Here is a 71,639-nt window from a genome sequence, read left to right as displayed (position 1 = left end):
GTTATTATGTCGGCCTATTCTGTAGGTTAGAATCTGTCGTGTCAGAATCAAACAATTAGGCCTAATTTATGTCTGTCTGTGAAATTATTTCAAAATGTTCAGTTTGACCAATTAGGCTCTCTCTTTTTCAAGATGGATATTACAATCCAAGAGGGGAGATCCTTGCCGGACCTTCAACGGTGCATTACCTGTTGTGAAGACTTTCACTGCCCATTCTGTGCCTCAGATTTGTTCTGTCCAGCCAGACTGGGCAAGGTCCAAACCCATTTAGAGAGCCACCTCAACCATTCAGCAGTTCTCCATGAAGGTAAAGTTAGCAAACATTCTCTTGTGAAATGCAAATGGAGTTGCAATGTGTCTGCATTAAAAGCAGCCTGAATGTTATGATCAGTTCCATTTGAGCAATAAATCAAAATAAGTCCTTCTATGATTTGTTTGTGGTGACCAGTTACTTGATTCAGATGTTTGGTATTCATAATTTACACTTTAAAAGAATATGATCACAAAATAATAATACTACAATTCTATGTTCTTATGTTTAAGGGTATACCATTTACAGATGTGGATTAAATTGCAGACCAGGATATCATTTTCACTGCTTGTACTGCCAATCAATGCTGGCGCGCAAAGCTAACATTGGAAAACACCTGGCTTTGTGCAAGGCGAAGCACTCTGCCATAACCCCGATCATCTCAGATCCAGCAATCCCCATCATCACAGATCCAGCAATCCCCATCATCACAGATCCAGCAATCCCCATCATCACAGATCCAGCAATCCCCACCATCACAGATCCAGCAATCCCCATCATCCCAGGGGGAAAGATGCAAAGGGTCCGTGCAGAGCCAGTACTGAAGAAGAAATGTCCCTTATGCCATGTTCTTATAAATAAAAAAAATGTGAAAAGGCACATGGAAAGCCGAACGAAAGGACATAACCGCAAGTTCACACCTTAAAAGTGAATGCAGATCTTGAAAATGGAGTCTATACTGTCCACAAAGCCTTCCATGGAACAAGTATTCCTCTGCATGTTCAGAATAAAGTGTGGGGAGAAAATCAGCATGTCTCTTGTGAAAACAACGAGTGCCAGGTGAACATGGAGTTGGCATGGAGGATTGGAATTAAAGTCTATCAATGTACACATTTAAAATCCATAACCTACTGTTTATCCTATGCCTCCCCTATTGAGCTTGATGAAGAAATTCTAACGGAGATGGTTAGGGTTCTCTTTGTCACTTTCACATTTCATTCAGATGGACATGCCTTTGATCCGGAAGTGGTGGTGTCTTGTTCTCATGGAGCGTTATGCAATACAAGGGTATGAAAGCCCTTAACAATATGTGTGTTTTAATTTCAGTAACCCTTTATTTTGAGGGTCACTTGTAGATTATCTCCAATCTCTCAACAAACTCAGTAGCATGTCAATAGAACATCTGTTAGTTATATTAGGTTAACCATCTACAGATCAGTAGACCATCAGTAACAAGAGCTGTAAGACTCTGGATGGCAATATCTGTTGAGATTATTAATGCATATCAATTGTGCACCAATGCCTTAGCCTTTCCCTATGCAATACTTTAGATGATGTCTTGTTGTTATTGTTTCAAAGGCATGGCCAAAGGCTTGGCTTCTGGACTCAGGAGGCCAGAAGCTTGCTGGAGAGAACCCTTCAGCCAGTGTTCAGAGTGCCAGAAAGGTTATCTCCCAGGAGAAGGTGGCCATTGGCATATTGCAGGCATGTATTTACAATGACTCTAGTTTTGACAGTAGAAACAATAACAATAGAGACCTACAATAATATTTAGCTTGAAAGGATTTCGTATTAAGTCGTGTTTATATCTACAGCTGCCTGAAGGCATAATTTGCAGGATCCTTATGCGTGTCGTTCTCGAGGATGGTGATCCTGCAATATGCACGCTAGCCCTTACCTGCGAGAGGTTTAACTACATCGTGAGCCAGGGGTCATTCCAAAAGGAAGCCCACTTCAACTGGCTTGACAGTAAGTTTATAAAGTGTCTTTACTTCTGCCTGCTTCTATCCTAGTATTATGAAGTTGATTGTCTAAGAGTAAGGACAGCTAAATTAAGGAAGGTTTTGTTCTTTTCTGTCTGAATTGTAATTGTCTTATGACATTCTACTTCAGGTGTCGTCAACTGGAATGTGTTCTCAGAGGGACACAAACAGGAGTACAGGAAGGCGTACCAAATTTCCAGGTGCTTCCAGTGTGACAGCCTGTATAAGGACGTAGGGACAGGCTACCGGGGAAGTGGACGGCGAGGAAGGCTTCAGGGTTTCTTCTCAGAAGAGGGCTTCCCGGTGTACTGCAGCTGGAGCTGTTTTCTGGTGGCTGAGGGAACAACAGACCCCGCCTCACCCCAGTGAATAATCCTCAGTGTGCAAATAAATAAAAATGTATTCTGCACTGAATTGCCTTTCGGTCAAACTGCTTGTTTATCTTTTGCAGCTTGGTGCATAAACACACTAACAGTTGTTTTTCAGTAATCTAGCACCTCTTCAAAGACACATTTGATTTAATACAATAAAACAAATTAATAATAATAATGAAATGAAACAAAAATAATTATGGTACTGTAGAATGATCCTGTAGAAACGTAAGCAGTATCAAATTGATAAAGTAAATATTATTGAATTACAAATTATATATGAACAAATGATCTACCTAATTACACATCGGAAAAGGCCTGGGAAGAAGTTTACACGTATTTAACCCCACCCCTTCTACCAAAAAATAAATTAACAGTTATGTTTTCTTTGAACAAAATATACATCTAAATGTAAAGGTGATATCATTATTACTACAATATATATATATATATATATATATATATATATATATATATTTGTTGTATGTCAAATTTGATAAGACAAATATAAAAGACTATCTTTTTACATACAAAATACATGAGACTCAATACTCGCTTGTTGTACTTTTGCGGGCATCCAATTCGCTAGGGGGCGATGTTGCAAAACAACTAGAAGTCTGTATCTACTTGTCTGTATCTATACGGCGCTGGTCTGTATCTACTAGTCTGTATCTACCGCTTCCGACATAGAGGCTATAACATTAGTTAGTTAGTTGTAGTTACTGTACTTGACCCTTTAGCTTTAGCCGTGTTCGTGGTGATTGTGCCTTTTAGGGAATAAAGCTCACCACACCTATCCATAACTTCACCCTCAACATAGACGGCTTCCCAGTTCAAACCTCCCCTCACATCCGGAACCGAGGCATCATATTTGACCAAACCCTCTCCTACAACAGATACATCAAACAGATCACAAAGACAGCCTTCTTCCACCTCAAAAACATCGCCCGTCTACGTCCATCCCTTTCTCCCACTGCTGCCGAAACCCTCATCCACGCCTTCATCACCTCCCGTCTGGACTATTGCAACAGCCTCCTCTATGGTTCACCTGCAAAAATCCTCAACAAACTTCAATATATCCAGAACTCTGCCGCCCGTCTACTCACCCACACCCGAATCCGTGAACACATTACACCCGTCCTCATTAAGCTCCATTGGCTCTCCATCCCCCAGATAATTCAGTACAAGATCCTCCTGATGACATACAAATACCTCCATAACCTGGCCCCATCCTACCTGACTGACCTCCTCCACAGACACACTCCCACTCGCTCCCTCCGCTCTGCCACTGCCAACCTCAAGTCCTGGGGCGGCAGAGCCTTCTCCGTTGCTGCACCCACCCTCTGGAACTCACTACCCCAATCCATCAGAGATTCTTCCTCCCTCACAGCATTCAAAACATCACTCAAAACCCACCTGTTCAACACTGCATTCAACCAGCGCCATATAGATAGATCAGTATAGATAGATAGACCATATAGATAGATCAGTCTATATGGCGCTGCATTCAACACTGACCACCCCCCTCTGTTAAGTTACGCTTAGTTCTGCAGCTTAACGTTGCATTCGGAGAAAAACACGGAGATGTAATCCATTTAGCCAAGCCTGGCATATTTTATTATAAGGGCTGCACGCATCACTCTCACGGGGACAGCCTCCACTGGAATGAACTGGTTCCACACACACGTGGCAATCAAGAGCTGTGATTAGCCTATAGGAGGCAGGCATGCATCCTATACCCCTTGTCCTTGCGCCTCACTGTGGCACAAGCACAACATTGCACATCACATGGAACAGTACAGTACCACATACAAGTGAGGACATATATCCCATCAAATCTCAACACCCCCACTTGTTCTCAGGTTGTTATAATCTTAAACAAGAAAAACAAAACAAAAACATCAGAAAAAAGAATACAGAATGAATGTGAACCCCTGTGTCTTGTTACACATTTCAAACTACAAAAATAATTGCACCAAACCTCTTCAGTTTCAATTTAGTTGCAGGTTTCGTCATTATATCAGCAACCATATCATCTGTAGGACAATACATCAGAATGACTCTCCCCTCACTCACAGTGGATCTGATAAAGTGGTACTTTATGTCCACGTGCTTACTCCTCTGTCTGTTTACAGGGTTTTTGGCGAGAGCAATCGTTCCCTGATTATCCTCATGTACTACAGTTTGTGTGTACTTGTAGTTATCTATACCTTCTAGTAACTGTTCTGGGTATAGACACTCCTGTATGGTTGAAGCCAGTGCCATGTACTCCGCCTCGCATGTGGAGAGCGCTACTGTGGGCTGTTTTCTAGTTTTCCATGAAACTAGACAGCTGTTCTTACTAAGACTCACACAGTATCCTGTGGTACTGCGCCTGTCGCTGACATCAGACGCCCAGTCAGCATCACTGTAGGCCTGTATACCTAGCTTCTCACTGTTGTTTCTTTTGAAACTTAACCCTTTCTCAGAAGTACCGTTGAGGTATCTTAGAACATGTTTCACAGTAACCCACTGCTCTTCTGTAGGCTCAGCAAAATACTGTGATAACCTGCTTACCACAAAGCTTAAGTCTGGTCTGGTACAAGTGGTTAGGTATATAAGGCTTCCTACAGCCTCCCTGTACATCCTGACATCATTCATTTTTACTGTATCCTCAGTATATTCTAGTTTTGGTTCACAGGGCGTTTCTCTGGTTCTACAGTTTTCCATATTAAAACGCTGTAGTATCTTGTTAGTGTACTTTTCCTGTGACATGGTTACACATCCATCAGATTGGCTGAAATCGATACCCAGAAAATGTTTGAGTCTGCCTAGATCTTTCATTTGAAACTTTCCTGCGAGCATCTCTTTCACCTCTCTCAAAATCTTCTCATTGCTGGCTGCAATGATCAAGTCATCGACCCATATGATTATGATCGCCTTTTTGTCTTTTGACTCTTTGGCATAAACACAGTGGTCGGCTGGATTTTGTGTGTATTCGTTTTCAGTTAAACAATCGTGCAAGACTATTCAAATTTCGCCCTGATTGTTTGAGACCATAAAGTGATTTTTCTAGCTTATACACTAGACCATCATCCTTCTCTTCATAACCCTCTGGTGGATTGATATATATATCATAGTCTATGGGAGCGTGCAAATACGCTGTTTTCACGTCCATCTGGTGTAGGAGCAGGTCCTCCTGCGCTGCTTTCTGTAACACCACCCTTACACTCGTCAGGTTTGCTGTGGGTGAAAACGTCTCCCCATAGTCTATTCCCATTACCTGGCTGTAACCCTTGGCCACAAACCGTGCTTTGTATTTGTCTCTTCCCTCTACATCTCTCTTGATGGAGTAAACCCATTTACCCCCCACTGTTTTCTTGCCTATTGGCAGGGTTGTTGGGGTAAATGTTTTGTTCTCATTTAATGAGTGGACCTCCTCATCCATGGCTTTTACCCACTCTTTTGAGTTAGCCGACCTCATAGCCTCCCCAAAAGTCTGTGGAACACCATATACCGCTCTGTAGCAGTAGTCTACAGTGGTATGAACCCCATCACTATCACTGTCTTCATCTACAAAGTCATCTAAGTGACTAGGTTTCCTCCTTTCTCTAGTTGGATACCTCCTAGTCTCAGGTTCATCACCTGTCACACTCTGTTGTGTTTGGTTATGGCCATTTGGCCTCATAACTGCACCTGGACCACCACTATGTGTACTTCTACTCCGCACACTTGGCTCTTGAGCATTCTCCGCTCTCCTATTGACCTCTTGCGTGGTCTCGCTAGTCCTAGGCTGTCTCATATGGCCATAGCCATCATTTGGGTCTGTCTCTCCTGTCTGTGTCTGTTTCTCTACAGCTGCCCTGCTCACAAACTTCACTAGCCTGTGTTTGTGTACTTTATTAGTATCTGGATTATATACCAAATACGCCGGGCTGTTTTTGTCATATCCCACAAAACACCCCTGGTCACACCTGGAATCCAGTTTACCCTTATCCTGTTTGTACATGTAGCATACAGACCCACATTTCTGCATGTTAGATACATTAGCCTTCTTGCCTGTCAGCAGCTGGTAAGGGGTCTGCCCTGTACGCCTATTGAAGCATCTGTTACGTACCACCGCTGCTGTTTGTATTGCATAGTGCCATAGCTGTTTTGGTAGCTTGCTTTCAACTAGCATGCACCTGCCCATCTCAAATAGAGTACGCCAACCCCTCTCAGCAGTCCCGTTCTGGTGCGGGGAATACGGAGCTGACGTTTCATGTCTGATTTTATTTTTCCTCATCAGTGTTTGGAAATCATTGCATGTATAGGGGAGAGCGGGGCTGGTTGGCACAGGGGTTGGTTGGCACACAGTTATTTCCCAGGCCTGTAGAGGGCACTGTCCAAAAAATGTTACATTAAAATGATTGACCTCTTGACCTGAACATTCTAATTCTATCAAAACATCTGAAGGTCACTATCTTTTGAGGGGAGGACAACTTTTACATTTTGCAGTGTCAAAACAAAAAAAATGCCCCCCCCCCACTGAATACATTATAGAGCTGTGTTACATAGAGATATAGAAAATATATTCATTTCAGTTGATAGACATAGGAATCAGCTATATTTGTATATGAAATTTGAAAGTTTGTGGTGAGTGGTGCAAGCTGGCTAACATCATTTTAGTTAAGAGGTGTCTCCTAATATGGGTGGGGTTGGTTGGCACACTGATTTTGGGGTTGGTTGGCACATGTGCCAACCAACCCCGGTATAGCCATTTGTTTACAATTGTATTAACTTATGCATTTTACAAATGTTAAACATAATGAATATTATATAATACTATTATATTATGTTTTATGTTATATTATAATACATTATCTGTGTCTTTTTTATCAGGATTGTATGTTCATTGCTCAAGATCTATTAAATGTATTGCATATTAAATTAAATGTATTGCAAATATTAATTTTGTATTTGGAATCATTTTTAAACATTTAAAATTTTCTTGTAGGGGTTAAAATGGTCAGGAATTTTTTAAGAAAAACAGAGCGAGGAAAGACACCAGCACAGGTTATGCTAGAGGCAGCCAGACAGGTGAAGACACAAAACCAAAGCATCAGGAGTACAGCTAAGGACTTCCAAATACCATACCGCACACTTAGCAGATACTGCCAAAAAATAAGCCAGGATGAAATTGAAGGCAAGAAAGAGCTAAGTGTAGCTGTTGGTTACATTAAGAACCGACAAATGTTTTCCACAGATGTGGAAAGGGAGCTGGTTGCATATCTGTGCAAGTCAGCCGACATATATTTTGGCCTTTCACCCAGGGAGGTGAAAAAGCTAGCCTTTCAGCTTGCTGTGGCACGCAACATCAAGGTGCCTGAGTCTTGGATAGAGCTACAGCAGGCCGGCTGTGATTGGTTTACTGGCTTTTTGAAGAGGCACCCTTCTCTTTCCATCAGGAAGCCAGAGGCCACAAGCCTTGCTCGTGCCGAGCTTCAATAAGGTGAATGTCACAGCCTTCTTTGACAACCTTGAAATGGTGATGCGCAGGCACAAGTTTCCTCCAGGTGACATCTGGAATATGGACGAGACAGGTATAACAACTGTCCATAGACCGAACAAGGTCATTGCCAGGCGGGGGTACAAGCAAGTGGGGTCAATTACCTCTGCTGAGCGAGGGACACTCGTGACCCTCGCCTGTGCCGTTTCAGCCACAGGGAACAGCATTCCTCCATATTTTGTCTTCCCGAGGGTGCATTTCAGGGACCATTTTATTCAGAATGGTCCTACGGGTTGCAAAGGAGGTGCAAACCCATCAGGATGGATGAAAGAGGACAATTTCATTGAATTCCTGAAGCATTTTGTGGCAAACACAAAATGCACAAAAGAGAAGCCATGTCTTCTAATGCTTGACAACCATGAGTCCCATCTCTCCATCGGTGGCTTGAACTATGCCAAAGAGAATGGTGTCGTCATGCTGTCATTCCCCCCCCACTGTTCCCACCGGCTACAGCCTCTTGACCGCACAGTGTATGGGCCTCTAAAGAGGTATGTCAACACAGCTTGCGAGGCATGGATGCTTAACAACCCTGGCAAACCCATGTCAATCTATGATGTGCCTGGCGTTGTCGCCACAGCATACCCATTGGCTGCAAGCCCAATGAACAGCCAAGCAGGATTCAGGGTGACAGGAATTTTCCCCTTCAACAGAGATGTGTTTCCAGAGCAGGACTTTGCCCCATCTTTTGTTACAGACCGGGCAAACCCAGTCCCAACTGCGAATCTTGTTGCTGCCCCTGATGAGCTGCACCCTGACACTGACAATGCTGTGCAACAGCTTCACCCAGATACTGACAATGCTGTGCAACAGCTTCACCCAGATACTGACAATGCTGTGCAACAGCTTCACCCAGATACTGACAATGCTGTGCAACAGCTTCACCCAGATACTGACAATGCTGTGCAACAGCTTCACCCAGATACTGACAATGCTGTGCAACAGCTTCACCTAGATACTGACAATGCTGTGCAACAGCTTCACCCAGATACTGACAATGCTGTGCAACAGCTTCACCCAGATACTGACAATGCTGTGCAACAGCTTCACCCAGATACTGACAATGCTGTGCAACAGCTTCACCCAGATACTGACAATGCTGTGCAACAGCTTCACCCAGATACTGATGATGCTGTGCAACAGCTTCACCCAGATACTGATGATGCTGTGCCTGGACCAAGTGGTTTTTCTGCAGGCACTGGGAGAGGTCTCTGCACCCCAGAAGACCTGCGGCCTTTCCCTAAAGCTGGACCTAGGAAAGTTGGTGGTGCCGTCAGGAGGAAGAGGAAGACCGCCATCCTGACTGACACACCAGTCAAAAGACAACTCGAAGAGCAAAAGGCCGGAACAAAAAGAGGCTTTTCAAAAAGAGCAAGAAACCACAACCAAAAGCTCCATCCAAAGCTCCTGCTCCTAAAAAGAGTAAGAAAATTAGATCATCTGAGTCGGAGTCTGAGGATGATGACTACTGTTTGGTGTGTTTAGAGTCCTATGGGAATAGCCGGCCTAGGGAAGTGTGGCTTCAGTGCCTATTTTGTAAGAAGTGGGCAAACGAGTTATGCACTGCAGGTCAACCAAACTTTATCTGCCAGAATTGTGATTCATGTGACTCTGATTGAGATACAGGCATTGAAACACTAATTTGTATAATCTTAAATCATACTGCATTAATTCTGTCACTTCTAACACCACACACACAGACACAGACACAGACACACACACACTCATACACATACTCACATTATACAAACTGTTATTTGGTTCTAATTAATATGGTCTCGTTTGTTTAGAGGTCTATGGGAATAACCGGCCTGGGGAAGTTTGGCTTCAGTGCCGCTCATACACATACACACGCCCCCACACACACACGCCCCCACACACACACACACACACACATACAAACACACACACATACAAACACGCACATCCACATTCATCCACATACTCACATTATAAAAACTGTTATTTGGTTCAAATTAATATGGTCTCGTTTGTTTAGAGGTCTATGGGAATAACCGGCCTGGGGAAGTTTGGCTTCAGTGCCGCTCATACACATACACACACCCACACACACTCACGCATAGACTTCACATCACACACACTATACAAACTGTTATTTGGTTAAAAATGGGCAAACATTGTGTTGAATGTTTATGTTTTCTGGTTCTTGTATGAATTAAATACTCAAATTAGTTTTTTTTGTCACTTAATTCTTTGTAACTATAGCATTTTAAGTGTGTGCCAACCAACCCCATTGCATGTGCCAACCAACCCCGTGCTGGGGCTGGTTGGCACAAGTGCACAACATGACTTTATTCATGAATACAATAATTTTAGGAATCATTTATGAACATAAAATGTATCTCTTTTTATAGCTGAGATCTTAATCTTTCAGTTGGTACTGGCATATATGGTATTTTAACATAAAGCATGACTGAGAAATATGACAGAGAGTGAAAAGTGTGCCAACCAGCCCCGCTCTCCCCTACTCCGTTCCGTTATCTGATCGCATGCACATCACTTTCCCATAAGGGGATATATCTGCTAGGAACTTTTCCGTAGCTTGTACTGTGCTCGAGTAATCGTCAGTGAACGACAGCGCATATTTGTAACCATCTGCTGACTGTGTGGCTACAGGACCTGCTAGGTCTGTGTGCACCATCTGTAAGGGAGCCTCTGCTCTGGTATCAGGGTTTCTATTTCTCGTTTGGGCAAACTTTCCTTGAATACACACCTCACACTCATGTTCGGGCCTAACTGCTTTGCCCTTGATCTGCATACCCTAAACCACATTCTGCAACTTAAGAACATCGTCATAATTACAGTGGCCTAATATCTCATGCCATGTCTGAATGTCATGACTTGCATTACATTTGTCATTAGACTCACCCTCAGTATGCAGATAGTACAATTTTCCATAAACATGAATGTCAAATCTGGTACCGTCTCTGGTTATCAGTGCGTCTTCCTCTTCTTTAAAGACAACCGTGGCCCCACTGGTAGTCGCCGCCTTTACCGAGAAGATGTTCTGGGGGTACGACGGTATGAATAAAGCGTCTCTCAGCGTCGCCTTGTGTCGCCGTCCTCCGCTGTCGATTAGGGAAACCTCAGCATTTCCCCTTCTCTGAGCGACCCCGCTGCATCGGGTGCCGTCTGCCAACTCGACGCTGTGCTTTTCTGGTCTGAACGCGCTGTCGAAATCTTTGAACTGGGTCACGTCGGTGATGATATGTGATGTGGCTCCCGTGTCCACCATCAGGCCCTTCTCCTGGATGCCGCTCGCCGGCTGCTGCTCCCCGTCCCTCATCTTGAACGCGAAGTCGGCGCCGTCATCATCTTCTGTGATTTTACACGCTCCATCCCTTTTGTCCTTACCGTCCTTATCCTTACGCCTACATGTGGCGTCTTTGTGTGTGTCGCTTCTGCATCGACTACACCATGTCTTCTGTCGACAGTCTTTCGCTCGGTGACCTTTGGTGCCACACTTGAAGCACACCATCTCTGTGTCTTCTTTGTACCGGTCACGTGCGTTTGTCTTGGCGGGTCGCCGCCCGGTTCTCCCCTGGGTCTTCATCACACTGTCGCCCAACTCAGCTGCATTTGTCTTCTCTGTTTCTTCAAAACTTCGTAGCTTAGTCTTGAATTCAGCAAATGTGATATCATTTGTATGTGCCACATTTATTGCGAATGGCTTAAAACTCCCAGGCAGTCCTTTTAAGACCATAGCTACTAGTAGACCATCTCCCAACGTCTCACCTGCATTTCGCAGTGCTGTGATGGCTGTTTCTGCTCTGATGATGTAGTCCATAATACTTTCGTCGCCCGCTTTCTGGAGCGATGTAAGCATGGTGTACAGGTTAATTATCCGGGGTTTTCCCTTCCCGGCATAATACTCTCTTAATATGTTTAGAGCCTTTCTTCCATCGTCGGCAGCATCCCTCATAACTAATGAGAGGCTCTTGTCGTCCAACAGTTGAATCATCTCGGCATACGCGTCGGCATTTTTCTTGTCGTCTGCCGCTCTTTCCGCTTCAGTCCTCGGTTCTCCCAGGACCGTGTGTTTTAGTCCAATTAAATGGAAATGTCCCAACATTTTGGTCTCCCAAATCTCATATTTGGTCTCATCTCCGTCGAACGCCAGTCGAGGAAACCTGCTTGTTCCTCGTTGATCCATGATGCTAGCTTGCTCTCCTTGCTAGCTTAGCAACCCGTTAGCACGCTGTTTGTTGCGACTACTACACGGTGGAAACCGACAAACTTTTCTTCCGAACGACTCCTGGGCCCATAACCTGTTAAGTTACGCTTAGTTCTGCAGCTTAACGTTGCATTCGGAGAAAAACACGGAGATGTAATCCATTTAGCCAAGCCTGGCATATTTTATTATAAGGGCTGCACGCATCACTCTCACGGGGACAGCCTCCACTGGAATGAACTGGTTCCACACACACGTGGCAATCAAGAGCTGTGATTAGCCTATAGGAGGCAGGCATGCATCCTATACCCCTTGTCCTTGCGCCTCACTGTGGCACAAGCACAACATTGCACATCACATGGAACAGTACAGTACCACATACAAGTGAGGACATATATCCCATCAAATCTTAACACCCTCCCCCCCTATTTTCTGTTTTGTTTATCTCTTTTTGTATTTCGTCTTTTTTTTGTTGTCTTTTCTGAATTCTCTGTCAAAGCGTCTTTGAGTTTCATGAAAAGCGCTATAAAAGTCCCATGTATTATTATTATTATTATTATTGTTACAAATACCAGACAATTAAAATGTTGTGCTGTGCGCTTGAATGTACTAACAGAATTTCCAAGAAGTCTAAAATGATAATATTATACATGTCCCGTTCACAGGTGTTTTTGTGCTTGGTAGCTTAGCTTGTTACTTATTAGCCAGCTAAGGACGTAACCCTTTATACATACATATACATTTTAGTTTATGATTCAGCCTTGGGTAAGACTTTTATAGTCTATGGCTATGACGTCCATAATGCTAAACGGGAGCAAATGTTAATAGGGGACCCAATTATCCCAGTGGTGGCCCCCGGAGCTAACGGAGCCGCAGGGGGCTAGCTCCAGCCGGCGTCCCGGAGCTAGCCCACTGCGGCTCCGTTAGGTCCGGGCGGTGGAGTCCGTCTTTTCTTAACGTGTGAATGACAAGCATTAAGAATAACAAAATATAGCTAATTCTCTTGCAGATTGTCTCATTTGATTATTAATGATTACGGCGTCAGTTTAGACGTAATTCTGTCCTTCTGCTTACCGCATAATTTATGAGAAAACATTTCATAACATTAACACAACATATTCGAGGTGGTTTTAAATAACATATCCGTATTTATTTATTTCTCCCAGTTATGTTTTTGTGTGCACTGAGGAGTCTCAAACAGGCGTTTGTTAAATCATTTTAAGATTGGCTTTAATCAATGTTTGAAAATGAATTCTTCATATATGATAAATGAGGTAACATTTAATTATGGTATTATGTTCACATATTTCTCTCCATTCTTCCTTCTGCCGACGGTGCCGCAGTTCCTCGTCTCTCCCGTGTTTGTGCTTAGTGCGTACGCATGAGTTAGAGTTTGCGTGGAGGACCGCACGTTTTCCCGTCAATTAGTATTTTATAAATCGCAAACATTGCGTAGAAACTGCCGTACGCCATTTTTTGAGCGTATATCCCTTTATAAATGAGGCCCCTGATCTTGGTGAATTTTGCTTAAAAGATTTACTTTCACATCTTCACATATCTCTAAAAAGCTACAAGCTAATTGGAATTTGCGATTCAATATCATGGTATGGCAGCCTTTCACAAACAGAATGATGATTACATGTGAACAGCAATAGTTTTTTTCTCAGTGTAAAAGTATTCACACAACCTTCAGATTCAGTCTGAGTAATACAAGGTGAATTCCAGAGCACTAAACAAGTTTCTATCAAACCACAGTGTGATAACGTTTCGCAGCAATTGTATTTTTTTCTGTGTCCAAAGATTTGAAGTTGCTTTTTGTTTTTTTTATTACCTCACCACAAATGTGTCATGCGTCTTGTGAATGCTTTCCTTTATTTCCAAGTTATCTTTGCCAATCCCAAAACTTTATAAGATTAAGTTAATTTTCCATTCATTTGAAGTCTTGTGAAAGAACAGTAACAACGAACAATGATTTACTTCGCAACATTTGATTTATTTTGAACAATAGCAAAGCCATCTCACAGAGACTACCTTGAATTACACAGAATGCAAATAAATATAGAGGACCATAGAAGAATTAAGGACATTAACATTTGATACAAAATTATTTACAACACTTTGAATAGTGCAAAACCACACAAATACTGCCCTCATCATTGGGATTCTTGCATCGAGTCCATTCAAGGACAGTGGATGTGTGTGCTGCCCCCATGTGGGGGATATAAGAAATTACAGAACTGTTTATCACATGTTGCTGAACATGGAGTGTGACTCTTTAAAAAGGATGTAGTAAACAAATCATCATTACACCTGGGCAACAACAGCTTCCACAACAACAGTGGTGTTAAACCATTGAGATGGTGGGTGGATATGCATTGCAGGGTTAGTTTTAAAAGTTCATTTGGGGGGGGCGGCAATCTGAGAATAAGTTGCATCACTCAATAAGTAAAGTCAAGTATTCTTTCTCAATGGGACATTTGATGAGAAAACACCCAAGCCAAGATGTACAAAAATGTGAACCCCATCACATCCACTAGACATTGAAATGACAGAAAGACAAGACAACAACCTAAAACCATGAGGCAGGTAGTGCCCACCACCCCTGAGTGAAAACAATTGGAGCACCGTCAGGTACCACAGAACGCCAGCTTTGCCATTTCTTCTCAACCCAAGAAACGAAGTCTCTGATTGTGACAGGCACAAAACATTTTTTTTTAAAGTGCGCTCACACGATTGAGCAGTTTCTTTCACTCAAATCTTTTTTTGATTTCTTTGTCCTAAACAATTTCTTCCCCACAAACATCAAGCTCCATTTAAAAACGCCACACAAAAGATAAATTACATTTTTGCCATGCATAATAATTTGTTGCATATTGAAATTTCTTCCTGGGACCACTGCTGAAAACTCGGACCTTGGAGTGTGGTTGCAACTCTCCTCTTCCGTTGACAAGAAGGAGAACGCATATACAGTATCAGTCAAGTGTCGATATTGCAGACACATGCATAAGCATTAAAAATACATTATTGGTGCTACTTTAATCAACCTGAAAATTCTATAAAACGCCACTTGGGTGTTCAAGAGGCCTGCCATGGATAAACAAGACACATTTGAAATGTACTCTTAAAGACGAAGGTCGTAAAAAAGTCGTACACAAAAACACATCGTTGCCTCTGAGACAACCTCTGCGTGTCCTTTCGTTTTAAATATGTGTGCATTGATGATGCATTCATCCACAGCTGGGACTGCAGGGGAAAATGAACTCTGAGCATTGATTATTAAACTGCTTTAAATCATGCCAAAGAACAGGAAAGTAATACTGCAATCATTGCCGATTGGAGGAGGAGAGAAAGGACACTCCCATCAGGAGAGTTTCACGCCTCCATGGGCTGATCTGATTCAGAGGCTTCAGCCATCACCATTTTAACCCACAGCTGATAAGATAAGAACCATTCGGAGAGGTATAACCCAGCAGAGACAGATCTGATTATTCCACATGAAAGTGTAAATAAGCGAAATATCAAAATCATCTCCGTGCACACATGCAAAAAGACGTGTGCATCTTTGGTTATGCATAGCACTACGTCTCAGGTGTGGAGGTGCATTATAAGCACCAAAGCAGGCTATTGCTGATTGGAGTAGCCCTGTTCAGACTGCATGCTCAGGTAGAAGGTCGGAAGGACGATGGAGAACATAACTTGGCGCGGCACATTGCTGAGAGCCGCTTGGCTTTGGTTTCAACGACAGACACGCTGCAACCAGGCAGTGTGTGTTTTCATTTTGGCTCGGCTCCGTGTGACTTAGTCGCGGCATGTCCATGTGTCAACTGCAATATGAGGAAGTGTAGCCCTTCAAGTTAACGAGTTGTTCTGATATTGCACAGATCGGCCATTTTTCCTCTCGCCAACAGCACAGGCCATGTTCGGAGCACAGTCTTAAAGTACATTGAATCTTTGAGGTCGAAAAAAATTCTCCAGTCCTCAGTGGACAGATCTCTCCTTCAGTCACTGAGGGTTATGTGTCTTGGTACCTGTGAAAACACAAGAGGGAACCAGTTTTGAGTGACATATCTAAAGCAAACGCAATACACGCCTAACAATACTGAATGACTGTTGTGAGGCAACACCTTTTACAGGAATCAATTTGCCCATTGTCCTTAACGGAGAACAGAGCCAATCATGCAACAGTTTAAACACTAGATTAAAAAAGATAACAATGTCGATTTACTCTGAAAACAACATTACAAAAGCCATTCTGAGGCCAAGACCATATGTTTATTTTTGTAACTACAGATTAATTTTTTCAGGGCGAGTAAAGAATAATTGGGGAAAAGAGTAAGTCTTCAGTTTTTTCTTGTGTCGTAGTCAGTACCCAACATTGACCACCCAGTGGCAGCAATGTGTAGTGATGAGGATCGTGAGTGCACAAATAAGGCTGAATTTGATCAATGTATTCTTCTAAGGTGCCGTGTAGCGATGCAGAACTTTTGTACTGCATGGATAAAACAGCTGCTAACTTCCAGTGTTTCATCTCTATGCCAACCATCCTAATCAGGGTTGTTTATGCTTGTTCATTTTCAAATAAGTACTTACCCGCTTTGTAAGGTGAACTCAGGCAGGGCCCCTAGGGACGTCAGCTGTTCCTCCAGGGCCACGATACGTAAACCAATGTATCCAGAAGACAAGAGCAGCAGCACAACCCTGTAAGAGGAACATATATGAGTCAAACTCTCTGTGATAAAGGCCAGCGATTTGAGCAAACAGCAGGTACAAAGAGAACAAACAAAAGCTTAACACCGAATGAACGCCCATATTCGTAAAGTCCTTAGATGAGATCAGATAATTGAATGATTACATGTCACACTTCATATCAATTATCTCAATCCACTGCCAACATTACAGTTACAGCTCTCAAACTGAATGCCTTCTTATTGTAAACAGCAGGGGGGGAAAGAAGAGTTTAAGTCTTAATTAAGAGGCTAACATATGGTTTAAGAGACAGCTGTGCACTTCTAATTTTAGCTTCCAAAAACTGGTTTGCAAGCTTGGAATTTATCTTTATGCAATGAGATCCAACAAGATCACCTAGTTCATTAGAACCTCAGCAGGCTGCTGAAATTCCTCAGCCTTCCCTTTCATAAGTGTGACTTCAAGAGTGAGGAGCAGATTAAGATTTGCCCATAGGGAGATTAGAAGAGCAGACAAAACATTGAAGTGAGGAAGAGCTACTCACAAGATCAAGTATATAAAGAGTAGAGTGTTGAGGGTGCTGGCCTCTCTCTGAACCAGCAGGGACTTGGCCTTTTCCGTCACGCTCCAAACCCACGATCCACCTGAACAGCAAAGGAAAATAAACAAAAGCTTTATTATCTATGTTCTGGTAGTCATGCACTAAAAGTACACGCATATTTTGTAAATGAATAGAGTGAGACGCACACTAACACTATGAGCAAACATAGACATCTTCCAAGTAAGACTTTCTAAATGTCTGGATATAGGGGATAGAGACTCAAGCTGCTTTTTTTATAGGCCCGTAAAACACCTAAATGATGGTCAGGCGTCTCCTCTACCAGCAATTTTAGTAAAGAAACTTGTTTTTCAGGACTTGGCTGCGGAGTAAAACTAAGCGGTCTTAAAGTGTTACCTGAAACGGACAGTTCTTCTGAGGATGAGCTGTCACTCTGCTGCATGTGAAGGCTCCTGTAAGGCGGGACATGGCCATTAGGCACTGCTTCTGAAGAGGGGGAGAGAGAAGAAATAAGTTAGCCAGCTATTATACTTTGAACTTTCCATGATGACTGGTTAGAGTTGTTAAATTAACTACTGTTGATGTTAATGAGGGGTAAAAGACTCACCTCTGTGTGGTACGTGCAGAATTTGCTCCCGTAAAGATTGAGACTCAGAACCATCGAATTGGTCGAAGCTGTCGTCCAGACTCGACTGGCTGGAGTTCTGCTGAGATAAGAGAGCACGGAACACCATCAGATTTATGTTTTCCTTTAAAAATGTAATATTTGAGTCAATGCGTGACATTCTACATATTTGCTTTATTGGAGAAACGTTCTCTTACCACCAGTTTGCTCTTATCGAAGCTGTTCTCCGCTGAGGAAAAGATGGGGCTACTATTGGTGCTACCATCCTGTATCAAAAGAGAAATGTTTAGATTAACAGATGTATTAAACACTTTTATTTTTGAAATGTTACTTTCATTTTGATAGTCAGTTTTGTAAACTCTTTTACATTTGACTTGGGCACCTCACCTCTATCTGCGGAGACACTGAGCGCAGCAGCTGATAACATGACTCTCTGTTCCGCAGGGACACAAACAGGTACTACACAATGAGAGGGAGAGGAGAAGCAAAGAGGGAATATTAGCCACCTGCCATCCTGAACCATTAAACAAAGAGCAGTCGATTGGCTTACATCAAAAGCAGAGTTCAATGTGCTCCAACAAGGCTTATTAAATACACTGTATAGTCTGTATTACAAACAATGGCTGTTTGGAAGTTAAATAGAGAAACTAACCTTTTCTCCGTCTGTCGTGCGAATGGACAACGCGTTGGGTACCAGTAAAGCTGTGTTCTGCTTTTTCACTATGTGGATACAGGAAACTGGAATAACGACCTGCAGAAACATGAAACAAGAAACTGTTAGGAAAAGTGGAACGATGTAATGAAACAACCAGAAATATTACAATTGAGATGTTACACAAACACACAAAAAAAAATCCACTAGGACAGCCTACCTTGGTGTCCCGGAGCAGAACTGAGGAGTAGAAACAGGCGTTGGTTTCAGTGACGTACAGTCTACCGTGGTAGGGCACTTCCTTCTGCAGGGCACAGATGTATGCTGGGAGAAGAGGAGCAGAATCATGTTTAGTTTTATGTGAGTCCTTCATTAAGTCATTATGCGTTTCTTTTCTTTTACCTACCGTGTATCAAGTCTTCGCCGTTAGGAATGTCTGGAAACAATTTGTGGAATGTCTTGTTGTGCTTCATAAAACTCTAAAAGAGTAAAAAGGAAATTAGGATCAGGTTAGATTTCAATAATGACATTGGTACAATAAAAGGTCTGTAGCCCTCCACCTGACAAGTATCATTAAACGTGTAATACTTACACTTTGCGAGCCAGTGCCCTCCGTCCTCTCAAACGCTCTGCTGTCAACATCGAAAGTCTGCGACCTGCAGAGACAAAGATCACAGCTGTCATTTCACAGGAAGTCTGTCGCTACAGCTACGCTAGAACATACCGAGAGGCCACATGAGTACGAGAAAAGCAAGAGCGTGGGAAAGCAGTACCAGTCATTTGTATACTAAACTAAAAATTGAGCATGACGTCCTTTGTACTTAAGTGGCACCAGAAGTATATAGAGCATCAAAGTACTTGAATGTGTTACTTTGTAGGGCAAACTGAATCCAAGGTTTATTTTAACTGAACATGTAGCTTATTCTGAATAAAATGATAGCAACAAACACCAAAGTGAAGCACCAAATCGCAGAGATCCAATTGTTCCTTTTATAAGTCGATATGAAGAGTTCCAAGTTTAAAATTGGGGTTTAGAATACAACTGAACTTGGAGTTCCTCAATTCATAATAACATACCGTAATTTTCGGACTATAAGCCGCACCTGACTATAAGCCGCAGCAGCGGCATACCACTCTCGGTTCCACTTTTACTTTTGCGCGCTACCTGTCTCACTCTTTTCCGGCCTCCAGCTTTTCCTGCTGGAACCCGCCGCTTAAAGGTGGGGGTCCGCGGACCGGCCATAGAGCCCATAGAGTTAAAGGTGTTGGCCATTAGCTGTAAAAATCCATAGATTAGCCGCACCGTTATATAAACCGCAGCGTGGAAAAATAGGGAAAAAGGCGCGGCTTATAGTCCGAAAATTACGGTATATGGAAAGTAGCAGGTTAATCTCTCTGTCATGAAGGCAGTATTCAGGATGAATATTATAAATTCACCGATATACCTCACATGTTAGAATCATGTGAGAAGACAGTCGGTGTGGAGCAGCTGTGCAGTCATGAGTGTGTCACGACTACCAGCTGAGAGGGAGCTCTGGTCTTGTGATACTCTCCAGAATAGCTTTGTTCACCTTATGCAATTGTCTGCATTTCCATTAACACAAAAAGTATTTCCACATATCGGATAAGACTTTAGGAGTCACGAGAGTCATCACTTATTTTAAGGCTTGTTACTGGAAGGCGTTTTGTATACATCCCAGTCTCTTCCCCTCAGTCCTTCCTACCTGATGGCTTCCTGTCTGGTGAGGGTTTTGCGTTGCTGCTGCTGCTGGACCTCGAGCTCTGCAGCCTCTAGGCTCAAAGCTTTCCTGCTCTCCGCCTTCTTGATGCTGCCATTGCTGGAGCTGCTCTTGCTTTTCTTCAATTTGGCTGGCAGCCCGCCACCACTGCTTTCTACTGGGTAGTTGCTGGAAAGGGAGGAGGAGAAAAGGAGATTTAGCAACATGCATAATAATAGTTTACAAGAGTTCTAATGCACACATGAAATAGGCCTCTTTAAAAAGGGTTAGAGAAAAGATGTTACACCGCTGAAGCTCAAATGTCACAGCCAACTTCCCCACTGTAATAACTTGTAAATTCCTCGCAGTGAGCTAGAAAAAAACATGAATAGAGAATATGAATGATGAGAACATGAAGAAACAAAAAGAGGAAGACCAGCCACCACCTACATTTCTCTGCTTACACACATATTACAATCTCCTGAAGTCTACAGAGTATCCTCATTCAGCACCAACAATAGTTAAACACTTTACTGTTGAAGCTAAATCTGTTCAACATCTGAACAGTTGAAACACCATCCCTAATATTCATCTGGCTGCCACTTAAACATTATTTATCTATATATCCTATTTCAATAACTTGCATATAGACTCTTATTGCGCTATTTCAAAACTTTTTTTCTTTTTGTATTTACTAGCGCTATATTTTTCTGTTTCTGTGTTTTGCGTTGCTCTGTTGGAGAAGCCTGTGACACAAGATTTTCAACGGCATAACGTCACTGTAGCTGTGTTCGTATGATTAAATAAAGAACCTTGTTATGGTTTTGGAGGTCAATTCCATTTACATGACATGTGATAATGGGACTTAGATTTGGGAGACAATGTGTTTCTTTATGATCTGTCGGAAAATTCCAATGAGAAAGTTTCATGGATATATGTTGCGTCAGTGCTCTAGTCGTGGCTGTACGATTCCACCTTCAAGCAACTTTACAAGCTCATCAACGTCGGCTCATGCTCTTAGATTTACAAGCCTCTGGCATTTTCTTTTTAGTTAATTGAATTTACATATTGGCAAAGTGCTCTTTTAAGGCCATAACCTTTCCATGGCCAGGAACAAACAAGCTGCACATTCATGGAAGAATAAATAATCTTGTGAAACCTACAGACGTGAATCTTAAAATTAATTAGGTTACCAACAACGATGAGTCAGAAAACCTCTATTTCTGTTTGTTTTTTTAAAAGCAAGCAAACTTAGAAAATGACTATAAACAAACAGAGACAATCTTACCTTGTAACTTTAAATCGCTTTGATGAACGAAAACTCATATACCTACTAACAGTAGGCATTTCCTTCTATTATACAAAAAGAACCCCACTCTTTATCTCTAAGCTATACTTACTGACTCCATAACATCAAAGCCAAAAAGTTCTAACAAAAGTCAGTAAGATATTAAAATTCCCAAAAAAGATTGTAATAGTTCCCTTCAGCTTTTGAATATATGGTCCAAAAAGAGTTTAGTACTAGTTAAGTCAGTGTCCTCGCCATATCCTGCCAGAAGAAAACTGTTGCTGTACAGCTCTGTGAATGTGCTGGTAGGAGGAAGCAACTTTGTGTTGAGAATGGTGTGACACTCCGTAGTTGGTGACGTCAAACTCAGCCACTCCCCCAGTGCCAGCGAAGCATGAGAAATCTCAATCTCTCTCCGTCTCACACACACACACACGCTCACAAACACACCCAAGAGTCCACGGTGTGAAACACAGGCACTGACATGCTAAGAAAACAAGGCCTAACCCATAAAACCTTCCAGTGCCATTATCCAACATCAGAATCATGTCTTGTTAGGATTTGTTCTGGTATAAAAAGTGGGATCATAGATTTTATAAACACATATATGAGCGGCTAAGAAAGTGAAATACTTGTGGACGCTCAGACGGGCCCATCCGGCAGTGCATTATTTGTTCCCCCTTAGGCAAAGAATTTTACCACGGTGATGGCAGGAACGTATGGTAGGAACTTCTTTATAAGAATTCAGACATTTCCAAAAAAGATGGCCTGGCAGAATGATATTGCAGAATGTTATTCTGAGGAAGTGCGCTGAACGTTTACAGACTGCTTTAATCCGGCACAAATCAACAAAAGGAGTTAGTGCTGCTTTCTTTTAACTTGTTAGTAACCCTCAAACAATGTCTCTGCAGTGTAATTGAAGTAAAGGTCAGAAAGAAAATCCTGAAATGCAGCTTCACCTGGACGCCTCCCCCTGTAATTAGACTAATCATCAAATTGTGTTCAGCAACAACACTTCCTGTAATGATAATGTCCTGCTAGTGTCGTGAACAATTAAGCCTGTTATTCGTTGACAGACATCCTTTATTTTAAAATATAAAACGTATCAATATCCAAAGCAGCGAGTAAACATTGGGGAAAGTAGGCTCCTGGCATGTAGACTAAGCAAACCCACTGAGAACAATTCTAAAAACAGGTTGAACCGTTGACCACATGTTTTTTTTCCGGTGTTCAAATATGCTCACCTGACCCATTTCTCATAGGCAGGGGGTTAAAGTCTCAAACCAATAAGCAATATTTGTTTGAATTTCTCAACAACTTCCTCTCTTTACTCAGGACTAACGGTAACCATTAACAAGGTCGCGTTGAAGCCGCTTCCTGAAACACTCAGGCAGCCTTCAGCTCTCTGTGTACTTAAAAACACTTCAATGTTGCAATTTTCCCACAGATTAGGGTGGTTTTGTGAATTGAGTTAAGTAGTATGTTGTCGCAGAAAAGTCTACGTATAACGTGGATGACAGACACAACCATCTTTAGCCTTATTAGCATGCAGTCAATACACACAGACAGTCTGGCAGTCTGCCTCTCAATTCTCCTGTGTATAATGTTTATTGCAAAAGTTCCAGTAAATAAGGGCATTGTCTTTATACTGGCAGGTTGTCCTGTATAGAACATTCAGACAGACAAAAAAAAATAAACAACAATATGATTATCTAATATCTTCCAGTGAAATGAAATAAGGAAGTACATTTCATGCCAAGCCTATTTCAAAAGGAAGAAACTGAGTCAGCCTGATAACCTATAAAAGTGTTCAAGGCCAAAGCTATCAAGGTTGAACAGGTGCGTGATCGCAGCCAATGTAACATCTAAAAGGTTGCAATGTGGAAACACAATCTAGATCTAAAAATAAATGATGGAGGGCATAAAAGTGGCGTTTCTTAATGAGTACTTCATATTTACAAAGTAGGAGGCGGCCAGCCTGAATGGTTGTGTAATGGCCAGTCCGGGGCCTTGACTTCTGACCTGATTACTTCGTTGCTGGAGCACATATCAAATGTGTCACAGCACTTTGACTTATTTAAGGGCTGTACAAACATTTCTGATATCTCAAAGCAGACATAGGCACATCAAATTCTACACAGAAGTGGATTCAAATGGACATACATGAAATGATGGGGGCATTTCGAGACTTGCTTCTAAAAATGAGCAATAACGAATTTGGAATTATTTTTGACCAATAGTGCAATGTGAAGGGATTTACCATATTGGAATGATGATTTCTGCATACTTTTAACTGAAAAGATGATCATGGTGTATTTGTGCCGAGGATCTTAACCAAACAACATTCTTATACACATGCATACAACAAGTCTAAAGAATATAATGTGTATGCTTAACATCTCTTTAGCACCACAATACTTTTAAAAGTACTCGATACTTTGGATTGGGAACTAATCCCAATACACACAATATTTCTAGCACCTTTTCAGAAACGATCATGCAGGCAGCCGTGAAATTATAATTCTTTATATAATGTAACTGCACAACAGCTACTAGCATAAACAACAAGGTCAGCGACGCCTGTAATTTGTTCCCATGATGACATGTTCCGTGAAATAGAGATTACTTACATTCATATAAGTCTAATCAATTTCTTAATCGCTTTTGTTCTGGTATATCTTAAGAAACTAGACAAGACACAGGCTAGACGGCTCACAACTGTAACCACTGCTATGCTAGCACATTTACCCGATTTACATAAGATCCATTGAGAAAACGACAAATACATTTATCAGGAAAATGGGCTGATGATTACATTATTTTTTGTATATGAGACTACATTAAAGAAAGATTTTACAAAGTGTTCACACATTAGCCAGCCTTTGTTTTACAGTAGGGAGAAAACATAGACAACCTATAATCCTACGTTTACTTAACATTTCTCAAGTGAGCCCTTTCCTATCTGAGACGGTTTAAGAAATGTGATATATTTGCTCGCCTTACCTTCCCTCACACTTGGAGCAATGAGAACCGGCCACAGCACCCTGTTGGTTTAACAAGCCTTTCCCTCTCTCCATGACCACCAATCCCTAAAAGCGTGTTGCCAGCGCTCGTCGAGGCAGCCAAACGAGTATGGCGGTTTGTAGCTGTTGCACTTAGACCTGGAGCGTCGCCAGCCAATTCAAAAGGGTGTAAAGGTCTGTTTTACTGCAATGTTCAAAGCCCCAAAGAGACCGACATGAAGATAGTGCAAGAAACACGGCGAAAGTCAAATTAAACCCAAAAGAGGGTGTTCAAAAGACCAAAAAAGAGACTGTGTGGTTTAAGCCTAAAACGCTCTCCTAAGCTTTGTTCTTTTGGAGCCTTTTCTCTGTCTGTGTTGTCGGGAAAACAGCTACAACAGTAGGGGTTAAAGGTGGGGGGTGAGAGAAACTATGCCAGGTTATTCTCAGTTTAGAAGAACAAAAAACATCCAATAGCCTGTTCTCAATAACAACAGTTAGATTGCTTTAGAAGCCGGCCAGGTCATTGTGCATAACAAGGGCAGTGCATACTCTTTGTTGATGGTGTTAATGGAGCCATCACACACATGAATACTAGTGTCTAACTAGAGGGAAAATGGGAGAAAAGCTCAGAAGAATATATTATGCAAAACAGTCAACAGATAATTACAGTGTACTCCATACTCTTGATGTATCAGAACCTTGTTTAAACCTCAGCTGAGGGCTGACGTTCTCCACGCTATTCCTATACCTGGTGAGATCACCATCCAGGACACTCAAGCAGGCAGATAAAGTCCAACTGCACTCGTGACATCATTCCTAATATAGCCACCATACGACTCCGTTACTCTCCTTTAAACCTGCCAACTGTTTACTCTATACCTCTTGCTGTCAAGTTGCAGGATCAATTCAGAGGGATGGCCGTGTTATAAATACATTTTGTAAAAAGGGCACAGGATTGTTCCTTGCTAGAGTCCCGTGGCCTTTCTGAACTAAACCTTCTGCTTGCAAGTCTGATAAACTGTCTAATTCTGAGTTAATATTAGTGGCATTTAAACAGGAAACGGGTTTAGATTATCTGTGAAAACAATGTGTAATATTTGAATCATAAAAGCCAAGTTTACAAAAGGAGATACTTATACATTCACCTTAGTAAGTGAGCTACCCAAGCACGCAGCCATGATCAATTCTACTTTGTGTTTGTCACTCTCCATTTCATCTACAGATAAGGCTTGCAGAGTGCTTGTGAGAAGGCTCGGGGGCCCTTCTCACGAAAGCCTGGCTCCTGATAAATCACTCTTATTTAAACCCCAACATTAATTGTACGATTAACTTCACTTCTGGAGTATTAACATGTACAATTTGTTACCGACAGCTTGACGGATGTTGTTTGTGTTATAAACTTTATTAAGCTGGGTGAACATACTACAATTATGTTGCTTGTGGGAAGATGGACAATGGCCCTTTTATGATATAATACACTGCAGCAAATGCCCTTTTACAACAATCACATTTATTTAATAAATTACAACAAAAAAAACACACCAGAAAGTTATAAATTAAATTTAAACTAAGCTTATAAAAGATGCATATGTTTAAATTCACTGGAGCATAGGTTGCACTAAAACGTGAGGGATTACTTCTCCAGCACAGGGCTGTCCAGCTGGCAGAATAACTCCCATTGGTGCAGAGTTATGACGTATTTGTTAGCGGTCTCAAGATGATATATGATCCCAGGCGTCCTTAGGAATCAGCCACATCAGCTTTTCAGTGCTAGTGCCATTAAGACAAAATTGCTTCAGTATAGAATGCTTATGTAAAAGCTTTCCCGCAGGTAACATGACTGGTCTAACAACACCACTCACAGTTCTCAAGGCTGACAAAGGTTTGACTTTCACATAATGTAGATTGCCTGAGAATTTGCTGGACAAGATAGTGTGAGGGCACCATCTTCTGGAGAGTCGTGGATAATTGTCGTCATGTGAACCAATAAGAACCATTCTTCTCCAATGCCAACAACAGATTGTTGCAGCTGTGCTTTACAAAGCCAAATGGTTCAGTTAAGATGTATGCAACCACATACACAGCATCTGAGTTCACTTAGTTTTCCCTTTTTCTTATATTTTAATTGAACTACTTAAAAAAAAAAAACTGAAACTTACAAAAGATTGTCAAAATTAGGAACTTGAAGACAAGAGGAAATCGTATTATAATTAGTGTGACTGAAAAGGGTTCTGTGTCTTTGCATGTATGCATGCATGCATTTATGTATGCAAGCTTCAATATAGCCGTTAGGAAGGGCAGGGAAGCGAGTTAGTGGTTATTGCAAAATAACAGGCCGTCTGTGGCTGCCTGCCAGGGCCCAGTCTGCAGAAAAACTGCGTGTTGGTGTGTGCCAAATGGAACAGAGAAAACATCTGTGTGCATGTGTTACAGAATAACTGTGTGTGTGTGTTGGAGTGGGAAGTCATGTGGCCTTGAGTATGCAGCATCTCCCTCCAGTTCCTCTCTGCAAACTGGGCACAGAGACAGAGGGTCTTTCTTCAGGAAACTCAGAGTACTTCCAGCAACCAGGCATATGAGCATGGGGGGGCGTGTTATTTAAATGACTTTAAAATCGTTAAAAGTAAAAGTAGGCTACTCTGCCGTGTACAAGGGGGCTTCTATTTTACTCACAGTAGAATTGTGTTGACCCCTCCTCCTCAGAACCACAGGTTGTTGGGGGGGGGGGGGGCAGTCATATACATAAGCACTACATGTAGCAAAGCCATTTAGAGGCTACATGAATTCAACAGATACTTACATTTGAAAACCTGGTGCAAGTCAGCGCTGTGTATGGCAGGGTCCCTATGAATTGTTTCTGAGTGGAGTGGATTGCATTCTGCTTGTGTTGAGTTTCCATACAGATACCCCAAACTATAATAAGCAACCTTGATGCAGTGATGCCAAGGCAGTACACCTAAGTGCCTTAGGTTCATCTTAAAATCAAGATACTATTAAAACAACAAATAAAAGAACTGTATGTTATGCAATCCTGGTGATCAAAGCTGAGCAGAACACCAAGCCTTTAGTTAAGATTGCATAAAAGCCTTGTGTGGCAGAATTAGTCTGACCTATGGCAACTACATTAGGTGGAATTCACCAGGCTGCCGCGAAAACCAAAAGGTGTGACAGCTGAGAAGAATATAGCATTTTTCTTGGCCCTGTGACAAGGGCAGAGGAGTGGCCATTAGCACTAGCCTGAAAGAAGCTACACATAACTTTAACCAGCTGTTAAATATGCAACCCTTTATTTAGCCATATACAGTCCTGCTGATGTGGTTTCATCCTCTAACTTGGCTTTTCCTCTACGCCTGCAGCACATCTCATAATTTAGACCTACACAGTCTACGCTGCCCACAGCAGCAAGGAGGCTGTGTCCTGGGAGCATCTTCCTGGAGCCAGCAGAGCGCCTGCAAAGCTGCCCCACCCAGACTATTCCAGGCTCCTCCATCTAAACAAGCTTTGCAGCAGTAGGTTCTTCCCCATTCAAAAAATGCTATTCAAATGGTTGCCACTGTGTTCATTGCAAACCTGTATGTAGTGACTTACTATACGCTGGCTAGTGGCTACACATTTTTTACATTAAGGTGGTGTACTCATTTGCTACATCAAACTCCTTAGCTGCTATAGCGTTTTTATAGGGAAGATTAAAGAGAAATCCGACTAGATCGTAAGTGGATGAAATGACTTTGGATAGCTGTTGCATTTATATGAGCATTGGCTCACTGAGGCCAATGCAACAACACTGTCATGGAAGTGTATGACTGTGTTGTGGAAACAGATAATCCTCCCCCTCATACCGTTCTACAGACACACCATAGCTATGTTGATAAGCAGCAGGCCAAGTGTGATTGGCAGGGCTCCTTTACTCGAGCAAATGGCTATCTATGGAGGCAAGTGAAAGGTGAAGCTCAGAGGACGAGAAGTACTAACAGTGAGATACAGCGGGCATTTATATAACACCATGTACCACCTGTGGTCGACTCAAGGCAGCTAAATATAGTCTTTAAAGGGAAAAGCTAGACTTGCTCCCATGTGTCACAAGCGTGTTTCCCTGGGGGTAACACAATATATGTGTGCATGTTTAAAAGAGTCAACATGTATATGCAATCCTGCAAGAGTAGTCTGCTCTTGGTCTAAAAAAAGGGCTGGATCCTCAATAACAGCAGGTCAAGAAGTTACACCAATCCGACCCACATAGGCCGGTGGATGAAGTCACGATTTCTGAGCACAGACGAAATTAAGAAAGTTCCAGACATGGACCAGCCTGTCTTTATGCAACTCTTCCATATGTAATTTAGATGTTTATAAACGCTGCCTGGAACAGATTAGAAAGCTACTAGTCTCAAACAACACACGCATGACATCACTTTACAGGGCTGATGTGGGTCAATCATTGTGTTCTTGGAAAAAGCCCAATACAAATAGAAACAAATGATTAAATCAAATCCCCTGCCTGGACTGTGTCTGTAGAAACACTTGCAGAGAAGCTTAACATTACATTGAAAAAACGTACCAGAAAAACATTTACATTTTGCTACTAAAGAGCATTTTACTCGGGGATATCCAAGTCTGTTATTATTATAGTGGATGGTGTATCATCTGAATCAGGTACTTAGGTCAACAACCGTTCAATCAATGACCAATCTTATACTACGTTAGCTATGACAACAACATCACGTTTACAGTGAACCTATGCTAAAACACACACTGTTTACACCAATATTGCAAAGATGCTATCACCAGCCAGCGTGTACACAGATATATTAAAACTCAGTAGACAACAATGAACACAACGTACAGTTGTTATAGTGTAATTGATTATGGTAATGTTAGCTAGATGTAACGTCATTTAAATGCGTTCACATCCTCAGCCAGGAGGGTGGCTAACCTGCTAGCATTTTCTAACGTTACTCGTTGACTGAAATACTTATTTGACCCCTTATGCACAGCTGATGTAAAATTCTAAACGATATTTCTTGGTTCTGTGTTAAAGGAAAATCTTGCGAGATAAACAATTCAATTGTATTAGACAGGTTGTCTCCTCATCAAAGAAATGCTAACCGTTAGCATCCTCCGGCTGATGATGATCACCGGCAGATAGCGGTTCAGCTAGCCACATTCGCTTACCTTTCTTTCATGAAGTGCTTAAGTCTGACGATGGCCTTTTCGTCGATCTTCTTGAGGAAGGTTTTCAATCTCTCTCTCTTGTTTTCAAGCATTCTTCTTTCAGCCAGTGGTCGTCGGTTCGTGTAGAAACGACGGTCCACACCAGACTCCACCGTTCCTGTTTGGCTTCTGCTTTTTCCCCCTCTCACTCCATCCACGGCTGATTAAGATAATGAGCCGAAATCGGACGAAGTCAGCCGACCAATCAGCGTCGATGACGATTGTAAAAAAATCGGTCATGTCAGACTGGCCCTCCAATCAGAACGGGGTAGTTGGCTTTCAGCGACCGCCCATTACCCTATATGGTAGCAGGGCGGTCTCTCTCTTGACACCTACAGCACGACTTATATATTGTGCTAGCGGTGTCCTTTTAACTAATGATAAACATGTGATTGTTACGTTCCACCTGTGAACAACTTGGTAAATACACTTAGTGCTATAACAAAAGTGCCACATCACACTATTCTCAATCCAATAATAAAAAAAAAAAACTGCTGTCGGCACACCAGGGTGGGGCCTGTTTTGCATTCTGCTTAACATCAACCAACTATATTAAAGCAGAATTGTATTGTATTGTATTGAGGCCCTGTAAATGTACACCATACATATGATTCTAAAACATAATATCAATAATTGTAACAGGAAATAGCTCTTATGTCTTGATATGATACTCATATTTGTAGTTATTTTTATAAAATCAAACCAACCTTCTCTTTAAGAGAAGCAGTGGCAGACAAGTACTGACTTCATCAATAATTTCAAATTGTAAATTCACTGTAACCTCATGAATCATAATAACCAAAGTCCCTGTTCTTATAAAAGGAAGTGGAGGGCACTGACACAGAAAGAAGACTGGTCAATGGCACAGTCGGTGGCTTTTATGATGCCTCTGAATAATACACTTATATACACATATATATAATTTCAGCCTAGTATTATGCAAGCAGCTAATGTAGGGGCCTCTCATCTTCCTGGGGACAAAGGCAACAACTGCTGTCAGCAGACCAAGGGCACAAGGCCAAAGCTAAATCATCAGCTATGTCACAATGTACATCACAACGGATGACGGTGGTTCTTGTGACTACCTTATGTGATTACAAATGGATTATGCTCTAGAGGGGTGGCGTATTGAGACACAATGCTGATGGGGAAGGATGTTGTTGTTGGGTTATTCAAAATTCAAAATTCAGTTGAAATTGAAGCGTTTATACACAATTTTGACCTTGGCCTGGTTAGGTTACGCAATGAATATTATATAGTGAGAGGGAAAATATGGCCTATTGATTCATTGTAGTTATTGTCCACAAATGTGTCCTTGTGTCATAAATATATCACATCCTTACAATCGGTGCAACACAGTTCAGTCTTATTACAACACAGCTTTCAGAAGAAATTCTTTATTTGTCCCACAGAAAGGTAATTTACTCTGTTCCAGCAAAGATATGGTGAAGAAAAAGCCAAAAACAAGATTAGTGCAGTAACATTAAATAAAATAAAATACATTCACAGCCATGGAACGAAAATAAGTAACAGCATTATAAGAAGTCATAGTGAATAGTACTGAGGTATCAAGAGTATATCACCACTCTATTGATGGAGACCTTGAATACATGTAAAAGCCAATCATTATCAGGAGGCGTTCAGGGAAATGCACTCAAATCTTATCATCTAAACGTCCTTTTTTATGACCAGGCAGCTCAGGCGCCATCACACCACCACAAACAGAAGAGGCAGTGTATCACATCATGACACACCAAACACACCACCCACCCACTCACACAATCTGGCCTACACCGCCAAGCCCACGGTCTCCCCTTCCATCTCCCTCTCCATTAAACAAAGCCGATAGAGAGGAAGAAATCACGCTTCAAAAAGAAGGATGTGACGCAGTAAGGGGGTGTAGATCAAATGTAAATAACACCCTCTTGTGTGTGATTCATCAGTGAGAAAGCTGGATAGATAATTGGGCAACGTGGGGAACTACGCAAAGACCCAGGACTCACAAAAAGCCCCAGCATCACAGTGTGTCAATTGGTTTGAGGTCATTCGTTTTGGAATATGAAGGATGCACTATATCAAAACCTTGAGGCGCTGTCTTGTAAAGAGGCACTGTGCGTCAGTCAGTCAGATATCAATTTGATGTAAAACCACATTCAGCACACTAGACCAACACTGCTGGATGAAAATCGTGTATCAAGGAAACCATAAAGGTTTAAGGAAATAAAATATAAGAAACATTTGTATATTTCACTATAAATGCTTTAAGTCGCATAAAACCACACATCTGAGTCATTAGCCCTGAATAAATCACTCTTGATGTCGTCAATATTTGTTAATTGCACACCATCTATTCAGAGTCAATGAGAGAAAAGTCACATAAGAAGGGCGTCATTGAAATATGCTTTTGCAAACAGGGGAAGCATATTTGAAGTCTTAATACTTTCTCTTGTACTTCTCCGTAACGTAATACATACCCACTGCAGAGTACTTAAGGCTTTGGCAGGCTGATGTTAAGTTCCTAATCTGTTATATAACATTTACATTTTACTTGCATAATCAGAGCTGAGTTTGAAAATGAGCAAAAAAGGCTTTGCCTTAACCTGTACTGAATCAGTGGCTGCAAATATACCTTAAGAAAAATGGTACACCTTTTTTACTAGAAAAAAATAAGGCTTTCAGAGACAATTGTGAGCTAAATAAACCTTTTGATTGATTTGTTTGTCTGTGAATATCAATTAACTTTATTTAAGGTGGATGAAAGTCCTTTGGAATTGTGCAATAGCCACTTTTTGATATTGACAACTTTAAAAGAGAGGTCTTATCTTGTTAAGCAAATAGTTTCCAACAAATATTGGAACTTGTGCTTCCAATTACACATCTTGGGAAACAAGTTGGTCAGTTATCACTGATGTGACTAATTGATGCTACGTCATCTTTCTGCAATAAAATAAAAGGAGATGTCCTTCACTTAGCGGTCTGCCTGGTTTCTGTTTGAAAATGTATGATTTGTTAGGAAGATCATTAGTATCAGCGGATGATCTAAACACTCTGACCTTCAGAGGCTGACGACACCTTGGCCTGGAAAAAACAAGGCTGTGACGCACAAACAGCTGCAGCCATGCACGTTACAGCACAGGTGGAAAAGAATGCTTATGAAGCAGTAAAACAGATACATAAAAGGCTTGAGCCCTTTACTATACAATAAATGGAATTTACATGTTTGTCTTAATATTATAAATAATGTAAACATGGTAGGCATTTACTGATGGACCAGTACAGTCCTGAATTAGTACAGCCATGGATCAGTGTAGTCCTGGATCAATATAGTCCTAAAGATCAGTACAGCTCTAAAGGAAAGAGTCCAGTAGAGTCCTGGGCTACAGTCCTGAAATCAGTCGACTACTTCTGCATCTCAAACCTCTTTTGCAGTGCCATTCAGCCTGAAAGAATCTTTTGTTTAAAGGTAATTTAGACATTCCCAGCTGACATTTAAAAATGGGATTTTTGTGGAATTTCCCGATCTGATAGAGAAGTAGATAGCTTTCCGTGTCCATGCATGACAGCATCTTTGGTTTGCAATTGATTAATGCATCACATGAGAAAATGTGTGAAAATAGAAATATGTTGTTTATAACCTTTCAGTGTTTATCCAATATGAAAAAGATTATTTGTAAAAAAAAACTTTACCAGGCAAATTAAGTAATATGTTTCAATATATATCTTTTATTTATAAAGTATATCATCGTTTCTACAAGTTTAACAACAACTTTTAGTATTATTTATTTAATTAAAGGGCTGTCACGTGTACACACATTTTCGTACATTCGGGTTGAAAACTGATATTTAAAAACCTTGCCAGAAGCACGAATTACCCAGATGAATTAAACATGTGTTTAGCGGCTGTAACTGTCATCCTCTGTATCTGTGGGCTGTCAGTGGGGTCAAATAGGTCAGAGCATCACCAAGGATTCACCCCAGCAACAGCCAATTTCATTTAAGAGGCCAGCAAAGGGGGGAGCACCTTGCTCCATACCCAATGATATCATCTTACCTGTTACACTGGGACTTTGTCTGTTGCCATCTCCAAGCTGCCCACTTTGGAAATCGTTTTGCATATGCTTGGCATTTTCACGCTTCAAAGCGATGTTCGCATATTCAGGATCATGTATGTCTTCCTCCCAGACTGATATGGGGGATTAGAGTTCTAACTGTGTTGTGTCTATGAAGAAACCTTTACCTAATGTGTTTTTTGTTCTGTTCTCTATGCGTGATCTGCCAGAGGCTCAGGTGTAACACATGCAGTCCTCAACTCAAAGGGTGTTGGGTTTCTGCCCAGCAGGGCTGGCTGTCCTCTTCCAGCTATTGTTACCAGGCTACACTTATCACTTATTCATCTGCGCTCTTCACCCCAAAGCACTGGGTGGCTATTTGGTTGGGTGGTTGGTCTGCTAAGCAGGGGAAAAGGCCAGAGTCTCTCTTTCCCAGAGCAGTGTAGCACCGGGGCTCCCAGAGGAGGACCCTACCTGAGCCGTGGCCCGATGCAGAACGGGGAGGCTATGAGCCCTCAGGACTCCAAGGCAGCAGTGGCAGAGCCAATGGAGGAGCAGAAGGCCCAGAACCAGAGCCATAATCAGGGGAGTGCGGAGCCCACAGCCCCTCCACTTCCTCCGCCTTCACCACCACCACCAGGGCCACCAGAATACCCGAGACCGAGGCTGATTTTCCACACCCAGCTGGCTCATGGGAGTCCCACAGGCCGCATCCACGGATTCACCAACGTAAAAGAGCTCTACGCCAAGATCGCTGAAGTGTTCCACATCTCCCCCTCAGAGGTACCAAACTAATTCTGCCATGCATGTTATGATTAGGCTAATAAGTGACATTTCCAGTGTTTTGAGAAATGATCAAGATACAAATACTGATGGTGTTTTTTGGAGTTTGATGGTGTTATTTCTCTTTTCCTTTCTGGTCTGATAGGCCAGCCGCAAATAGTTAGGTTCCCATTCTAGGCTGTTTTCCATGATGCACTATCGAAGACCATTTAAACCTAACTTTTGTCGGCCAGACTTTGTACTTGTGTGCGCCTTGACCAGGATCAATAACGGAAACAAATATTAACTGGATAATGTTATGTAGTCACAAAATACCACAAATACAACATAACAAGTAAATCTGATTTCCAAAATGGTATAGGACTAAACAGTTAAGTAATAGCAGGGTAGGGGATCAAATGTGTGGTTTGCAGTCAGGTTACAGCAGGCAGCTGCTCACAAGGCCAGAACCCTTGAGGAGAGGTCTAGTCACTAAACTGTTTTGATGTCAGGGCTGTCCACAAGCCCAAGGCCGTCACAGGCCCATTTCACAGAATGAATTATCAATGGCTTCATTTGTTCGTTTTTACTACAGGCCTTTTTTTCCAGATGAACTGGAAAAAGATGCCATAAATGTATCAAAGTTTGCATAGGAGGAAATAAATAGTTGAGTAAAGACTGTCAAAGCACTTAAACTGATAGTCTGTCTTGTGCCTGTGCACGTTTTGTGAGTAGAAATTGGTTTACTGAACTCTCATTTACGTTATTTGTGCAGTTCAATTCCAAACTACAAGGATTGCATTTAAATAGTGTTACCTTTTTGTTAAGAATAACAGTGGCCTGCATGGTTCTCCAGTACAGTATGTTGTGGTGACAGAGCAACAAATATTCAACATTGGCCTTATCTAATACTTATCAGTAGCGTGTTTGAAGGCCACTATGAAGGTTTTCCTTTCAATGTATCCTTGCCTGTTGGACTTAAATGACTGGAGATAAAGGGATGTAGACCAATATACAGTACATTTCATAGCTAACGTTAAAGATCTTATCAGGCAGCTACCAGCTGTGATTATGTCTTGTGAAGGCTGTTTTCTTTGTGTAACACAAGGTTTATGCCTGCACGCTACATGTTAATGAACAACCCATGTTCACTTACCAAGGTAATCAAACCACATCAAATAAGCAGACTTACAAAACATATCTGTCACTTTTACTCCTCTTCTGATATTACATGTTCAGTTTAAACACTTAGCATACAACTCTCATTCCCTGTTATTGTGTTTATCTTCCTTTACATGTAAACATGTGGATTCTTGGCAACCAGTCCAGGGTCAACTTTGCAAAGTGTATGCTGGGATAATCTCCAGCAATTCTGAAAAAATAAGAAGTTTATATCATGTTTTGATCGATTATTAGTAGAGCATAAAACTGAAACAAATACATAATAATAATAATAATAATAGTTAAAATAAATCTTTCATGTCAGAAAATGTCAGACAAAAAACAGTTTACAAATAAACCAGACATCTAAATGATTAATGTACACACCTTTTTTGGTCTTGCATGCTTTGTTTTACAATCTACATTGGTTATTCTTAAACAAATGGTTTTGACGGGCATTATTTAAATATTTGTTGATTTAGCGTCCTGTGTATCTACAAGACCTTGAACTACAGTCAGAATTCAAGATACAAGACTTTCTATGGGAAATAACAAGCAATTAGTCGGTGATAGTGAGATGTATAGCAGTTCCCTTGAACTCCTGTACTGAATTGCATAAAGCGTAATGTTACAACACAGTTTGACGGCAAAGAAGTCCTTGGAATGTAATCTGAATGTTCTACCTGGGAAAATAGTGTGGGCAATAGGCTAACTAACAGGAACTGCTACAAAAGAGATAACAGTTCATATAGGTTATCTTGAATTTTCCGGCTTGGATTATTAAGTCAAACTTAAACTCTAACCTCAGATTTCAGAAGGCTTTGTTTTGAAATAGCTTTTTTTTTGCAAATCCCACCAAAGGCAATTACAGTTCCAAACTATAAATAAACTGTACAGTAAGACATTTTTATTTCAAGAGTTTGAAGACATGATATTAGAAATGTACAAGTTCAATACAGCTATACAAATGTAAAAAGCTTTTCTTTAAATGACATTTCATCTCAAACATGTCTGGTATCTAATAGTGTGATCTTGAGATGTATTAAAATGTCATGTTTTAGAAGAAAAATGTCTTTAGCTTAAGTGTTTATTCTCTTATTATCATAATTTTTTGAGACACTACACACATTACAACAATGATTTAAGCACTATCGATAAAACTATCAGAAAAATGTGTTTATGTGCTTTGACTGACTCAACCATCTCATCTTAAAATATATAAACACTCACAATGCTTTTTCACACAGCTCCTAACAAAATGGCCACAATGGCAAATTGTTGTCTCTACTGCCCTCTGCTGTTTCATTCTGATACAGCACAGCTAAAGGAATGATGTTTGGCTCCATTAACAGGAGGAAGAAAATGAAACACCAGTGAATGTTACAGGAACACCACAGGAACTATAACCACCACTTGTATTGTAAAGGAAGCATATTTGTTATGTTTTGCAAAACATATGTCATTCATTTCATAAAAAGTTACTTGCTAGGGAGGATCAAACCATAATTTAACAACAACACACGTTTTCACCAAAAGATTTTTTTTTAATTCCTTGGGAAATGGAACTGAATAAAAAGAGTTAATAGCTTTTACTAATGGATTAATTTAAAGTCATTACGGATTCAGGGTAGCACTTTAAAATGGTAAAAGGTATGTTTTAATGTTATTAATATTTATAAATAGAACAGAGAAAACTCAATTGAAAACAATTGTTATTCTACAGTTGTACTGTTCTATTTCTACCTCTAGATCCTTTTCTGCACCCTCAACTCCCATAAAGTGGACATGCAGAAACTACTGGGAGGCCAGATCGGATTGGAAGACTTCATCTTCGCTCACGTCAGAGGGGAGACCAAGGAGGTGGAGGTGACAAAGACAGAAGACGCATTGGGTCTTACTATCACAGACAACGGAGCTGGATATGCATTCATCAAGGTGAACGAGTGGAAGAGCTAAACTGTCTGAGCCCTGCCACAAATGTGCAAAAGGCTTCAAACTGATAATCTAATGTGAGACACATGGCAAACATTCCAATCTGTTTCTTTCAGAGGATAAAGGAAGGCAGCACCATAGACCAGCTGAAAACAGTCTGCGTTGGAGACCACATCGAGGCCATCAATGACCAGAGCATTGTAGGCTGTCGACACTACGAGGTGGCTAAGATGCTAAAAGAGCAACCGAGAGGCATACCCTTTACTCTCCGCCTGGTGGGGCCCAAGAAGGCCTTTGGTGAGTGGAAAATATTTCCATGTGGCCAGGCTTTACTGTCATATGTAGAACAGATGAAGATTAGCATTTATAAACATGCCCTCATAAATCAGTGGTTGAAAGCAAATCTTCTATTATTTACAGTTGGGGTTCACTTTGTAGTACATTTCTGCTTTGTTTGCAATGTTATTCTGATAAACAAATTATTTCAACATATCTAGAGTAAGACAATGCTCACATGTCCAGCATGTCTGGGTATTGGTGGTACCGCATTAGTTGACAAAAGGTCTGCACCAAATTAATACTCAGTGAAAGTGTTTGCACATTTTCTATTTCCCATGAATCCAGGACGTGGTAATCACTTTCATTCCACAGTAAAAATCTATTCCTGGTTAAGAAAAAAACATATGGGCTGAGTTATTAAAAAGGACACATGTCATGCTTTTCCCGGTTATTACCCGTCCCCTTGTGTGTTATGAACAGGGGTGCACATAACTTTTTTGTCCTGGTTCTCAAAGGAGCACCTGGAGATGTTGCTTGGTGCTCATCCTTAAAATGAAATAAACCGTAACTTTTGAGGGGGTCTTGACTTTATTTGCCAGACACGGCACTGAACACACATGCAGAGGTGAACACAGAACACACATGCAGAGGTGAACACAAGACAACATTAGCACGACCAGTAATCCTACAAGCTGTCATCATACACTCCTGACTGTTCTCCTGACTGCTCTCCTCACTGTCTTCCTCTCTGTCAGACATGGTGATGATGTAGGCCTACTACTTTCTCTCTGGTTGAGTCTGCCATTAGCTGCTTGCATCCACAAGTCAACAACTGTTTTTGGGTCGAAAGTCTCTACTGTCATCTTAGACAAGTGGATGTAATCAAATAAGCATGTGAACATAACCAATAACCTACCATAGCCAATAAGAAATGAATGTAAATTATTTTATTTGTGTTGTTCATTCATACCTTATTTTACCTTAACATTTATTTATTTATGCATTTTTTTAAATCTCTGCAGTCTTAAAAGGATATTTTTGGTTACTGTCCTATAGTATACATTGAAATTATTTCAAACCTGTTTATCCCAATAATTATAAAGGAGTGACTTGGAAATATGTGTTTACATAAATTCTGACCAAACCGTTTGAACTTAGACTAAAGTTAACTATCTAAACACTCAGAGTCCTTTACCTCACTGAGCTGTAGTTATCAGCCTCTCAGTCTGACTGGAGAGGACTCTCCCTCCACATTATTGTAGAGTCTATAGACACATCTTCTTCTTATATCCGCAGCTAGCACCAGATTCTAATAACAACAACGCCGGAGGCGGTGCACCCTCCCTCTCTCCCTCGCTCACTCGCATTTTGGCTGTGAGCTCCGGGCGCCAGATAAGCCAAGTATCCCCCATTTTCATCACTAAGGCCCAATCCCAAACCACTCCCTCGACCCTACCCCTCCGTGGCGGGGTGAACTCCGTCTGTAGCCACACTCGCAGCTCAACGAGGCACCCTCCTGTCAGATGGAGGGAGTAAATACAGCGGCAAGCTTTGGGACGGCCTACCCTCTCTCCGGCAGAAACAGGACATGCCGTAACTGTATGTAACAACGATTTCCAATCAGCATCTCTTAGACAAAAAGTTTAGATGAATAACTCAAATAAAACTCCAAACATCTTTCATTGTGTTTCAAAGCTCTTTTAGTTTTAAACCTGATGTTTATAAGCTTCTTAGTTTTTGCAACGGTCTGTAAATATACACAACTTTATAATAAAATGCACACATTTACCTTTTTCCAGATTAAACACAGGTATGATCCTAAGTTAAAAACATAAGGTTATCATGAGGTTGTTAACATCGTAATTTATCAGTGGATGTTTGCTGGAACTACTTGTAAACAGCTTGTTTCCTGACGGACACACACAGCGGACTCCGGTCAGTTAGAGACCGGTCTCAAGTCAGCACCGCTGCAGACTCGCTGTTTGAGGGCTTGATAGCCCACTCCCCCTCCACACCGCTCCACACTCGTTGCTTTGGAACAGCCCTCAAAATGGCGGACCCTCCGCAAACGGAGGGGTAGGGTGTAGGGGTAGCGTGTAGGGGGCGGTTTGGGAATGGGCCTTACAGCGCCCATCGTACAGGGCAAATGAAACGTGTAAACGGGGTGAAAAGGGTGTTACATTTACTTAATTATGAATATTGTTACATCAAGGCCGAAAATGAGGATGAGCACCAACGGTCAAAAATGTTTTTTTCCCTCCCAGAACTGCCAGCACAGCGCCTCCCCAGATCTGGCGCCCTAGGCGAACATCTAGCCAGTGCTGTGGGCCGGCCCTGAGTTCATATGCAACTCACATATATCTTTCTCTCTCTCTTCTCTCTCTTTGGTTTATATATATAGTCTATGGTTGGTAGCAAATGCGCCTTTTTTCAAATGACCCGGTGCTCTTTTTATGTCGGAGGAGCGCATGCGCACCTGTGCACCAGTTTTGTGCAGTCCTGGTTATGAAGGTTTTTATGCATGTAAACTATGGAGCTATTTCAGGGTCATAAGTTTTGATCATTCAAAAAAATACAATTTATTTGAAAGTACAAGTTTTCATCCTGAACTTTGAAAAATACAATGTTGTATTCAAAACAAAAAAAACTATTTGAAATAATTTTTCAGGTTGAATATTATTTTGATTCAGTTCAGCAATTTTTTTTAATAAAATATTTATTTTTATATTTCACTTTTGTACATATTTTGATATTTGAATACTTTTTCAGTTTCAGATTTTACATTTTCAGATTCAAAACAATTACTTTTTCAGTTTCAGATCTTTTTTTTTCAGGTTTCAATCTTTTTTTCGCCTTCAGATCGTTTTTCACTTTCAGATCTTTTTTTTCGCTTTCAGATCTTTTTTTTTCACTTTCAGACTTTTGACCCTGATATTGCTTCGGGGGGCGGGGCTTACCAAAGAGTAGTTTGGCACCCTGAGTGACAGCCCTCCCTCTGTCATGATGCCTTCATGGATGTTAGGCAGTGCAAGAAATACTACACACTTTCTATACACAACAGTCCCGTGATTGGTGGTAAACAAAACTGATACCAGCATAAAAGTTCCGTTAAGCGAGCTGTTGAGCATCGTAGTTGGCAACAATCAAGGTATAAGAGCAATAAGCTGTGCTAGAATCTGAAATCACGTATCCGCAATCAAGCGTTGTCCTTCCCCACTTCTACGTAGCTCCATGAACGCAGCATAGTATTTGCTTGGTTTTTGTGATCAGAATCAGAATACCTTTATTAGTCCCACAGGGGATACATTTACATTGTTACAGCAGACAAGACAGCTTAATGTTACCTAAAGCATCCACACAGCGGCGTGCAAGAGCTCCAACGAGCCGTTTAGGACAGAGAGTGAATACACATACTTTACAGAGATGCTGTATGCGAAACCAATGTGAGTTTGGAAAATTGCACAGTATTTTAGTATTCCTCAACAAGGGAATTATGACCAGTGGAAATGGCCATGACATGTGACCTGAACCAAAAGTGAATTCAAAAGGGAAAATAAAAATGTCTGTTCTTCCTAATATTGCTATAGCTTTCAACATGTGGGAACCGGAAGTTTGTGTTGGCATTGATTAATGAAACTGGAATTGATATCAAAGCAAAAAGCTGCCCCAGGATATTATGATCGCACTGTCCCTGCGACGCTGAGTCCCACAACCACTCTTAGCTAGCCCGAGTGATTGGTGGATTTCAGCATTCTTCTGTACTTTCCCCATATCCCATAGCCATTAGCCATACATGAAGAGGAAACAGGAACCGTTTAGTGATGACTGGCTCTCTGCCAATGAGCCAGGAAATGTAGTTAATTAACAGATAACATTAGTTGACCAGTCTTGTTCTTAAGTCTCAGCCTAAATTATCTTGTGTGTCTCTGCAGGAAAAACTATGGCTCAGTGAGGTAGGATTTTTATTTTCAGACCCCTGACCAAGACACAGAAACAAAACATAGAATGTATATTGGTAAATTCTGCTCCTATTAAGAGACATTTAAGTATTTTGGCAATAGTGACAAAAAATAGTAATGCAGTATATCAAGGTTACTGAAATATGTTTTTATTATCAATCACATTTTTCATCGCATCACTTACTAATAAGCATCACTTACTAATCTTCCTGAAGAGTCTCCCTACAATGAAGGCAGCCTATCCCTTTTCCTTTCCAACAAATGTTTCACCTGTCAAAAGTATAATAAGTGGTCTATGTATTACATCTGGTTAGAACATTGAGAGGAACAAAGGAAGTCCCCTTTCCAGAGTGGATGTAGCAGATTAGGTTGAAGTTCAGTTTTCATCAACCTCACATATTATCTCACCGGATACTAAATCCATGGTCATAGGGCTAATTTCCTGTTAACAATCGACAGCTCTTAGTGTATTGTCACCAGGCAAACTCATGTTATAAGAACTGGCTTCGACTGTGGGACAACATAACAAACAAACTCAACCATTTCAACGTATAAGTTTTGTTTTGTGAGCTCCTGTGTTTAAGGTAAAAAAAGGCTAAACACAAACCACATGTAAACCATTTGGTAAACATCTTTAAGTGTGTACTTATTATTATCAAACCACAACCTGTTTTGGGGAGCAACAGTAAACGGTCCTTTCATTGAAAAAGGAGTAGGTTTAAATGAGGAGCAGAGCAGAAACACATCCCCCATTTCCCTGTATAAAACTGCCAGGCACAATTGTCATGGCTGTTAATACATCTCTTTATAATAGAAACACACACACAATGGCTGACTGCTAAATCTGTGTACAACAGATTAGATTTGATGTTTAAATAGTGTATTAGTGGGGGAGGCATGTGGCACAGTGGATAGAGCCTTGGTGTTGGGATCCGGGGAGCACAGGTTCACTTCACCCCAAAATTGCTCCTGTGGGGATTGCCCACAGTATTGAGTATGGAAATCACTTTGGATAAAAGCGTCTAACAAGTAACATTTAATGTAATGTAATGTATTATACTAATTACAACCCTGAGTTCCACAGCACTGGCCCTTTCCATCTATTGTCCTTTTTTGTAACAATTCAAATGGAGTTATGTAGCATTATGTGAACATTTTGGGTCTGATGTAACTATTGTACACTAATGAGATAATTTGATTTACTGAAGGTTATATACTATTCCATGTCTGTTTTGGAAAATGTGATTGCTGAGTATTATTCCCATACACTGTTAGCGTGTGTGACATACAGTAGTTGATGCTGACCCTTGACATCCCTCAGGAAAGGGTTTAATTCCCTTTTGTAAACTGATGTGACATTATGAAAACAGATGTGCATTTTCACGCAGACCCTGGGGGGCATTTGCTCAAATTTACTTAAGGTATATTTGCGGCTGTGTGGCGGTGCTCTGAACTTAATGCTTACAGCATGAAGTTAATATTGATGGGTATGCGATCAGTATCGCAGGTGTTTGGATACATATATGATAATGGGATCTCAGAATCTCGTTCACAGTCAGAAATGTCATTGTTAACACAGACAGTTGGAGATGGAAATATTTGGAAATCCATGATTCACATTGGTAGTTCTCTGGAAAAATAACGTTTGTTTAGGTTTCTGACAAAACCTCAGTTTCTTTGGAAATTCTGAAAAAATAATACTCAATATGTGAGGGACACCTGCAGGAACTGACTAAACTTCATAATAACGGTCTTTTTAAATTGATTAACATCCTGTTTTTGTGTTTGTGGTTAGACATGATTGGAATGAGGACAAGAGCTCCAAAATCGACCGAAGGAAAGATGGTGAACGGGAGGGAGACACTGCGTCTTCGCTCAAAGGGGTCTGCAACAGTTCAGGAAGTGGTGAGTTTCATACACTCTGCTCAACAATGACTGTGTTACTTCCTGATGTACTCTGTTAGTGACATGTGTACACATATGGTATACAGTACGTAAATACGCAAACACACACAAACACAGACGTTTTGTAGATAATTAAACAATATTTTGTTAAATTATTCTACAGCTGATCTTTCTTTATCTTAAACATGATCTGATTGAAATGTTTGGCTATGCTGAGTCTTGCTAACATATTCCAATGGGACACTATAGAACTGAAAGGACCTGAGATGAATGCCCGAGTTGACCTTGGTCACAAGCACAGTCACACATTATTCTGCATTAAACAATGTCTCTCTTTCTTAGCTTGCCGGAAGTGACCTTTGTACACCAAATTATTCCCACTTCCAAAACTTCAATGTAGGATGCTTCACATTACATCAAACTCTGAAGGGAATCCACAATAACACTTAGAAAAACGTATTTTAGGGGGAAAATGTTTACAAAAAGGAAAAAAAAAAAAAATAGAACATTTGACCGCAGTGAACACTTACCAGCAATACTCAATTTCAACTATTAACGTTCATATATTTATTTAACATAAAGACAAGTTATAAACAACAGGCCAATATATGCTTGGCTCATACACGTTTTGGTAGTGGAAGATATGCTTGTCCATATTTGGAGTACAAGCCCTGCACATTTTTCACTAACACCTCTGTATTTTCCTGTTCCATCTGCCAGCAGAATGAGTTTGAAGAACGGGCCACCAAGAAAGTGGACGATCTGCTGGAGAGCTACATGGGCATCAGAGACCTGGAGCTGGGTAACGCCTGTCTCCTTTAAATATAAATCACCTTTAAATCCATGTTTAGATGTAAGGATGTGAGCCATTGGATGTTCACACATCCAGGAGTGAGTGGGGATACTATGGACTGTTTCTTAGGGTTGTAAAAAAACTGGCAAACCCACTTGTTCTCCGGCATGCTGAGATAGACCAGGACCAGCACACTTCAGGCCAGGTCCTGAAAGGAAAATTCCTCCTGAGAATTTATACTCACCACAAATAAACTGTAATAATTAACTGTACCACCAGGGAGATATTGCATTACTTGCCTTTTTTTGAGCACTTCAGTTTCCATTAACATGTTATACCTGCATTACCAGCATTCAGTGTTTTGTTGAGGTGTAAATAATAACGATAGTTATACGAGAGTAATATTTGAACTCAGTCAGGTCGGTTTGCATTGAGAGGTCATGCGTATCGTTTCTTCCTTGATTGAGCAAACTCCACCTGCTGAGGAAGCCTTACATTTTTTTTTTAATTCAATAACAATAGTGCATAGAGATGAAAAATTATTTTCAGCATCAGTTAGGTGCTATTTACTTTAATTCCTACAGAAGATCACAAAAGGAGAAAGCCATCTCCTTGTTAAGGGTCTTTGGAAGAACTTTTTTTTTTTTAAAGGCTCATGGGGCTAATCTGATATTCTTCCTGTTTTCCTGATCCAATAATTAATCCAACAGAAATTGTTTGGTTGAATATTTTCATCCAAATATTGTTGGAATGTCATGGTTCATTTTAAAATAATGGTGAGAAAAAAAGGGATTTATGCTCAGGATGTGTGTGTAGCGAGGCAAGACAAGATTGCTTGCAAATGTCTATTGTTGACCTAATGAAACTACATCAAGTTTTATGCATCACTGGGGGATCCAAGCCACCCTTTCACTTTCAGGCACAAAGGAACTGGCTATAATACAAACCCTCATCTTGAATCACATCTGTCCTGTCCCTTCTTTTCTGCAGCAACCACCATCGTGGAAGCGGGCAGAGACAAGAATAACCCCGACGATTTTGCAGAGGCCTTGGACTCAGTTCTGGGAGATTTTGCTTTCCCTGATGTGTTTTTGTTTGATGTATGGGGAGCTATCAGAGATGTCAAGAATGGCAAGATGTAGACATTTACCATACTGTATATTCACATGATAGAGGGAGAGGCACATGAGAACATTACAACCCAAATATATGCACAGATAGATGGGGTGTATCCAACTGCGAAAATAATTTGTACTCTTTAATTTTTAATCACTTTCTTTGAAACCATGTCAGTGACTGCAATTTATTCAACCATTTCCCCTTTGAACAGTAAAATTACTATAATTTGCCCAAAAGCAGATCATCGCTATTAATGTTATAGGTTTAGAAAAATCTTTCAGTATCGTTTTTAAATACATTTGTATAGAGTGACTCAAATATTGAAATAACCTTGTATGGTTTTGGAATTTAGCTGATGATCTTGTTCAGAAAATAAGTTGTAAATTGTAGGTCTACAAAAATACAATCTTATTCTAATTCTGATTAAAGACAAAAGTTAAAAACATGTTTTGGGGGCTCCCTTTCTCGTACATGCATAAAACATTATGTAAAGAGTCATTCAAGTCCACAACACGTCAGGAAACACAACTTCATAACAGAGGCCAATCAGCCGGACATCTGGGAATCAAGGAAGTTAGATAAGGAAGTTCACTACAATAAATAGTTCTCCTTTGATGAAACCCAGTGGGGAAAACAGGAGACAAACAACGATACATCTTTGCGTCATTGGAAAGTCAGAATGTATTACAGCTTTTCAATTATTAACAATCAAATCCAGCTATGATCTTTGTGCAGGATTTATAACTTGTACTATCATTGCACCAGGTTACCATTATATTTATCAGGAATTGGTTTCTGTTTCAGGCTTTTTAAATTAACAAGTGGCCCCATTGCAGAAAGATATCATATTTGTAATAATCTCATTTATATTGACTGATCTGAATTTGAATTCGCAAATAACACTAATTTCAAGAAACTTACCCAAATTGTGATCTCACACAGGAACCATGCCCATAATGTACAAACATTTCCAAAACAACCTCAAATAACGTTTGCTGATGCATGTGTCATGCATTTACATGCATTATTTTGCCTAAAATCTGTATGTATAAAGGTCATTATGCTCATGATAAAATAACATTGTATCACATATTAACTTGCTTCCCACTTTTGCTATGAGTTCACAGGAAACTCTTTGTTTCAAGTAATGTAAATGCTTGACCAGTTTATGACAGTCTTTATACTTGACTTTGTTTCAATGTATACTCTCACCGCATTGAGGCATCAAATTACATCTTAGATTTGGACAATTATATGTTTTCTCACTCAACAAACAATATGAAGGTATAATGTCATATTATTTAAATGCAGGTAAGTAAACGCTGAAATGCAGTTGGTCTTAACTATTTATTTAGGTTAAACTTGTTCAACTAAATCTGCACTTGTCTGGTTTTGTTTCACCACTTTGTTTATGATTGCATCTTTCTATTGAGACATTAAAATGCATGGCAGACTTCACATGTTTAAATTGTAAAAATATTCAAAATAAGTTATCAAGCCTGTGTTTTAACAGAAAAGTCATTTTAAAAATATTTCAGATGTTCTGCATTTCACTAATCCTTTATTTATATGTCCAATCACATGTCAACCACATTCAACATTTAAACTTCATTGTCACCGGATGATACAAATAAGGAGTTAAAGCAAAACACATTTGAGCTGTTATTAGATATTGGTTTGGTGATTTAGTGGCACATTGATATGAGTGATACAATTTATAAAAGATCAGTGTGACTAATGTAGGTAAATTAGAAATCACAAATAAAGAATGTAATAAGTTTCATTATATTAAAATACAACCAGTGCATTTAAATCTATTACAATACAGCTACGATGTTTGTAATTTAACTTCCCAAATGATCCGGCTGAATTTGGATTCATCCAACAAACTAAACTAAATCCTTCCCTACTCTGTTCAACGTTTTTCCAATCACACTTACACAGTTACATTTCAAAGTTCTAAAGTACTAAAGATGTGTCTAACATTCACAACATAAACTTTGCATTTGCAAGTTCTGCATAAATATGTATCTTTGTTATGATAATCACATTCTCATTGGCATTGCTTTATTCTGCAGTTATTTCTCTTCTGACAAACATTAATGTGGCCATTAATGACATGCATGACTGAACCAGAGGATCATATTCAAATCTACAGAAAAATTACAAGTGATCATTACAAGATCTGCAAAGTTTGGTTTGAATAATGTGAATCATCAGAAAAAGTATTATATTAAGAATACAGTTCTTAGGGGGCCTAAGCTAAATTTCAATTTAGTCAAAGCTATTTTCTACAAGATTAGGATCATTGTTGGATGCTCTGGGGATCAACTGTTCCACCGTCATAGTTCCTTCAACATACAAAGTTGTCTCCAAACAGTTTCAGGGTAAATATTTTCAGAAAAGGAACAAAACACGAATACACACTTTAGCATGAACCTTAAATCATAGCTAAATACCCATTCCTCAAATGTATGGGACACTCAAGAGCAACGGAGCAAATTACAAGCTTAAGATATATAATGTCCTACAAGAAAAAGTACATTTTTAAAACCTCATATATCATAATACACATCTGATGGAGCAGTATACCTAGAATGAGCAGTGCATCTCTGTGGTTACAGAGACCGATTGTATCCATCTTTTAAACCTGAATATGTTTCCAATTAGCCACTGTTGTATTCTATAAACTGCTCTAAATTAAAGTGTCATTGCTAATACTGCTAAAACTTTCAGTGCTATGCAAAGAAATAACAAAATTACAAATTGTTCATATTCTGTTTCTTATTCTGGTCACAGTATTGGTATTTTGAAGAGCTTGAAAACACCATGAAACACCTCCAGTTTCCACAACAATATCACTCAGCTGGCCGCAAAAACCAAATCCAAACAATCAGGGAGAAGGAGGTGGGAGGTTAGATTTCCGCCGGTCTCCTGCGGTTTCCTGGTTCATGGTGCTCTGTAGTGAGGAGCGGGTAAACCTTCGGAAAGTGTCGCCAAAAGATGGGGTCAAAGACATGATGGAGCTGCGAGACCATTCGAGGCGGGGGGCGAATCTTTTAAGCATGGCTCTTCGGCACAGGATGTAGACCCAGGGATCCAGGATCTGGTTGAAGGTGGCGAAGCGGAGCCACAGCAGCAGGTATTTGATCTGGAGAGGTCGTCCGGACAGCACAGTTTGTGCAATAAAGACCTGGTGGGGAAAGGGTTTGAGTGGGGATATGGATGAAGGAAAAGAGGGGCAAGATATAATGGAGTGAGGAAGGAATGAGATGACATGATATGGTAGGTTTAAAGAAGGTAAGTCAAATAGTTGCAGGAGAGAAAATATATTAATGACAACAGACAGCAAAGGTTTTGAAGGAGAGATGAAGTAGGGAACAAGAGGCAAAAGATGAAAATGGTTAATATTGCAAATGCACACAGACACATACACATGTGTTTGGTCTACTGAGGGAAATGGCTAAAATATATTTTTGCCATGGCAGTCCTGAAGTAATGGCTGTTGCAGCACAATTATCCCCCTTGCTTTATTAAAACTGCTGCATTTGTGAGGCATAGCCTTATAGAGTGGTGCAGTGACGAGTCCTAAAACCTGGAAGTCAGGTAGCATTTTACCACTACCGGTTCCCTTGTCTCAGAGTCAATATTTGAATATCAATCCTAAATTGGCGTGACGTTGAAGTTCGTTTATAGCATAACGTTAGCATTTTGCTTCTGGCGATTAGATTTATGATTCGAAAATTATAAAAGTAGGGTAGACATTGTAGTGACCACTCATTAATACACTGGATTATATAATTGTTGCCCATGCCTTCATCGGCCCGTGGGTGGCGCGCTTCGGGACCCTGTCTGGCCTCTTCCCTCGCCTCGACAGTTTCGGACGTCGCTCATGCCTTCATCGTCCCGTGGGTGGCGCGCTTCGGGACCCTGCCTGGCCTCTTCTCTTACCGCGGCTCACGGTTCGCCTCGACGGCGGTTTCGGACGGTGTGCTGCGCGTCTGCCTGCGGCCGGGTTGCGCTCCTTCCTCCCGGGGAGACTGCTCCTGCCTTCCGGGGATACCTCGACGCCTGCCTAGGACTTCGTGCCCGCCGCCGCTGCATGTCTGCCTGCAGCCTGCAGGCGGGTTGCGCCCCTTCCTCCAGGGGAGGCTGCTCCTGCCTTCCGGGGATACCTCGACGCCTGCCGAGGATTTATTGCCCCCCGCCGCTGTGCGCCTGCCTGCGGCCGGGTTGCGCTCGTTCCTCCCTGGGATTCTGCTCCGTCCTTCCGGAGATTTCATGCCCGCCGCCGCTGTGCCTTCACCTGCGGCCGGGCAGCGTTCTTTCCTGCTGGGGACCACCGGGATGTTCACGCCCATCCCCACGTCTCGGCACAGCGAACCAGCTTTCTACGTCTGGTGGATGTGTTCATTCGACACGGCACCTACTGCGGCCCCCTTAAGACGCACCCGGTGGGGATACCCTCGCCCTTGTTAGGGCCCCTACCCTCTCCTGCGACCCCACCCTCTTCGGCCCCTGTGGTGCTTCCTCCCGGATGCGAGGATTTTGCCATGTTTGAATTCTGGGGGGGCTTGTGTAGTGACCACTCATCAATACACTGGGTTACATAATTCACACATGGAACTACAGTTGGGGGTATTGTTCCCACACGGACATGTTATGTGTTATCTATATTGTGTGCCCTCCTGGCTTCTCTCTCTTCTTCCCGGACTGCAACCGGACAACATGACATTTGCTGCTCCCAAATAAAGTACCCCTTTTGCACCTTCATTCACCTCTGACTCCCTATCTCTCGGCACTACAACATGTGGATATTATCCGGCTGAACAAAACGTGCATTTATCTAACAGGTTAGTTTTCCACAGACCTTATATCGAGCTATTTTCCAAAATCCTATGGAGAAATCCCATTGCTTTTTTTGTCGAGGGAACTGTTCTTATAGAGTGGCGAAGTCACGCCCATCTACTTCCGGTCCATGGGACCTTATTTCGGAAAAATTATGTATTGAAGTCAATGGAGAGAGAAAACTTATCTTTCGATCCCTTTTGAATTGTGTCATGAATTACACATGATGTTTGTCAATCTTAAAAAATCATTTCCATGTCAAAAAAGTCACAGTTTTGTCGTAAAACTATTGAAATATAAGAATATGAAAAATACGCAACTAGAAACACTACAAATCCCAGAGTCGCGTAAGTGATGTCATAACTGATGTCACAATTGTTTTCCTCTGCTAAATATAACAGATAGCTAAGACAAGATAACTTTAACAAGATGCCTGTGTGCTTAGTACCAGGTTGTTATCATACCAGCAATGGGTCTTGCTCGTTCTTTCACTTCCCGTCTGATGAAAGGACCAGGAGTGGCTGGCTGGATCAAGTTTGATACCTAGCTAGTAGCAAGCACGTTAGTTAGCATTACAGTCTTAGCCTTGTCGTTTTTATTAGCCTTGACATGAAGTAACATCAAGTAACCCAAAATGTTAAACAGTAAGAGTGGTAGTCATATTTCATGAACCCTTTGAAGAGTACTGTCACACCGGTGTGATCATTCTATAAGACACCATTTAAGCCCGGGGGAGAAATGCTAACGCTACATTAGCCCCGGCGATCTGTTCTACTTCATGCTATCTGCACAAATGGTTGACATTAAACATTAAAAAGATCAGGCAGTTCAGAGAGAATCAAAGGAAGGAAGGCAGGCAGGCAGGCAGGTAGGCAGCTTTGCATGACATTCTTCTGGACGTTTTTCATTGTGTTGATGGTGAGGGTAGTCTATCACTATTTTGAAAAGACAGTAGGCCTAGTGACGGCCATCTTGGTGTGTTGTTGTGCAACCCAGTCTCATAGCATTTCGTGTTATAGTCACAAAATGTAATCTATTGATTCGTGTTCACCAACACGATTATCCCCTTTTTTTCGTGTCACACAGAACGATTTTAAAAGCAATGTATTTCTACTGGTAATGTGTTTTATGCCTGCAGCACGTCTTTTTCTCCGGTCGGGTCGTGGAAGACCGGAAGCTGTGTGGTTCATAAAAACATGTTCTTACTCAATATCAAGCCACAATTATTGCTTTTATTTTAAATCGTATAATTTCTGAGTTTTGTTGCAGACTGTGAGGAAAATAAATGGGGCTCAGATAGCAAAAGGTAATTGAATCAACATTGAGATATTGTCACGCTGAAGATTGAAATCAACATTGAAGTCAGACATTGAAACAACAGTGAATGTGCTCGCTATGGTCAGCATTGAAACAACATTGAATTTTCAACCAATCCCAACAATAAATCAACCTTGATTCAATTACGATAGGATCAACATTGAAAGAATGTCGAATTGGATCAACATTGATTCAACTATATTATGCATTGCATTGAAACAATGTTATTATCAGATTGCAAAAAGTAATTGAATCAACATTGAGATATTGTCATGCTGAAGATTGCAATTGATGTCGGACATTGAAAATAAACTAAAATGAACAAACAAAAAAAGAGCCCATTACTTATTCAGTTATTTATTCAGATTCAATGATATGAACATCTTGTAACATCTTTTGTCCACAAGCTTACATTTCTTTAACATCTTTTGTCCACAAGCACGAAAAACATTCTCTCTTAAAGGTCCCATGTCATGCTTCCCTGGTTATTACCTGTCCCCTTGTGTGTTATGTAGCTTTTTATGCATGTAAACGGTCTGCAGAGTCGAAAACCCTCAAAGTACACCCTGTAGGGAGTAAAACTCAACACAGAAAAAGAACTGTCTATACTGTCCCAGAACTTCTTCCTCAGTAAAGTGACGTAACGGGCATAGTGGCGTAACACACACACTCTCACTCAGCCTTATCTTTTCTCATCCGCGGCTAGACTAGACACAACTAGACACACCAGGGAAACTAACGACAGGAGGAAAAAAACAGGGAAAAGGACCAGACAATAACCCAGGAGGAAAACATGACAGGGAGAACAGCAAAACACCCAAACCTAGACATAGAAACGTGACATGACATGAGAATCGTGACAGTCACTAACTCTGCTTCTGTGAACACCACAGTCTGTGACTCTGAAAAACGTGTTTTGGAAAAACCCTTTTAGTTTTACTCCTTTTACTGTTAATGTTGTTCGTGAAGCTTTAACCAAGTTAGATCCTAAGAAACCGGCTGGCCCAGACAACGTAGAACCTTTCTTTTTAAAGATAGCTGCAGATTGTATTGCTCCACCTCTCACTACTCTTTTTAACCTCTCCCTCAGCACAAACACAATTCCAAAATTGTGGAAGTCAGCTTATGTCCTGCCTCTACTAAAAGGTGGGGAGGCCACTTTATTAAATAATTATAGGCCCATCTCTAAATGATCAGTTCTGACTAAGGTTCTTGAATGCCTAGTGAGTGAACAGGTAAAGGTTTTTTTTATGTAGCCTAAATGACATCCTGTCTAAACATCAGTCAGGCTGCAGAAAGCAACATAGCACCATTACTGCCACAATGAAAGTGGTGAATGATGTGGCGAGTATTTTACATAATAAGCAGAGTTGTGCAGCTCCATTTATTGACCTGTCCAAAGCGTTTGATACCGTCGATCATCGCATCTTAAAGCAGAGACTCAGTATTGGCATATCCAGCCATGCAGTGGGGTGGTTTGTGAACTACCTCTCTGAAAGGTCCCAATGTGTTCATTTTGATGGGCTGTCTTCTGAGAGGTTAAACATTACCAATGGTGTTCCTCAAGGTTCTGTTTTAGGTCCACTTTTATTCTCCATCTACATCAATAGTTTTAGGTGAAAATGTCATAAAACCCCCCCAAAAAAGGTTTCTATTAATCTCACCCTCAAGCATTTTTCAGGGTATGGTTCTAGGACTGGTACCAATAAATGGAGCAAGTTTCATGAATGTGACACTTTTATTTTGTAAGATAGCGGGGCATATTGTGATGGCCAGGCCTGTCATAAAATGTACCCCACCCAAAAAGATGGTTATCTTATTCCCACCCTCAAGCATTTTTCAGGGTATGGTTCTAGGACTGTTACCAATAAATGGAGCAAGTTTCATGAATGTGACCCTTTTATTTTGTAAGATAGCAAGGGGGGGGGGGGGGGGGGGCATATTGTGATAGCCAGGCCTGTCATAAAATGCACCCCACCCAAAAAGATGGTTCTCTTATTCCCACCCTCAAGCATTTTTCAGGGTATGGTTCTAGGACTGGTATCAATAAATGGAGCAAGTTTCATGAATGTGACCCTTTTATTTTGTAAGATAGCAAGGGGGGGCATATTGTGATAGCCAGGCCTGTCATAAAATGCACCCCACCCAAAAAGATGGTTCTCTTATTCCCACCCTCAAGCATTTTTCAGGGTATGGTTCTAGGACTGGTACCAATAAATGGAGCAAGTTTCATGTATATGACACTTTTATTATGTAAGATAGCAAGGGGTGCATAGCGTGGCAAAAATATGCTGACAAAGACTTGTAACATTTGTAAAAATATATTTGGATTATTAGATGACAACTATGTACAATTAAACAATACATTTTAAAGCACGTTTATACAGACAGGACGTAACAATAATAATAAAAAAAAAAGATAAAAAAAAACAAAAACTGAAAAGGAAGTGACGAATGAATTTCGACACCACTACCATCAAATACAGAGCGAAAAGTTAAACCAGAAGAATCAAGACTATATTAGCTACCACTAAACAACTCAGTCTGTAAATTACCATTAATAAAAATCCTGAGCGTTTACTTTTCGTTTTAAAAATCGTTTTAAGGTGTAAACGTGTCATTTAGAAATGCACGTTCCCATGACAAGGGGGGCATTTTATGACGGGGGGGCATAATTTGACACTACGCCGGCTCTTCCACAGAGTTAGCCGCTTGGTCGCTACCAGTCCGCTGACATGGCGCGTCAATCAGCGGTAAACCCATTACTTCCCCAGTATTACTTTGAATATTATTATTGTGATTGAGGATTAAATCCGCTATGAAGACCACCGTTTTCCATTTATATGGAATTAAACCAATAAATAAAAGCAAGGATAATTTTGTGTTATTGGTGAGTAAATAACAGTGTGTTATTTTGAAAAGAATAACAAATTAGAAGGAAAAAAATATTTTAAAAATACAGATTTCAGCAGTGGCGGCTGGTGGAAATTATTTTAGGTGGGGCTATTGTAATGCTGAATAAACCACACGGGGAACATTTTGAGAAATTACCCCTTAAATTAAATTGGCTACACTATTTCATTGTTGCTGTTGTATGGTTGGTGTTTAGCTACGGTATTTAGCGTCTACAGCACCTCCGCTTTTAGGGTTGACGTAGACCCAAACGTCGCCCGGAGGTCCCCCGGTGTTGTTGCGGGAGCTGCTGCACTAGCTAACGCTCCACTAGCTAAAGCTACATTAGCAAAACAAACGCTTATTTCTTTTGCAAATGGTGCGGCGGGCTTCAAACACGTTCCCCTCCACTGGTTTCAACCAAGCACTAAATTAGATGTTTTCCAACCAAATACGGTTGAACTGACACTTCCCCATATTAATTTGTAAGTAGATTCGAAGATACATGAGTTTCTGACTGCTGCAAGCTGAAGCTAGGTTACTAGGTTACTAGCTGGGTGTTCTCCAATAAGGGGCCGGGGGAAACAAAGCTAGTAATTAATGTTTCCATGTTGATTTAATTCAATACAAATTGTTGGGGGGAACTGAAAGGCTATTACCGTACTGGTTACTTTGCAGCCCGGACATTTCCCCCAAAACACATTTAGACGCTATCGCAACACAGAAGTACCTTTCAAATCCGATCATTTTTAAGACCTTCTAAATCATATTTAAGACCTTTCTTATTTTTTTGGTTATATTTAAGAGCTTTTTAAGGCCTTACATTCAGATTATCAAATGTAAGACTTTTTAAGACCCCGCGGGAACCCTGAGGAGACTAAATACGAACATTATATGCAGACACAGACGTGGTTCAGAAACACAGAAATATTAGAAAACAGACCACTAAGGCAAAACATCTAGTTTGATGGATGCTGTCAAAACTCAACCACAATAATTTGTGTGTGTGGGTGTGTGTGTGTGTGTGTGTGTGTGTGTGTGTGTGTGTGTGTGTGTGTGTGTGTGTGTGTGTGTGTTTATTTAGCACGGGCACATAGTATCTGTCCCCGGCTGTTTGAAGAGCAAGCATGGGAAACAAAAGACAGTGTTTACCTCTTTGCATCCAGCTAGTCACACACACAGTTACAATCACACTCCCTGTAATTGACATAATTAATAGATAGTTTAGCTTCTCACCATCATTTGCTGTGGCCCATTGATGTTAACGATCGTAACCTGAAAGGCTGCCTGTCAAACGTAAACATTCAGCCACGTGACTCGCAAACTCTTGCGATAGTTTTACACAAGACGGATCCTTTCTAGCCATAACCCTGCACCGGGCGCTGACATTGGCGCCCGGTGATCGTCAGATTTGACGACACTGATTGACTGAAATTATGTTTCGGAGCCATAGCCTACAGATAGCAACAGTCAGCTGCTAGTGGCTGCTGCTGCACTGGTTGAGGGCTCCTCTCTTAGCGCCCAGACGTGAGAGGGTAATGATACACGGGCAAGGCCAGGCAGTGACTTATCAGTAACTTTAGACATCGTAACACCATTTTAAACGAGATTTTATTGTAGATTATACATTTTACTGATACCAATTATATAATATTGACCTTGTTCATAAAAAATTAAAATAAAAAATATATATTTAAAAAATAAAAATTATTTTCATTTTTTAAATTTTAATTTGTAATGTGGGAAGGGGTGGGGCGGCGCCCCAACGCCCCTATGGGCCGGCCGCCACTGGATTTCAGTATTCTGAGGCTCTGAGCACCATTTATTGTCCTCACAGACGGCAACAAAAGTCAGAAATTATACGATTTAAAATAAAAGCGATAATTGTGGCTTGATATTGAGGAAGAACATGTTTTTATGAACCACACAGCATCCGGTCTTCCACGACCCGACTGGAGAAAAAGACGTGCTGCAGGCACGAAACACATTACCAGTAGAAATACATTGCTTTTAAAATCGTTCTGTTTGACACGAAAAAAAGGGGATAATCATGTTGGTGAACAAGAATCAATTGATTACATTTGGTGACTATAACACGAAATGCTATGAGACTGGGTTGTGTTATGAGAGTCTGCGAGACCAGAGATCAAATCAAATCAAAGTTTATTTATAAAGCACATTTAAAAGCGATTTTTGGTCGGGCCAAAGTGCTGTACATGTAATACTACAATCACATAAAAACACATTACTACAATCAAAATAAAAGACAATAAATTACAACAGATATATAAAACACACAGGGAAAAGTCAGGAGTCGTGCTCTGACTAAAAGGCCATGGAGAAGAAGTGTGTTTTAAGCAACCCGGTATCACGGCAAGACGTGAACATGTGACGATTTACCATGCTGGGAGACGTGAAGATTCCACGATTTTGTCCCTTCAAACGTGACAGTTACACGGTATTGTTAACCCATGTTAACCAGTGGAGAAATAACCGGAAATGCCAAGCAAATGCTACCCCGACGTAATGGTTTATTTTTTAATAGTCACACTCGATTACGCCGATTTTCTTGTTTCCCCAGCTGTTCGACACCTCTTTTAGCAGAAACAAAGGCTACATTAATGTATTAAATCGATGTTAATCCATGCGTGTGGATCATAGGTGTGGATGTGGAATTAACGGACGTGACTTTGTGCGATTGAGTTGCCAAGCAACAGCTTCGGTTCATGTTAATTTACAAACTCTTGAACTACAACCGTAGTTATATTTAAAAACATGTTAGAAGGCCTCACAAAATACTTTAATGCAAATTAAAATGTAAATGTGAAGGAATGTGTGTATGACAAAATACATCTGTGATAAACGAAACCGGAAACAGACGTAGGCAAGATCCTCAGCTCGATGATTGGATGGTTTAGCCGCAATGCATGCTGGGATTTGGTGTTTATGTGATGTGAAATCTGAAAACGTTTTTTAAAAATATAATAATTCTTTATTCCGAGTGTGCTTGCTTTTGTCTTTGAAAGTCATCACATAACGGCATTGTAATACACGGTTCGGCTGCATTAAGTATTACATATCTACCCTAATTCTCTATTTATAGAGCCCTGCTGAGAAGACTTCTAGACAAACAGGAGAACTGCCGCCAAAACTGAAAACGTGACGTGGATCATAAATATATAAGCAATTAAAAAAACATCTTACATTTCTTTTCACACAATACGTGTCCTTGCAGTATCAACACTAATAGAGAACCGCAGTGACGCGTCGTAAAACCCGGAAGTAAACTTCTTCCGGTTCCTTCGCGAAAAACCAATGCAAATTCTCCATAGGATTTTGGAAAATAGCTCGAAATAAGGTCTGTGGTTGACACACGTTTAAGAGAGGGATCACGTTTTGTTCAGCCGGATAATCTCCACATGTCAACCCTACTTTTATAATTTTTGAATCATAAATCTAGTCGCCAAAAGTGAAATGCTAACGTTATGCTATAAACGAACTACAAGCCAGTACAGCAGCAGGGTCGCACGACTTCCACGTCACGCCAACTTAAGATCGTTTCAACTGACTTGCACTGAAACTGCACTTTGAACACTTTAAATATATTAACATTTTAAACTGTATACCCCGGTTATCTAGGCCCGTCTTGTTTAATGTATACCACGTTTATCTAGGCCCTTTTTGTTTTATGTATACATGTCACACTGTGGGAAACGATATTTCTGGATGTATAACACATGTAGAATTTTTTACAATAAAGCTGAATTTGACTTTCGCGTGCTTGCATATTTTAACAAAGCTTTTCATTTTAGCCACACTGAATTTAACTAGAAGTCATGGCTGTGTTAATTACCAGTCTGATTTCGTTTTACAAAAGATGACAAGAAGAGTGTAGATAGAGGAGAGAACCACTACAAGTCAGGACACGTTACAGTGCAGCCTAGATGAAGGTGTGCTTACCGGTGTTGTCAGGGCTAGCATGAGGGACAAGGTTTATAGTGTCGGTGAGTAGTGATAGCAAGAGTACCGTTAACCTAGAGTTAATTTATTCACATTAATTCCCATCAACAAATCAATTGTATGTGTCACATGAAATCTTTATTAGGCAAGGCAAGGCAAGTTTATTTATATAGCACTTTTCAACACAAGGCAATTCAAAGTGCTTTACAAAAAATGAAAGACATTAAGAAAATGGCATTTAAAATCAGTCATTAAAAAGAAAAGCTAATAAAATAAACATTAAAAGAAAAAATACATGGATAAAAGTTACAGTGCAGTCTAAGATATGAATAGTTCAATTAAGAGCAGCGACAAAAAGAAAAGTCTTCAGCCTGGATTTAAAAGTAGTAAGAGTTGCAGCGGACCTGCAGGTTTCTGGGAGTTTGTTCCAGATGTTTGGAGCATAATAACTGTACGCTGCTTTACCATGTTTAGTTCTGACTCCGGGGACAGAAACTGACCAGTCCCTGAAGACCTGAGAGATCTGGATGGTTCATCATTTAGCAGGAGGTCAGAAATGCATTTTGGTCCTAAACCATTCAGTGCTTTATAAACAGCAGCAGTATTTTTGAAATATATTCTTTGACACACAGGAAGCCAGTGTAAAGACTTCAGAACTGGAGCGATGTGATCCTCTTTCTTAGTGTTGGTAAGGACTCGAGCAGCAGCGTTCTGAATCAGCTGCAGCTTTCTAATAGATTTTTTAGTGAGACCTGTAAAGACACCATTGCAGTAGTCCAGTCTACTGAAGATAAAAGCATGGACACGTTTTTCCAAATCCTGTTGTGACATTAAGTCTTTTAATCCTAGATATGTTCTTTAGGTGATAGTAAGCTGATTTAGTAACTGTTTTAATGTGACTGTTGAAACCAATAACTAATTTAACCCGCTGACAAGAGAGCCCACCTCCGAAGATCGTGACTGGCTGAGGGACAGACTCGGGGGCAGGTTCTCAGGAATTTCTTGGCTTCTCTCCCCCGAGCCAGAAGAGGAACACTACAGCTTGGAAACACTTACTGTTCCTGAAATTATCAAATCTGTTGGGCATCAGGGACCTGAGGCAATTGTGGCAAGCATGGCATTGTCTGAAGAGCAACAGAGGGCAATTCAGGTGGCTACCACTGGTCAGCGAACCAACCCAAACTGGCATTTGTTCAGGAAAGGAAGGTTGACTGCCAGCAACTTTGGAGCTGTCCTGAGGTCAAAGCGTGTGACTGCTTCCTTTTTTGCCAGGGTGCTAGGGCAACAACAGGCCCTTGATGGTGTTGTGTCTGTACAGTGCGGGACTATGAATGAATGTGAGGGTGTCAGGGCATTCACCACTGCAACTCAGATGCAGGTCCATGAGTCAGATTTGTGGCTCTCCCATCTCCAGATGGTCTGGTAGGGTCTTCCGCTGTGCTGGAGGTAAAGTGTCCCTACAGAGCCAGGGAAATGACAATTAGTGAAGCATTGCAAATCAAGGGCTTCTTTGTCAGTAAGGAAGGAGAAACATTCAGCCTGCGTGAGGAACATCCTTACTGGCACCAAGTGCAAGGTCAGCTTCACCTCACTGCAAGGAAGAAGAAATAAAAAAATTGTGAATTGTTTTTAATTTACATTTACTCGCCTTTGCAATGTTGTGGTTGTTAGAGTGTTAGGTTTCCTGTCAGCTCGTCTGTTGGGAAGATATAAAATATAGTTTCATGGAAGTCACACCGTCACATATACTGTAAGAGCATTAAGACATACAGTACATAGGCTAAAACAAAACATCTAAAGATATAACCTTGCACTTTGATAAGTCTCGTGAACATTTTCACTATTTGACATTTTTATAGATGAAAATTGAACTAAAGAAATAAATGGTAGATTAATCCATATTGAAAATAGGTGTCAGCTGCTACACTAATTATAATAGTTATATTTCTTAATTAATTAATTAAGATAAGATATTACTGTATTGATCCCAATTTGGGAAATGTTTGTGTTGCAGCAGCATAACAAGAAAAACAAAATATAAGTTATTATATATACAAAAGTATGTGAGGGATGGAATATTAAATTGAATATAAATGTAAAATGTACATGTGATTTTACGTCCAAGAGAAGCTATGGAGCAGAGTTCTCTGCCAGCCAGAGGTGATTTGTTATTAGTTCAATATGTCAAACTGATTTCCCTGACTACAATCTTTAGTTACATGGTGAAACTTTATGCTGCTTGTACTAATAAGACTTATCATATAAGCCACACAGGTTTTAGTAGGATGTATTCATTATCTTTACTTATGTTGCGGTCTTTTCAGCAGCGCCATCTCTATAACGGCGATACAGTCACTACCCATTATTTACATTTCACCGTGACATGAACAAAAATGTAACGTCAGCTTACCTCATGGCACGAATCCAGACTCTCCTTTGGAAAACATTGGCCGGGAAACGATAGAACAAGCACGTTTCATGCGAAGACCTGTGGCTGCAACCCGGAGCAAAGCAACAAACCATTGCGTAGCTAACTAGTAGCGCTAGCTTTAGCTAACGTTAGCCAACGAAACGAACTGCCGAGTAAAATTGGAAAACACTGGTAATTAATTATTCTATAATTTGTAAAACTACGGTGTTAAAAACGACAATTTCAAAAATACAGATTCTAATGGTCAGATATAGATATACAGATACTAAAGATAGGCAGGTACTTGCTTTCAAGCAGAACACAGGGGAAAACAAACTTAGCGGGAGTGTTTACGTGTTCGGCGTAATGACGTACAACGGCCTCGACAATTTCTGTAGTCCTATTCAGCCATTCGGTAACAACCATCGTTTTTCAGACACATAAACTCTTCAAAAATCCCCAGTGGGGTCACTGCTGATGTATTTAATGTCGTAGAACAAAACGTCAATTACCTCTTAAATTTGTGTCAACCACAGACCTTATTTCGAGCTATTTTCCAAAACCCTATGGAAAAAATGCATTGCTTTTTGAGGAAGGAACCGGAAGTGCTAAAAATGCTAACTTACTTCCGGGTTTTACGACGCGTCACTGCGGTTCTCTATTCGGCTGACTTTTATATTTGATCCAATAGGTAGATAGGCTGTATTTACACCATAACGGTGCAGAGCTGATAGAAAGGGACACCTGGTGGTTGAAGAACGTTATTGAATTGTATTATTTTATTATACATCCGTGGAGGCAACCCATGCGCAGCTTATTTCCGGGTAAATACGTCATCCCTCCATCACTCTATTAGCATTAGCCCAAGCAGTCTCTAGTGGGGAAAAAAACATACTAACAAGCTCCTTTAGGAATGACAAATTGCCTTATTGTTGTCTCTGTTTCAAATTTAGCTGGTGCCAACAAACTCAACTGTGGTTTACACCCAAGCAGTGAGAGGAAACAGTTCCCCTTTATTAGGAAATTGTTGCATGTAAGCTTTGAGATTAAATGCAAACCAACGTTTAAATTAGACAAAATGTTCTTAGAAGCAGAGGTGCTGCAAGGACTGAAAAAAACCAAAGTCACTTTTCCAAGTTTGTTTTAGTTGCTAACTTTCACTTCTGCAGAAAGTAGCGTTTACAGTCTTGCTTACAGGCAACACTCTTTTTTTTAGCTAGATAAGCATTTTTCCGGAATACTACATTCACTGAGCCTGGAAAATGTACTTGATGTTTAACTCTTCCAAAAGACATCTGCTGCTCTGCTTCAAAGACATGTTTGAGTAACAAAACCTCAATCTTCAGATTGTTAAGCTATAAAGTTCTGGTAATAAATCAATCATGTTAGTATCAGGGAATAACAAGGGCAATAAACAAACATGACAAAAGCTGAAACTATTTAGGTGAAATGTTTATTAACGGACTAGGAATGGAATGAAGTTAACATAGCAGCATCAAAGCCAAGATGAGAAATTGGCCTCACTATGAAGCATGCTCCCCATGATGAGCTTTTGGGTAATGTTTTTGGAAGCTGCAAGCAAACTTTGTTGTTCACTCCATCCGTGAGTTTTATTGGCAGATGTTCAGGACATGCTGAGTTAGCCAGCCAACCAGAACACAAAGTTACGATGAGAAGCTGTGTTATTATATCAACTTATTGCTATCATAGTTTTTGTACTCGCCTTAGTGGGGACACTTGACACATGATGTATATCCAGGGGTCAAATATCTGATTGCAGGTGGCCATTCGTATGAAGAACAAAACATTTTCATCTCTTTCAGGATCTGCAGTCATCTCAGTAGTCACCTGATTCACGTACCTCAGAATATATATCTGTGCAGGGTGTCACACAACTGAGGTAAGACAGGACTGAAGAACAATATGTGCTCCAGTCAGGTAACTTTAGCCTTTTTGTTGCTTACTCTGTTGGGCTAAATTTAAAATCTATTTTTTTTAATAAAGTTATGAATTGACAACTTTTAGGTGTTGTAGATGGTTATTTACACTGGTCTGAAAGCAACACATAGGCACATAGATATCATTTTAAGCACAGATTATTACCATATGATATTTTGACCTTATGTTGAGCAGTAATCAAAGGGCACTCCATACACCTCATACATATATTTTGTATCAAAGCCCAACACAAGTCAGTGCTTCCCCTACCATTGTCTTGGAGGGGCGCTGCGCCCCGCCAACGGAGCCCCGCGCCCCCCCTGAAATTCAAGGTGTTTAAAAATAAATAAATATTATAATCTTTTTTTAAATTAATTTTTCTTTTTTATATATATATATAGCACCAAATTGCAACTAATCTATATCTACTGTCACTTTTCACATTGAACATGTGCTCTTTTATTAAATAAACTAAACACTTTCATTTTAAGTTGTGAGTTTAGAGTTTTTGACCCTAAGAAACAATGATGCAGTAATCAATAACGATAATCCACAGCTCCTCTCTCTGCTCCAGAGGATTTAAAATATATATATCCCAATGCCCCCCCCCCCCCCCCCCCCCCACGCTCAGGCAGCACAGCACCCCCCACAAAGCAGTAAACCTAGGGGAAACACTGCAAGTAGGAACAAGCATGATGGCATGTAGGAGTGTAAGTAGGTTGGAGTACATTCTTCTTGTTGCTTCTACAGTTGTAAACATTATGCTTGTCCTCCAGCAAGACAATTAGTGGACTGGTCTCAGGAAAACAGCAGTTTAAAATAACTTGGGTTGTATTTTGTTGTAGCTTGTGCTATTACTTAGTAATGATAACATCTTATTCAGGATAGTAATAGCTAAGATCTTAGATAAAGCAACATCCCTAAACATTAAGGTTTTTCTAAATAAGTTATCCCCATATTTGTTCTTATAATCCAACTATGGCAATAGCAGTAGGTAAAAGTTAAAAGGTTACTTGGATTACACTTTAGCTACACTTTTATTTTCCTTCCCAATACATGTGTGTTTGTGTATTGATGTTGCCATGTTATCAGCAAAGAAAGTTGAGTACAATGTTATATCGGATAGAACCAAAAGCTATAGCTACACAAGTGAAATCCAAGTTGTGATGGAGTTTTACCTTAAAAGGCACTGATTCCACCCATGATCTGAAGCTGAAGCATTATCTCAACTAAGGCATTAAGGGAATCTCTAATCCAGATCAGAGGGCTTTCAGATCAATTAGGGAGCTGCATTGCTTAGGATAAGTGAAGCATGTACATGGAAAGTGGACAAAAGGAGCTTAGGATCCTTTGATGCCTTATTATGGTTTCAACAATTGAAAAACAGCACAGATATTACCAAGAATAATGAATGACTCCATTACTCAAAGTGCTTTGCAAAATAATATCTGGCTACATTTGAATTGCATTAGTCACCTTATCATTTATGTTGTTTCATGGTTACTTTGGTCAAGTGTACAGATCAGATCATACATCTGTTTTATTTTAGGGTGTCTTGTGGCTTTCTGGCGGATATTTAAAGACGTTGATAATGAATTTCAAAAATGTGCAAAATGTCAAAATTATGATCTGTAAACACCAGGACTGAGGGAAGGAAAATTCCCTCTTTTGCCTGCAGCCATAAATGGCACATTCCATTGTGATTTTATCACCACACTGTCAAACAGGGAGGAGTGTGAAGTGTGTTTTTGTTCCATCTTTATCTTTTGCCACACAACCAGTCCTTAAAATATTACATGCACACATATAGGGCTCATTTGAAATATTATTCAATATATATATATATATATATATACACAGTATATATTATTATTATTGTAAAAAAATGGCGAACTCACCAGAAGGGGGCACCAGCAGTTGGAAGCGATGACCATGATGAGGATGAGCTGAACCATCATCTCTATTTCGTGATCTCTGCGGCGCTGGTTCTTACCCTGTCCGCAGCACACCTTGATTAGCGTCACAATGCTCACCGTGTTTAGCAAAAATGACACAGCAATGCTCATCAACCCGAGCAGAGAGAAGATCAGGGAGAAGGCAAAATCATTCCCCTTAGAGCTGATGTTGAAAAAACACCAGGATCCAGGTATCTGCATGTGGTAGCTCCCGATGCCCATTAGGGGCAGCAAAGCTATGCAGCCTGCGATCAACCACACCATCAGCACCATGAACACTGTCCGGCTCTTGGGCATGCTGCTGGAGTGTGCAAATGGGTGGTTGATGCCAATGAAGCGCTCTATGGCCATGGCAGCACCAAGCATCAGTGGGCACAGTCCATAGAAGACCATAGACATACCCATGAAGTTGCATAAGTGGCAGTTTGGATCTAAGTTGCGCCAATTAAAGTGAGTGATGTGGTATGAAACCACGATGGACCCGGTGACCAGAAGACCCATGAAGTCAGTAACCACCAGGCCACCAAGGAAGATCATGAAGAAGGAGCGCGAGCGGCTGTGTGTCCGCCGGAAGGACTTGAGTAGAACTACGAAGGCGATTAAATTTGATGTGAGACCCAAGGCGCTGAAGATGGATGAGAAGTAGGCCGAGGCGTTGGGGATGGGCCTGAATGGAGGGCTGTTGATGGAGTAGCATAGTGGGGTGTTGTTGGCAAATGATGAGTTATTCATGATGATCAGCTGGTGTGAGTTCCTCGATTACAGATGACTCAGACATGGAAGGAGGAATTTCATTTCCCTCTTCAACCTCAAAAGTAAAGAAAAAGAGAAAATGTAAACATTGAGACATTCAAAACACATGAAGAAATAGAGACACTTTCTGCTGTGAGAGTGGGCTGGTTTTGTTGCAATTCCAACATGCTTTTGTGGATGTAAGGCTAAATGGTACTTTTCCAACTCTTTATTAAGGCAAGGTGTGTTGCATAACTGCTGGTGCTTGGATTCAATCTTCTACATGCATATTCCTATCTAAAGTAATGCATTGCTGGTCTAGTACATTCTTATTCATTTACATTTCTTGCCATCATTTCCATTGGTTCAACATTTTATGTACAAAGTATTTGCTAAGATTTGGGAACATGGCTTTTTTATTTTTGCTTAAACAATGGCTAACATTGAAAAAGGAGTTAGTAACAGTTTAGCCAGATTATCTCAACCACTATTCATTTGGATGTAAATGTGAAAGTAAACGCACCAATGTTGCTGATAAATCCGAAATACTTAAAGAGTATCAAAAGAGGTATTAAGGCTGCTAACTATGATGGACAATAACATGCGGCCATTTACTGTTCTTGTTTGTTTTTTTGTCTTCTGGTCTGATTGTGTGACTGTTACTCATACAGTCTATGCTGTTACTGCTGCTTGCCCTGTCAGACACCTTTTTAGAAGATGTTCCTAGATCGCAATCGTCCTTGCAGGTACAATAATAACCAATACTGACAGACCCCAGTATCTTATACAAGTCTGTTTAAATCAACAACATTTTTTGAGCACATTTTTAGGATGGATATGCAAACCATATAAAAATAGAGAAAAAACATAACACCCACATACTGTACATCAGGCATGGAGAGAGCAACAAAGAGACTGCTATAGACAGAGAGTAGGAGAGCTGTCATATCCTGGCAGGAAATGCAGTTATATGAACAGTGCTGACAGTTACTCGAAATAAACACATAGTGTCACAATGGACCTGTGATGCTGTCCCTAGTGCTCTGTCCCCAATATCATGTCTGCCATATAGTCAGACTGTATGATACTGGTGACAAGCTTGGTGCAGTTATGCATTAGGTCAGAAGGTGAAGTGAAATCAAATATGGGCAATAAATAATAATGTTTTCTCTAAGCAAAACATTAGATTGATGGCATATTATAAGGATATTGATATCATCCCGAAATAGGAAGAAATATTAAATGTTTATGTAAGCCTCACGGATTTGCCAATTATGTCTTCACACATCTTTCAATAGTGATCTCAGTACGTCCTGTCTAATACTTAATTTCAAATGTACTATGGATCAAGATAACACTGTAAACTGTGGGTTTAACTTCCTGTGAGCTTCCTAACACTTGTTTCATCAGCCAACAAAAGGTGTAAGGCCACTGTATATCCTGCTATTTAATACTTTTCAAGATACGATCCAAATGTAGAAGGAAATAGAGTGACAGCTAAAGAGAAAAAAGAAAGCAAATTTAGAGGCCATACTTCAGCTAATGAGAAATAAACAAATAAATGGATAGTGTTTGATTAATAAACTGTGCATATATTTTTATTTATGGCTAAAATAGAGTGATGCATTTTTGGAAACTATTACATGCTTTGTTCTACGACATAAAAGACAGCGGTGATCCTCTACTAGTAGATTCTTTAAGCTTATTTGTATCTTAAAATAGGGCAGTCACATACAAGTAGCCAAGTAAGACTACCCCATCACGTCCAACACATTGGCTTAGCTGTGGTGACATTAATTCATGACACAAGGAGTAGTTAATGTGTGACTTACATTTGCTTTACATCAGGCAATTGAATTCAAGCTTCCAAAATCATAAAAGTGGGCTCCATCTGGTGATCATCACGGGTGTCATACACTTTTGTTTACAGAGCTTATTTTTGAGCAATAATCTAAAATCAAATACAAAATCCAACAGAGATTGTGTCAAAGGAACCAGTGCGATGCTAACTTGCCGGGTAGCCTACAAAAATGACATTGTCCCTGCAGCACTCTATAGCCCTCACAGTAATTTGTCTGTATAATTGTGACATTTTCCTAAGAGGCAACATTAAATTAAACATTAGGATCTAAAGCTAAAAGCTAACTACACTGTTATCAGGTCCTTCCATACCTTAGACAATACTATAAGGAGACAGTCGGAGATTGGCGCCAGCTCTTTTGTGACCCTAATAACCCTTTGAGTGTGCAATTAGACTAAAAATCCTGTTAGCATCTCAAATCAATATATTGTATCCCATTTTGCTTTAAGGAGGCAGTACAGTGGTTTCCTATTCAAACTAATGGTCAACCACAGACACATAATCATGGGTTGCATGTACTCTATGCAATGGAAAACGCAGTGTGTGCAAAATGTGTGGTAAGAGGTTCCTAAACTGAGCATGTGATATTTTTCAGCCACTTAACAGACCAGCCTCCACAAGACACAATTATATTACAGTTACAGTTTGTGGTGCAAACCATTTTTTAATACAGTATACTTGTGGTTGCGAATTATTTTGAGACATCTGTGATGGTGAATGGACTGTACTTATATAGCACTTTATCAGGTCTTTACGACCCCTCAAAGCCAATTGTTCTTAGAACTAACATTCACACACCGTTGGCCATGCCATCGGGAGCAACTCAGGGTTAAATATCTTGCCAAAGGATACACCTGTAACAGTCTGCTGTACATCGAGTATTCTGCCCTGTATAACCCATCTGTAAAAATATATACTATTTGTTATATTTGTTTGTATTGCAAACCTTTTAAATGGGATTTTATTAAAGATATCCCTTAGTGAAAACATTTCTTATGCAATACGTTATCAAGGCAACAGGGACAAATGCACATAGAGGTGATCCATTAGACGAGAGATAATGAAAACGTTTTGCTCTCACTGAGGTAAATAAATAAAACGGAAACTTCACAGCCTATAGGTTTGACTAGTTCTTGCCAAGAATCTCAACTAAAAACACTGATTTTTTTTTTTTTTTTACAAAAGTCTGATGTGTTTACTGACGATATATATTTCTCAAAGGGAGCTAACTGCTTTATTCATAAATATTGTTTAGCTTGTTTTTAGACAGTAGGTGTTTTTTTTCACAGACTACATAGAACAAGGTTGGATCAAAAAGCATGAAATCCACAACAATTCTCCCACAAGAGCCAAGCTTTGGTTTATATTTCTAACATCATCAGTGGTAGTTGATTAATATGGACTCTAGAATAGATGATGACGTCAAGCATTAGCCATTAATCTCCAGTAAATATTTTGTTAAAGAAAATGTTAAGTTTGAATGTACACTCTTTAAAGTGGTGAAAGAATGTTAAATCACTACATTATCGTAATTTAAAGATGGGCTATGTAATGTTGGAGAAACCAGCTTGAGTGCGCTAGAATTTGAAAATATACAACCGGAAAAAATCTGCCACTTCCTTACAGAGCACCTCCTCCAACACACACGAACACGCACATGGCCAATGAGGGCACGAGATAAATGTGTGCACAGATGGAAGGCTGACAGGCAGGTAGGCCATCCAGGCTAAAATGACTGGTCATGCTTTTTACAGCGCTACGGCTTCCACAGATTACATTTTTCTATATATTTATTGTAAAAGCATTTAATATATTCATTGCTATCGGGATGTTAAGAGCATTCCATGGAATATAAGAAAAAGTGTTTAAATTACATACCCCACCTTTAAAGGCTATTATTGTCTTTAGTTAATCAGCACTGAACTAGGTGCTGATTAACTTGGTGTTGCTTCCCGTCGATGGGCTAAATTAACTCACTGAACTATGACTTTTTACATCTGATATATAGGCCTAATAACAAATGTAAATCACAATTTGTTAAACTATGCTCATGGACGCGGGAAGGGGGGTGCTGCTGAGGCCCTCAGCCTGAGGGGGCTGCAGCACCCCCATCTGTTGGCGGAGAGTTGTAACTGCAACACCAAGTTGTGCTTTTCTGTTGCTCTGCTATAGAAAAGAAGCTCGTCAGTGCAGACAAGATCAGGGATGGGAGTTTGTGAAAGGAGGATTTAACAACTTGCGAAAGGCAGGGGAAAAATCAAGGGAGCATGAGAAGTCCCAAGTCACAGGGCGACTGTGGCTGTGAGGGAGTGCGGTCGTCTTTCAACCAGAAGGTTGTGGGTTCGATCCCAGCCCATGCAGTCAACATGTCGATGTATCCTTGGGCAAGATACTTAACCCTGAGTTGCTCCCGATGGCATGGCCAACGGTGTGTGAATGTGTGTGAATGTTAGGTCCTAGAGTAAGGTGCTCTGTATGAATGGGTGTGAATGGGTGAATGACATGTAGTATGTAAAGCGCTTTGAGGGGTCTTAAAGACTGGATAAAGCGCTATATAAGTACAGTCCATTTACCATTTCCCATCAACACACAGTCCGTCAACAAACTGGCAGCATACAACGAACACCGATGAATGCGCTGCTCTGACAAGCGGTTGCTAAAGACCAAATCACTTAAATAAGACGTTATTGTGGCCGCCCCTCACTACACGCAGATCACGCAGACTGAGGTGAGGCAAAATGTGGCTCATTTTGCGGAGGGAGCCTCATCTGAAGCGCAAACGCGCCACAGTTTTGCCGCTGTGAGGCTCCACTAGCACCTCCCGCACCCCCAACTCTGACTGACTTCCCGCGTTCCTATGCTAAAAGATTGCATAATGTAATGCATAATCCATAAAAGCAAATGTAAATTAAATGTACATTTGCAAATAGTTAGCAACAAAACAACAAAAAAGGCATATCAAAGGGGTTGGTTGATTTCAAACAACATAGAATCCCTGTGTAAAACAATTCCTACATTGGTGTTCCCTTACTTCCCCTATCTTTTTTAAATGAGACATTTGAGGTGTTTCATGCTTCATAGCTGTTCTTTCACAAGTTAGTTTACTAAGAGATTAAATGGGTCTTACCAGTACAGACGCACTATCAAGTTCCCAGTTTACTTTCACTTTGGAGGTTTGCTCTGTTCCCTTCAAACCATCTTTCTGCACTTGTTAGATACATAACGAACCCAATAGTCACAGGAAGAGGAGGGAAACGGTTGCACATCAAGTCCCATCTGATGTAAATATATTATGTACAACAGCAGGCTGTTAGCAGGAACCCTCGATCATCTCCACTCTCTTCCCCCGCCGCTCAGATACTCATCTCTCCCCCGAAAGTCAGGCTTTCCTTTGCTCAGTTCTCCCCTCCCCGGAAGACAAAAGGGGAAGGGCTCCTGGAAGACTACTGCCATGTTTTAAGGCAAGAGAATAAGCAACAGAGAAAATGTCCCCAGGCATACAACTGAATTTGTAGTGCACAAAGGTGCAAATAGGCTTTTTATTAAGTGGGCGCATAGGAATATTTCTACAAGCTGTAAAAATGTTTTTTCTTAACTTTTGCACTGAGCATAGATTTGAATGGCTAAAACGCTGACATTTGACATTGAGATGTGTCCCAACATTATATAATCTGATACTCAAAGAAAACTGAAAAAAGGCTCATAGCTATTGTTTTCTTTGCATAAAACTGTAAATAAAAAGAAGGTGTACAACAACCTTTATATATACAGTCTATGACAACAACATTTTTTATAATACATAATACTGTCGGAGAAGAGACTTGGATGGAGTAATCAATCTGTTTTAAGGACATAGTTTTCAAGACAATTCCAGAACAATTGGAGAAAGCTGGACATGCCATCAGCAGATGCTTTTATTTCTTTGG

At 40.6% G+C, this 71,639-nt stretch overlaps 4 protein-coding genes and 1 long non-coding RNA gene across 10 annotated transcripts; 2 read left to right on the top strand and 3 right to left on the bottom strand.

The window, feature by feature from the left end:
• The first annotated feature begins 922 nt into the window (after window positions 1-922).
• On the top strand, window positions 923-2,427 carry LOC307040353 (uncharacterized protein). The gene is made up of 4 exons (XM_079683105.1): window positions 923-1,318; window positions 1,610-1,735; window positions 1,846-1,999; window positions 2,144-2,427. Exons 1-4 carry the CDS (start codon window positions 1,097-1,099, stop codon window positions 2,380-2,382), a joined length of 741 nt encoding a protein of 246 aa, XP_079539231.1. The 5' UTR covers window positions 923-1,096; the 3' UTR covers window positions 2,383-2,427.
• Window positions 2,428-14,072: 11,645 nt separating this feature from the next.
• LOC307044261 (GRAM domain-containing protein 2B) lies at window positions 14,073-30,016 on the bottom strand. Of its 4 annotated transcripts, none has more exons than XM_079689348.1 (13): window positions 29,803-30,016; window positions 20,347-20,529; window positions 19,215-19,278; window positions 19,029-19,101; window positions 18,843-18,946; window positions 18,623-18,721; window positions 18,358-18,429; window positions 18,168-18,236; window positions 17,953-18,052; window positions 17,742-17,831; window positions 17,331-17,430; window positions 16,691-16,798; window positions 14,073-16,128 (listed from the first exon to the last, which is right to left on the bottom strand). In XM_079689348.1, the coding sequence occupies exons 1-13, from the start codon at window positions 29,892-29,894 to the stop codon at window positions 16,113-16,115; spliced, it is 1,170 nt and encodes a 389-aa protein (XP_079545474.1). In that variant the 5' UTR covers window positions 29,895-30,016; the 3' UTR covers window positions 14,073-16,112. The 4 variants fall into 4 exon arrangements, with proteins under 4 accessions (XP_079545474.1, XP_079545475.1, XP_079545476.1 ...); XM_079689349.1 differs by having other exon boundaries at window positions 17,953-18,049; XM_079689350.1 differs by lacking the exon at window positions 29,803-30,016 and adding an exon at window positions 24,632-24,768.
• A 1,227-nt stretch (window positions 30,017-31,243) lies between these two features.
• Window positions 31,244-47,204, top strand: gipc3 (GIPC PDZ domain containing family, member 3). 2 transcript variants are annotated; one of them, XM_079653449.1, is made up of 6 exons: window positions 31,244-34,673; window positions 37,563-37,748; window positions 37,862-38,042; window positions 43,779-43,888; window positions 44,612-44,690; window positions 45,672-47,204. In XM_079653449.1, exons 1-6 carry the CDS (start codon window positions 34,380-34,382, stop codon window positions 45,821-45,823), a joined length of 1,002 nt encoding a protein of 333 aa, XP_079509575.1. In that variant the 5' UTR covers window positions 31,244-34,379; the 3' UTR covers window positions 45,824-47,204. The 2 variants fall into 2 exon arrangements, with proteins under 2 accessions (XP_079509575.1, XP_079509574.1); XM_079653448.1 differs by having other exon boundaries at window positions 31,257-34,673; window positions 44,609-44,690.
• Window positions 47,205-47,341: 137 nt separating this feature from the next.
• On the bottom strand, window positions 47,342-71,078 carry tbxa2r (thromboxane A2 receptor). Of its 2 annotated transcripts, XM_079653430.1 has the most exons (4): window positions 70,841-71,078; window positions 65,064-65,928; window positions 62,951-63,102; window positions 47,342-48,993 (listed from the first exon to the last, which is right to left on the bottom strand). In XM_079653430.1, exons 2-4 carry the CDS (start codon window positions 65,850-65,852, stop codon window positions 48,810-48,812), a joined length of 1,125 nt encoding a protein of 374 aa, XP_079509556.1. In that variant the 5' UTR covers window positions 65,853-65,928; window positions 70,841-71,078; the 3' UTR covers window positions 47,342-48,809. The 2 variants fall into 2 exon arrangements, with proteins under 2 accessions (XP_079509556.1, XP_079509557.1); XM_079653431.1 differs by lacking the exon at window positions 62,951-63,102.
• On the bottom strand, window positions 57,004-62,944 carry LOC307021400. The gene is made up of 2 exons (XR_013803144.1): window positions 60,466-62,944; window positions 57,004-60,274 (listed from the first exon to the last, which is right to left on the bottom strand). It is a non-coding gene; the product is annotated as an uncharacterized lncRNA (long non-coding RNA).
• Window positions 71,079-71,639: the final 561 nt, after the last annotated feature.

The sequence above is a fragment of the Notothenia rossii genome, assembly GCF_949606895.1.
Source record: "Notothenia rossii genome assembly, chromosome: 1".
NCBI classification, from domain to species: domain Eukaryota; kingdom Metazoa; phylum Chordata; class Actinopteri; order Perciformes; family Nototheniidae; genus Notothenia; species Notothenia rossii.
Note: the sequence above shows the minus strand (reverse complement) of the source record. Positions and strands in the feature narration are given on the sequence as shown.

Coding starts and splice junctions, on each gene's coding strand:
- gipc3 (XM_079653448.1), top strand. CDS start 34,380: ATGCAGAACGGGGAGGCTATGAGCCCTCAGGACTCCAAGGCAGCAGTG. Junction 34,674..37,562: donor TCCACATCTCCCCCTCAGAG/GTACCAAACTAA, acceptor TTCTACCTCTAG/ATCCTTTTCTGCACCCTCAA. Junction 38,043..43,778: donor GGGGCCCAAGAAGGCCTTTG/GTGAGTGGAAAA, acceptor GTTTGTGGTTAG/ACATGATTGGAATGAGGACA.
- LOC307040353 (XM_079683105.1), top strand. CDS start 1,097: ATGGAGTTGGCATGGAGGATTGGAATTAAAGTCTATCAATGTACACAT. Junction 1,319..1,609: donor GAGCGTTATGCAATACAAGG/GTATGAAAGCCC, acceptor ATTGTTTCAAAG/GCATGGCCAAAGGCTTGGCT. Junction 1,736..1,845: donor TGGCCATTGGCATATTGCAG/GCATGTATTTAC, acceptor TTATATCTACAG/CTGCCTGAAGGCATAATTTG.
- LOC307044261 (XM_079689348.1), bottom strand. CDS start 29,894: ATGCTTGAAAACAAGAGAGAGAGATTGAAAACCTTCCTCAAGAAGATC. Junction 20,530..29,802: donor AAGCACTTCATGAAAGAAAG/GTAAGCGAATGT, acceptor CTCCCTTTCCAG/CAACTACCCAGTAGAAAGCA. Junction 18,722..18,842: donor TTCTGCTCCGGGACACCAAG/GTAGGCTGTCCT, acceptor ATGTTTCTGCAG/GTCGTTATTCCAGTTTCCTG.
- tbxa2r (XM_079653430.1), bottom strand. CDS start 65,852: ATGAATAACTCATCATTTGCCAACAACACCCCACTATGCTACTCCATC. Junction 63,103..65,063: donor ACTGCTGGTGCCCCCTTCTG/GTGAGTTCGCCA, acceptor CACCCTGCACAG/ATATATATTCTGAGGTACGT. Junction 48,994..62,950: donor TGTCAAGTGTCCCCACTAAG/GCGAGTACAAAA, acceptor TTTCCCCACCAG/GTCTTTATTGCACAAACTGT.